Here is a 66,079-nt window from a genome sequence, read left to right on the forward strand (position 1 = left end):
ACATCACTTTTTTTGTGTAGACGACACTTAGCAAACACGTTGTAACCATTGATAGCTACTTCACTTAACTGATGCATGTCACGCGTATTTAGCCATGTTTCTGTGATCAAAATGAAGTCGGGTTTTTCAGTAATTGCATGAATTATCAAGTGGCTACGCTTCTGAATAATGCTACGGGCATTTACATAGAAGATGTTTAATTTATTCGCCGAGTGTGCGCCATATATCAACTGTCGTTTCACTGGAATAGTGCGTCACATCCGACTATCTACAACTACCTCTACCTCACCACCCACCTGTGTGGCTGTTGACCTGGCCACTTCTGCACCATAAACCTAAAGAAAAACACATTTGACAGGCTTTCGTAGGTGTTTGGGACATGTCCAAGGGTGGTTATATGACCCTGGTGGTAGTTTGACCCTTCTTCTGCACCATAAACCTAAGGAAACACACATTTGACAAGGTTTTCGTAGGAGTTGTGGGCATTTCCACGGGTATAGTTTTATCATCCTGGTGGTAGTCTGACCCTTCTGCACCATGAACCTAAAGAAACAGTCATTTGACAAGGCTTTCGTAGGAGCTGTGGGCATTTCGAAATGTAGTTTTATGACCCTGGTGTAGTTTGACCCTTCTTCTGTACCATGACCCTAAAAAAACACTCATTAGAAATTTAGAACCCGACTGATTTCCTTTTTGGTCTTTGGAAATCGTTGATGTGAGAGGTGGAAGCGTCTGGCAATACCGACCTGAGGCTGCCGCTGTGTGTGTGTGTGTGTGTGTGTGTGTGTGTGTGTGTGTGTGTCCCGCTATGGCCCACACCAGCTACATATTACTTGCTTCCCTCTGCACTACATGTTGAGTCTGTCCTATTTCCTTTCCTCTGTCCACTAGACTTTTCGTACTGTGACATATTTTCTGATTAAACATTACCCTCCCTAGTGTGCTATTTGGCTGCCTTTTGATCGTACTAAGAGTGGGGTGTCAATTGTACCCGGTCCGTGATTAACACTGTCCGCTTTCCGTTTTCTTTCCGTTTAACAGTTAGTAGAATTTGCCTCATGTCGTCGGTAGTTCCATAGACATTTGTGATTTTTTTTTTGTTTTGTTTTTGTTCTGTTTCTGGGCTATTAATCACGATTTATTTTTTATTTCCCTTCTTGTTTTCTTTCCGTTTAACAGTCAGTAGAATTTGCCTACTGTCGTCGGCAGTTCTATAGACATTTGTGATTTACTGCCGTGTTTTTTTGTTCTGTTTCTGGGCTATTAATCACGTTTTTTTCCTTTCTCTTTTCGTTTTCTTGCACTTTAACTGTTAACAGAATATGCCTCTCGTCGTAGGTCGTTCTGTAGACATTTGTAATATATTTGTTTGTTTTTTCTCTTATCGGGTTCCTTTTCGTAATAACCCCATTTTCTTCGACACTAAATATTATTTTCCACTAACAGTATCCTTCCTGGCAGTCACTCGCTCGTGCCGTGGACATTTATAACTTTTTCTGTAATCTTGTTATGTTCCTGTGCCCTGTTTGCATTAATCACATTTTTTTCGATATTTTATTATTTCCACTTCAATAATTTCCTCCCTGGCAGTCACTCGCTCGTGCTGCTAACATATATAACTTTTTCCCGGGTGAATGAAGTTTTCTCGTGTGTTCAAACTTGCTTCTCGGGTACACTTCCCTAACACACTCGAGGACGTCCCTGGTGATGCCTCGGTCCCCGCCTTCCACACCCCCTCGCTGCCACCAACGCTCTCTGGGTCATGTTCTTAAACCTTTCGTCGCCCAAGGACATACACTTAACAAGGCTTTCGTGGGATTTGTGGGCATTTCCAGGGGTAGCTTTATGACCCTGGTGGTAGTTTGATTAAGTTTCTGCACCATGAGCGTGAGGAAACTGTCTTTTTTGGCCTCTTTAGATATAAATTATGTAAAGGAAGGGAACGTGGTGGTGGTGGTGGTGGTGGTTACGATGGTGGTGGTAGTTTGTTTTCTTCTTTTCCTTGTTTGTCTTCTTTCTCTTCTTTTTTTTTGTTCTTGTTGTTCTTGTTTTTGTTGTGGTTCTTGTACTTCTTTTTCTTTTTCCATTTGTATTTTTCCTTCGTTTTCTTTTTATTTTTTTGTTTCTTTTCTTTATATTTTCTTTTATCACCTCACTTCTCATCTCCTAGCTTACGTTTATGGCTCCCCGTCCTGCGTCATCATAACACACACACACACACACACACACACACACACACACACACACACACACAAGGCTTTTTCTCCCCGTGCTTGCCGTCCTTTCTTGCATGTAAGTCGTGTGTGTTTGTCGAGGCGCGGCGCTGTGTGTTGTGCTTGTGCTCGCGGCCCGCTCAAGTGGCCGCGAGGAGGTGGTGGTGATGAAGGTGGTGGTGATGTGTATTTTTGTTGTGGTTTTATTGTACTGATGATGATGGTAGAGGTAGATATGTATTTATTGTATGTGTGTGTGTGTGTGTGTGTGGGGGGGTTGGGGTAGATACAGTCACACACACACACACACACACACACACACACACACACACACACACACACACAAACACACACAGACACACACCCACACACACACTCCCGCCCCCCCCCGCTCTCTCTCTCCCCTTTCCCCGTCTCTCTCTCTCTCTCTCTCTCTCTCTCTCTCTCTCTCTCTCTCTCTGTCTCTCTCCCTCTCTCTCTCTCCCCTCTCTCTCTCTCTCTCTCTCTCTCTCTCTCTCTCTCCCCCCTTCCCTTTCTCTTCCCCTCCCCTCCCTCCCTCTCTCCTCTCTCCCTCTGCAGGCATCTCATTCATAGGTAAAACAAAGTAATTTATCTTCATTTCTTTCCACAGGTACGTTGCGCAGCCTCGGGTAACCTGGTGCAGTCCTTGGGCATGCCGTGTGTGTGTCGAGTTACTACAGGGCAGAACGTGAGTGTGTCGTGGCATGTGTTGTGTGCGGGGCTGCTCCTGGCTTCTTCTGGGAATGGTTAGGTTATGGTAAGGTTAGATAGATAGATCGATGGAGAGATACAAAGCTGGTTTAATAGGTAATATAGACAGATATACAGGTTAAGTAATTATATATAGATTTACATAGATTTACATAGATTTACATAGAAAATCAGACCACACAGACCCCATGGTCCAGACTTAGTGGTCTGTCCTTAAACCTAAGTGATTTTACATTAATCAGAAGACTCCAAAACGTTGCATTTCTACTCTAGTTGATATTAAGTTGAAGGAAGTGACGGTCGAGCTTATTTTTGAAGGAGTCAATCGTGTTACACTGGACCACTGATGGTGGAAGCTTATTCCATTCTCGCACTACAACGTTGGTGAAGAAAAATTTGGTGCAGTCTGAATTTACTTGTCTACATCTGAGTTTTACGCCATTGTTCCTCGTGCGCAGAGTGTCATCGATAATAAACAAGGTTGATCTGTCTACATTCGTGAAACCATTAAGTATTTTAAAACATTCGATCAGTTTTCCTCGGAGGCGACGTTTCTCAAGAGAGAACCTGTTAAGGGTAGAAAGCCTTTCTTCGTAGGATTTGTTGCGCAAGGAAGGGATCATTTTCGTTGCCCGACGCTGAACACCTTCTAATTTAGCAATATCCTTTGCATGTTGGGGAGACCAAAACTGTACCGCATATTCCAAGTGGGGTCTGACTAAACTGTTGTAGAGCGGGAGTATTACATCTTTATTCTTGAATACAAAGTTTCTTTTAATGAAGCCCAACATTCTGTTCGCTTTATTTGCTGCATCGATGCATTGCTGTGAGAATTTGAGGTTTGACGCGATTTTGACCCCCCAGTCTTTGACGCATTGAACGCTTTTGAGTTTAACGCCGCGCATTTCGTATTCGAACTTCTTATTCCTCGTTCCAACTTGAAGGACCTGGCACTTGTCTACGTTAAAGGGCATCTCCCATCTATCCGACCAAGCTGAAATTTTGTGCAAATCCTCTTGGAGGCTTTGCCTGTCTTCGTCAGTGAGAACCGAGTTGCCAATCTTTGTGTCGTCTGCAAATTTACTAATGCGGTTATTGAGTCCAACATCCACGTCGTTGATGTAAATAATGAAGAGCACTGGGCCAAGAACCGAGCCCTGAGGGACGCCACTAGTGACAGGCGCCCACTCTGAGTTAAATCCGTCAATCACTACTCTTTGTTGTCTGTTGCTCAACCAATTCGCGATCCATTGGTTTACTTGACCGTCAATACCTATTTGCTTTAATTTTTAAAGTAATTTATGATGCGGGACTTTATCAAACGCTTTCTGGAAATTAAGATAGACTACGTCCAGTGATTTGGTTACGTCATAAACAGTGAAGAGGTCGTTATAAAAGGTTAATAGGTTTGATAGGCAGGATCTTTTGTTTCGGAAGCCATGTTGTGAGTCCCCAATCAATGAGTGGCTTTCAAGGTAACTCACAATTTTGTCTCTAATTATGCCCTCAAGTAGCTTACCTACAACGGAAGTTAGACTAATGGGCCTGTAATTACCTGATACTTTTTTGTCTCCTTTCTTAAAAATCGGTGTCACGTTAGCCTTTTTCCAATCTGAAGGGACGATGCCTTGTCGCAAGGACATATTGAATACGGTTGTGAGGGAGGAGTGTATTTCGCTCTTTGTTTCTTTCAGCAGAGTTGGATATACTTTGTCAGGTCCAGGACTTTTATTTGTTTTAAGTGATTTGAGGGCTTTAAGGACTTCATCGGTTGTTATTTCAAAATTAGGCAATGCATGCTCAGATTTACATTAGTACTGGTGTTGGTGGTGGTGGAGGAGGACTGTTATTATTAAACACCGAGGAAAAGTAATTGTTTAAGAGGTTTGCAATGTGTTGGCTGTCAGTCACTAGTGCACCGTCGCTGTTTGTTAAGGTCAATACCACTTTTGATCGCCTTTCTGTTGTTTATGCTGAAGAAAGATTTCGGATTATTTTACAGTTGGCTGCAATATTTTCTTCGTATCTACGCTTTGCCTGACCTACTAGTCTTTTTACTCGTCGCCTGGCATCATTATAAAGTATAATGTTTTTCAGGCGTGGCTTTGTTCTTTCTTTAACCTGTAAAACAATTTTCTCTCATTGACTGATTGTTTAATTTCGCTATTAAACCACGGTGGGCTTTTATTAGTGTTAATTCGCTTCTCGCACAAGGGGACAGATGTGTTCTGCTGATGAGTAAGTGTTTTCTTTTTTTTTTTTTAAACAATGCCAGGCTTCCTCTACGTTGCCGTCATCTGATAGTTGTATTTCTGTTAGTTTTGTCAGATTTCTACGAAGTTAGCTCTTTTGAAATTAGACACCTTTACTTTATTTTCAGTCACTGATGATTGAGCTTTAATGTCGACGCGCACTAATTTATGATCGCAATCTACAGAACCGAGGTGTTCTCCTACCGTGACAGTACTGATTAGGTTATCTTGGGTCGTTATAACAAGGTCAGTATATTATTTTGTCAGTTGGCTCCTGCAAGAAACCATTTGGCTTAGATAATTTCTTCTAGAAATTCGATCATTCTATGTGACTCGCCTTCTTACCTGACAGTGTCCTTCCAGAAAGGGAAGTCGATATGGGGGAGGTTAAAGTCTCCTAATATCAGTGAGTCGTTGTTGTTAAGTGACTGCCTTAAGACGCTGTACATTTCAAGGTCGTCATCGGTGATTGCCCGGGAGGTCTGTAGGTGACAGATATATTTAAGATTGACTTTTGCAATGTTTACTCCACGCACAAATGTTCAACGTTACTGTTTCCCAGTGTTTTGTCAGTGGGTTGCAAATAGCTTTTGACATAAAGGGCGACGCCACCGCCTCTACGGTTTTTACGATCTTTGTTGAAGAGTCTGTAGCCATCTATATTTGTATTCGGAACTTAAATCAATATTTGTGGTGTCGATAAATGTTTCGGTTATAGCAATCATGACAAAATTTTCTGTTAAAGCAAGACATCTCAGTTCATCAGAATTTGTTTCTTAGGCTACGCGCATTGAAACTAAGGATTTTAAGTTATCTAGGAAACTTAGTAATAGAATTGGTGGTACTTGCGGGATCCACGGTTACAGGTTTGTTGCGATGCGGCGTCTATTTACACGGGTGGGGGTGGAGAGGACGTGGCCGTGACTCGTTTTTGTTCAGATGACACGCACTGCTTCGTTGAGGAGCCTTCCGAGTCTGGCTGCCCCGACGGGAGAAAGGTGCAATCCGTCCCTGTGAAAAACTCATTTGTCCATAGAAATTGTCCCATGTGTTGAGAGAGAGAGAGACGCACCTAACCATCCTCTGGCTGTCTCCGCCTTAGCACTTCTGTACCAGGAGCGAGGTGAGGATGCAGCAGAGGATCATCAGGCTCTCACACGACCTGCACCTTCAGCTCCAGGCCTTCCCCTTCGATGTGCAAGTGGGTTTGGGCATGGCTCACGCACAGGAGCGCGCTTGCCTTGCTTGCCACCACACACACACACACCTACACACACACACACACACACACACACACACACACACTAAAAATACAAATATAAATGCCTATGAATGCAAATGACTCGAAATAGTCAATATACAGACCTGATCCTTCATGAGGAAGAATAGGAACGTTGTCTGGCACCTTTCCACTTCTAACCTTCTATCTGATCGCCAGTATGGGTTCCGCAAGTGGCATTCTACTGGCGATCTTCTTACTCTTTTAACTGACTTGGTCATCCTCAATTAGCCGTTTCAGTGAAACTTTCTCTGTTGCGCTAGACATATCGAAAGCCTTCGATAGAGTCTAGCACAAGTCTTTGCTTTCTAAACTGCCCTCTTACGGTTTCTATCCTTCTCTCTGTTCCTTTATCTCCAGTTTCCTTTCTGGCCGTTCTGTCTCTGCGGTGGTAGACGATCACTGTTCTTCCCTAAACCTATTAACAGTGGTGTTCCACAGGTTCTGTCCTATCACCCTCTCTTCCTGTTATTCACCAATGATCTTCTTTCCACAACCAACTGTCCTGTCCACTCATGCACATGACTATTCCACTCTGCATTATTTAACTTCTTTCAATAGAAGACCATCAACAGGAAGTACATGACTCCAGACTGGAGGCTGCAGAACAACAACCTCAGACCTTGCTATCATTTACGATTGGGGTGAAGGAACCTTGTGTCCATAAATGCCTCAAAAACTCAATTTCTCACCTATCAACTCGACACAATCTTCCAAACACCTATCCCCTATTCTTCGACAACACTCAGCTGTCACCTTCAACACTAAATATCCTCGGTCTATCCTTAACTAAAATCTTAACTGGAAACTTCATATCTCCTCTCTCACTAAATCAGCATCCTCGAGTTGGGCGTTCTGTATCGTCTCCGCCAGTTCTTCTCCCCCCACAGTTGCTATCCATATACAGGGCCTTGTCACCCTCGTAAGGAGTATGCATCTCACGTGGGGGGGTTCCACTCACACAGCTCTATTGGACAGAGTGGAGTCTAAGGCTCTTCGTTTCATCAACTCTCATCCTCTTACTGATAGTCTTCTACCTCTTAAATTCCGTCGCGATGTTTCTCTCTATCTTCTATCGATATTTTCACGCTGACTGCTCTTCTGAACGTGCTAACTGCATGCCTCCCCCTCCGCGGCCTCGCCTCACGACTTTCTAATCAAGCTCATCCCTATACTGTCCAAACCCCTTATGCAAGAGTTAACCAGCATCTTCACTCTTTCATCCCTCACGCTGGTAAACTCTGGAACAATCTTCTTCATCAGTATTTCCTCCTGCCTACGACTTGAACTCTTTCAAGAGGACGGTATCTGGACACCTCTCCTCCCAAAATTAACCTCTCTTTTGGCCACTCCTCTGTACTCTATTCAGGAGCAGTAAGTAGCAGCCTTTTTTTCATAATTGTTTTTCTTTTTTCACGCCCTTGAACTGTCTTTTTCCTAAAAAAAAAATAATTTCTGTATTCTTAGGTGACAAAGAAGCCCGCATGTCTTTCTAATTGACACATTCTTTGCTCCTCTCTAAAGAATAAATTCTTTTATCTACGATTGCCAAAAATTGTATACATGTAAACATGTATTGGACATTAATTCTTGCGATTTTCCCCATCTCCCCTCCGTCTGTGTATGTCTGTCTGTCCGTTCTTTTCTACATTCTGTCCATCCTTCCCTCCCTGAGATGTGCAAGATCGGTGGAGTTGCATGCTCAGGGGGATCTGAGTGTGAGGAACACCTAGTTGTGAGCAGCGGACCTCTCCTTGCCTGTGTTCGAGTTCCTGCCCGTCGCTGCTCCTTCAACGTCCCGTCCACAGGTGAGCCACTGAGGGACAGAGTGGGTCCGGCAGGTGGGTCCAGAAACCTTAGGTGAGGCTCGGCGTCGCGTCTCTTCCACACTTTCCCAGGAATAATAGAAGAGTCCTTTTCGCTGATTATTCCTTGCGCTGATGTGTTCCAGTTTGGTTCCTGTATTTATTCTATATTTTTTAAGGATCAGCGAGTTTTGAGCTTTTTAGTTTATTTTGCCTTTAGACCTTCGTAGTAAAAATATATTCCTCGCCAATGTTATTTATAGTTGAACGATCTCTAACTCTATTTTCTTTTCCTTGATGACTGTGTTCCGATCTCTTCTTGGAAAGACGGATATCCTTTTCACCCGTTCTTTTTGTCACTATTTGTCTTTACTTGTTTAATATACATTTTGACGAGTACCAAGAGATCTGATGACTTTGAAGAGATCTTCAGTTTCTATAAAGATTATGAAGAGGATTTTCTCCTCATTATTATGACTTCTAGTTTTAAAGGGGTAGGCCATATCCATTAATATCTCTATTTCGAGATTACAAGAAAAATTTGTGAGAATAAAATTTTCTCACTTATGAAAACTAATACGAGGTCTTTCTCATTCCTTCACATTGCTTGTGTGTCCGTTGCCTTCCCCTGCCCCCACGGCGACACACCAGCAGAGGTGGAGATAGGGCTGCTGCTACAACTTGACAACGGGGCCTTTATGCTATCCTCGATAGGGCCGTGTGTGGTATTGGCGCTGCTGGGCCCTTTCCTTCTTAGCCTTTCCACTACACCTCTTCACTGACAGGCCTCCACCTCCCTCTCGCTGCTCATCGTGGTGGCGGCTCTCTTTTCCAGGCAAGTCACCCAAATTACTGTTATCTTTTCGTCCCGCAAGGTTTTGGAGCACTTTGTTCAGGGCGCATTGTATATACATGTTTTCTCAATACTGATAGCTATCACTGTTATATATTGAAATATTGTATATTGGTGAACAAGCCTACAACTTTGCTATCTCAACGATCTAGAGCAGTTTGTTCACCTACACTTACTCCCGACCGCCTTGGAGATACTACGCCCAATATTCTATAGACCTATTCCTCAAACTATTCTCTCCGTTGGGCTCCTCCGATCACAATCTTATTTCTGCATTCTGTCCTATCGCTCCTGTACAGCCTCTGGACCCACCGAAGAGGCGATGCTTCTGGCATTTTGTCTCAGCACGGTGGGACGATCTGAGGATGTACTTTTACGATTTCCCGTAGAATGATTACTGCTTCCAGGAGAGAGACCCCTCTGTGTCTGCCCAGTGCATCACTGAAGTGATTGTCTCTGGAATGGAGGCACACATTCCACGTACTTTTTGTACACTTCATACTAAAAGGACTTGGTTTAATCACGCTTGCTCTCGTGCTATTAAAGAGAAAGAGGCGGCATACAAAAGGTACAAGAACCTTAGCATTCCTGTTAATCATGACCTTTAGATTTCCGCCCGGAATCGTGCCAAACCTATTCTCCGACTTACCAAAATCTCTTTCATTAATAGAAAAATGCTTTTCTAATTCTTTGAACTTCTGGCACCTATGCCAAAAATATCTCCTCCATTTCACTTCTTCATCTTTTCCTCCTCTCCTTAACCTGACGCAGCACCAGCCGTCTCATCTATCTCTAAGGCTGAACTCTTCTCTCAAACTTTCTGTAAAAAACTCCCTCTGGACGATTCTGGAAGTATTCCTCCAAATCATCCCCCTCTATCTTCTTTATGCCTGTTATTAAGATTCTTAGCCCTGGATCACCAGCGTTATAATTGTACTTTATTACCAGACTTGTCCAGGATTCCGGACACATTTTGCAGACAAAAAACAACTATAAAATTTACAAAATTTACTGCTATATTATTAACATAAAGTAGATGCATTTCTAAACTTATTTATCTAATAATGAAATTGGACCTTGAAATTAGTATTTAAAAAAATCACGAAAAAAAGACGTAAAAATGGCCAAATAAAAAAACAAACAAAAAAAAAACAAGACTTTTTTTACAAAAGCACAGCCAGCCGCAGTGTTGTGGTAGCTGCTCCAACTTGCAAGACGTTTAGTGCAGATGTCACAGGATTCTCCAGCCCCTAGGCCTTATGCCTTCGAGAGAACGGAGAAGGATAAACAAAGAAAACGATTTTTTGAGGTAAACTATTTATACTTCTGATTTCACCAGACATGCCCGAAATCTTAGACAATGGTGCCTATATCCATAGCTGGCCACGATATCAGAAAACCTTATTCCCGATAACCGATAACTGATAATATAAAACCTTATCGGGGATACTCGATATTCGTTAATTAACTGGAGACACAAATATAGGCGATAACCAATAACCGATATCCGATATAAATCCACAACTCGATACTAACTAGCGATAAGTCCGATAGGCGAAAAGATACTATATTGATATGTTAAATAAAAAAAAGATGAATTCAGCTTTCATTATCTGTAATTTAGAAAACTTACAAAACCTGAAAACCACATGTTGACACATACATATGGACAGTAATACTAGAAACGCCTGAACCAGTGTTGTGTTATTTGGCGTACCCACCGTCAAAGCAGGCGCTTTTGTTTACAAACACTGGTCTCTCGTGAACTGCGCATGCTCAGACCAGCAAGCGTAGACCTCTACAGTCTCCAAAGCTTTTAACCGTAATTAAGAGTTACTGGAAAGCTGAATCAGACGTACAGTACCACTACCACTTTCTAGAACGACCTCTGCTACGAGTTGTATTTATATGTACAGCGTGTCGTTCTGGAAACAACGAGATGGTGGTACTGTATGTCTGGTTCAGCTCTTCAACAACTCTTAGGGTCATACAAGACAAGCCCAAGAACACATATTTGCCAAGGCTTTCATAGGAGTTGTGGGCATTTCCAGAGGTAGTTTATGACCCTGGTGGTAGTGTGATCCTTCTTCTGTACCATGAACTTAAAGAACCACTCATTAAAACCCGGTTGACCCCCTCTTTGACCTTTAGAAATAGGTGATGAGATATGGCAAAGTGTCTTGTAATACCAGCCTTAATGTGTTAAAAGCTTTGTGACACTGTACAGGAGCTAGGTTTACTGGTCTGAACATGTGTAATTCCGAACAATGTTTGTAAACATAAGCGCCAGCTTTTGACGATGAGACACCAAATAACACAACACCGGGTGCCTTCAATACCATGGCATGCCACATGCTCACAAACGAATATGGAATATCAAATTTCAGGCAGTGAATAATCATTTTGGGGGCAAAGTTATATGATTTTTCTCTGATATATTGATTTTTGAGTCTAACATAAAAAAATAACCTAGTGTTTTAATGTTGATGATCTAAGTATGAAATCTCTTCACCGAAGATATTTCATACCCGAAGTTTTTTCATACAACACCAGGCGCCCGGGCCACGCATGCGCAGTAAGGAGGAGACAATGGTTTTATTCTGAAAGGCGGGAAAAAGTAGCGACTATCGCTAGTTTGGTTACAAAAGTAACGAAGATGCCGATATATATTTAAATAAGTAGCGGATGTCCGATAACCCGATTTTGTTATCAGCGATAAAGTATCGCAATAACTTATCGCGATAACGCCCAGCTATGCCTATATCTATGGTACATACATGAGCCCCATGAAAGCACCTGACACGGCAAGACCACAACCCCAACTAAGATGTCAGGGGCCCCCAGCCTCATAGGCCTAGCATCGTTTTCTCAGCGACACAAAATAGGCCTCTCGACCAGGATTCGGACTGGTGATCCAGGGTTAAGAATGATGTTTTCTATGCCCTCTCATGCCTCAACTCTCAGAAGGCTTATAGGCCTGATGGAGTGCCTCCTATTTTCTTTAAAACTGTGGTTTCGTGCTGACACCATGCCTGGTCAAACTCTTTTGTCTCTGCCTATCAACATCTACATTTCCTTCCTGCTGGAAGTACGCCTACATACAGCCTGTGCCTAATAAGGGTGACCGTTCCAATCCCTCAAATTACTGTCCTATAGCTTTACGTTCCTGTCTATCTAAAGCTTTTGAATCAATCTCTTAACCGGAAGATTCAAAAGCACCTATCCTCTTTGATCTTCTATCTGATCGCCAGTATGGAACGCTTCCGCAAAGGGCGTTCTACTGGCGATCTTGCTATCTTAACTCCTGGTCATCCTCTCTTATAGCCGTTTCGGTGAAAGTTGCTCAGTTGCGCTAGATATATTGAAAGCTTTAGATAGAGTCTGCCACAATGCTTTACTTTCTAAAATAACCTCCTACGGATTCTATCCTTCTCTCTGCTCCTTTATCTCCAGTTTCCTTTCCGGGCATTCTATCTCTGCTCTGGTAGACGGTCACTGTTCTTCCCCTAAGGCCCCCTTCACACGAGCGGTTTTCTCCCGCGCGATTTTCGGGGGCGGTTTAGAAATCACTGGAGTTCAATGGGGCCCTTCACGCTAGCCGCGCGGCTTAGGGGCTATCACACTGGGCAAATTTTCCGTGTACTTTCAGTCAAACCACGATTTCCTCTGGCGTTGTTCTCATTTCCGTGGTTTTCTGACGTGTCCACGGCCTTCCGGAGGTACGGTAGATTTCACCGAAGGACGACGGTATTCATAATCATCATCAGCAGCAATAACAAGAAGAAGAGAATGCCTCACCCTACTGTCCCTACACGTTCGCTCAGCTATGAGTGTTGTTGCCTGGACCAAGGTCTCCGAGGTCACTTTAATTGAGAAAATACGGGGCATACATTCTTCGTCTTCTAGACGTAGTTCTTGCAACAACTGCATCACTTCACTGCCCTCCTCTTTTCTTGCAAGCCATTGCCGCCTCCACATTCTTTTGTTTTTCCGTTGTTTGTATAAATTGAGTGTCACTTTGAGTGAAAATGGGGGTGCAAACAGGGACGTCAGGCGTCAGCCATACTTGTTGTGAGAATGTGTCGGTCAAGACCACCGTTGCCAGATTACCGTACTCAGAGCATAGTATTTACCGGTTTCTGACGCCTAACTATTGCCAAGAAACATCAGGAATTAACTGTTTTAACGATAAGTATAAGTGAATCTCCTAACTGGGGTCCACGAGATAGTTTTGGGGTCGGAAGTCGGTAAATATAAGAGGCTGAGTACGACTATCCAGCAACGTTGGTCAAGACCACGGAGCGCGGGGCAAGTGTGATTTGAAGACGTCGTGTGTCCACGTAGGCAAAAATCGAGGAATTATGACTGAAGATTCACGGAAAATTTGCCCAGTGTAATAAATAGCCCCTTTAAACTCCCGCGCGGCAGTGATTTACCAACCGCGTGCAATGCTAACCCGCGCGGTGCCAGGCGGTTCAGAATACTATAGAAGAATATGAAGCCCTTCAGAGCGGCGGTTTTTTCCCGAGTGGCAGACGTGGTTAACATGGGGCAGAGGTCCATTTTGCTCGCAAGTTCTTCAAATGTAGATGATGACATGCGGAAATAATTGAAAAACTTTTCTTCATAAGCTTTCAGGTCAGAATATAATGTAAAGAATGCTCTTCTAAGGAGCCTAGGGCTGTGTATTAGGTGGATCCACCATTTACGTAGTCGCTTCTTCTTTAACACCCTGTGTATTAAATGCACAGATATCACTCTCTTCTTGACGTCCTCCATCTCGAACAAACAAACAAGTCTCGACAAACTGACAAGTATTCTGTGCACTGCTGCAGACGAACCGCGGGGGACACAACCGGTCGTGTGAATACATGTTATCTAAACCGCGCGGTTTTCGAGCGGAAACCACGCGGGAGAAAACCGCTCGTGTGAAGGGGAACTTAACCTGTCAACAGTGGTGTCCCACAGGGCTTTGTCTTATCCCCCACTCTTCTTGTTATTCATCAATGATCTTTCCATGACAAACTGTCATCTCCACTCATACGCTGATGACTCTACGCTGACAAGAATTACAAGACTCGGACTGGGCTGCAGAACGCTTAACCTCAGACCTTGTTCTTATTTCCGATTGGGGTAGAGGAACCTTGTGTCCTTCAACGCCTCAAAAAGCCATTGTCTCCACCTATCAACTCGACACAATCTTCCAAACAACTATCCCCAATTCTTCGACAACACTCAGCTGTCACCTTCTACACCAAACATCCTCGGCCTATCCTTAGCTCAAAATCTCAACTGGAAACTTCACATCTCACTTACTAAATCAGCTTTCTCGAGATTGGGCGTTCTGTATCGTCTCCGCCAGTTCTTCTCCCCTGCACAGATGTATTCCATTTATAAGGGCCTTGTCCGCCCTCGTATGGAGTATGTATCTCACGTGTGTGTGAGGGGTTCCACTCACACAGTTCTCTTGGACAGAGTGGAGTCTAAGGCTCTTCGTCTCATCATCTCCCCTCCTCTTACTGACAGTCTTCTGCCTCTTAAATTCCGCCGAAATGTTGCCTCTCTATCTTCTATCGATGTTTTCAGGCTGACTGCTCTTCTGGACTTGCTAACTGCATGCCTCTCCCCCTCTCGCGGCCCCGCTGCACTCGACGCTCTACTCTAGCTCATCCCTATAATGTCCAAACCCCTTATGCAAGAGTTAACCAGCATCTCCATTCTTTCCTCCCTTACACTGGTAAACTCTGTATATCCTCCTGCCTATGACTTGACCTCTTTCAAGAAGAGTTTATCAAGACACCTCTCCATCCGATATTGACTTCTCTTTTGGCCACTCTTTACTTTCTGCTTTTTGGAGCAACGGTTATCGGGCTTTTTTCTACATTTTCTTTTTGTTGCCCTTGAGTTGTTTTCTATTGTGAAATTTTTTTTGAGGCAACAGCCGGTAATGATCATTCGTCGCTGCAACACACTCGTTCAAGTCTCTTTTCTTGCAGACGAGCAGCACCTTACCGGCCTCCTCTGGTCCGAAGGCCATAGACATGTGGTTCTTCTACTGGATCCTCCGGTTCTTCTTTTTCTTCCTGTTTCATTGTATCGTGGAATTCCAGCACAGGAAAGTCACAGCAGCAGCTAACAAGAAACTCCGCCAGGCTTCGCTTATCAAGGAAACACTCGTCCTCCCAGTGAGGCCGCCATCCCCACCGCTCGACAAGGGCAAAGGCGCCGCCACGCACCAGATTGGCCAGTGGCTGACCGATGACAATCACGACGATTCGCCCGCCGCTTCGATGTCCCCAGAGAAAGTGAACAAGATCTGCTTTGTCTTCGGCATAATTCATGACGTCCTGTTCCTCGTCGTCTTTGTTTTGTACCTCAACGGCATAAATCGCTACTTTACAAATATATTTTACACCTTCAAGGACTGTTCCACCCAGAATAATGGGCCACGCAGGACAGAAGAGCCTCTATGCTGCCATCAAGGGACTTCCTGTTCTTGTGGTCGAGGCTGCGGCTTATGATGCGGCAGTGGGGAGTTGGGAGCTTTCGCCCGTGCGCCATCTGGTGGGAGTTTGGCGCTCTTTCGCACTTCGCCTTTTTTCTTGTTGTTGTCTAACCTGGTTGACGGCAAATTTTTGTCTTCACCTGTTTGACACTAAAGCACTGATACACTCCAGCCTTGTATTGTTTCTTTTCTTTATTCACAAATGTATATAATTTAATTATATACCTATTAAAAGTACTTTCATGTTTTCCTAAGGCATTATTTGAGCAAGAAAATTTCCAAAACTCTCATCTCTGAAATGTTAATGGAACAAATCATTTTCGCTAATTAGCAACACAAAGAGAAAGGAGTGGCGTGCATTCCGCCGCGGGAGCCAATCACTAGGTACCCCGCGCCGCTGGTAAGGCTGCTTCATTATTGAGTCTGAACTTCCGGCAAAAAAGTTTTAAAAGCATAAAGTGGAATTACTAACTTTAGTTAGGAGGTGACGCCGAAACCCCTACCACCACCACAAACAGCAGACAGGCTCAGTTAGGAGGAAGCAGGAAACGCGAGAGATGATAGACGTTGGTATATATTAAAAATAGCCGGTTTGAGAGAGAGAGAGAGAGAGAGAGAGAGAGAGAGAGAGAGAGACCCCACGATCTTCCCTTTCCGCATCCATGACAACGTCTTCTCCACCACAAACATTCCCATCACAGTCACCCCTCTCATCATCACACCCACACAAACATCACCACCACCACCACAACTGTTTCTTCCCCATCCGTCTCCTCTCCACGTATCCCCTTTACCTGCTACCATTACCCCTCCCCACACAAACACAACACCTCCTCCTCTATTCCTGCCTCAAATACCACAACATACCTTTCCCCCTTTCCCGCTACAAACACTTCACACAAACCTCGCCCCTCCCCACCACTTACACTGCCCACAAACACCACCTCTCCCCCATCTAAACAAAATTCCAACCCAGCTTCGAACGTTGCATTATTAACCAGCTAATACCATCGTTCCTTCGTCATTACAAACACCGCCACCATTATCCCCTCACCCCAATCAACATCACCATTAGCTTTACCTATGCCCATCATTGCACTACATCGCCTCTCCATCACCATGTCATCTCGTCACCACAAAACACACTACGGTAATACTTTCTAAGAAGTCCACCTCCCCCTCCGCCACTCCAGCCCCCCCTACCCCCCAAGACAAGCCTGGGGAACTGTGGGGAACTGGGATTTTGGGGGGAAGGCCAAAATCACTGAAAAATGGGCTTCCAAAATTTCCCTCAAAAAACCCCTAAATTAAGGAAAATTCCCAACATGTGGGGGGTCCAGGGGGGGCACAGCCCCCCTTGGTTAGGAGGGGGGTCAGGGAGGGCGAAGCTCCCTCGTTAGCAGGTCGTAAAGTTCGGTTGGAGTAGTTTAAATATGCTCCCCACCCAAAAAAAAACGATTTTCCGGCGCATCATACATGTGGGGGGGATCCAGAGGGGGGCGCAGCCCCCCTTGGTTAGCAGGGGGGTGAGGGGGGCTATTAGGTTATAAAGTTAGGACTTTCCTTACTTTCAAGACTAGGGAATTTTCCTTCATTTAGAGATTTTTCTAGGGAAATTTTGGAAGCCCATTTTTCAGTGATTTTGGCTTCCCCCCCAAACCCCGGTTCCCCACAGTTCCCCAGGCTTGTCTTGGGGGGTAGGGGGGGCTGGAGTGGCGGAAGGGCGGCGGACTTTTAGAAAGTATTACCCACGACCTCCATCACTCCCCATTACATCGTCCCACAACCACCAACACCACCTCAATCACCTACCTCTTCCAACCACACCGTTCATCCCCCCCTTGCCACCACCCCTTACTACATTTCATTCCCACCACACCATCCCTAACCACTGTCTTTTACTCCACTTCTCCCGACCACACTGTTCCACCACCGCACGTCTTTCCGCGCACCCACAACCATTCGTAGGCTCAATATTCACCTGTCCCTAAAACTATTCCCGGTGTAATCTGCCTCATTAACGCGCACTCAATTACCCACTCTGCACCTCGAGTGACGTGTAAAGAGACCATTATCGTGAAAAAAATGCTATAACTGACAAATATCGCGGCCATATCACTCTGCACACGATGTGGGGTGCCGAGGAGGGGGGGGGGGGGTGAACAAGATCATTCCCCCTCCCCCACTTTTCATGGTTATTATTTTAAATCCCCACAAAAAAATAATTATGTTTTCCACTTTCTCCAAACCAAAGTTCGTTTCCTGCTAAACACTTCGTTCTGACGACCATCGATTAACAAGGCAATTATCATCCCACCACTCCATCACCACTACATCCACAACTATCATCACCGCATCCCCCGTCACAGCCCCACATCCCCTACTACCACCACAACAGCAATCACTACCACAGCCACCACCACCATACTCACCACCGCAGCAGTCATGCACCGTCACCAGCACACCCACCATGCATCATCACCTCTGCCTTACCTGCTAGCCTCTCCTTGCCAGTGGTCAGCCATGCTTGCCTTCCCCTTCCTGCTGTTGCTGCTGCCGTTGGTGCCTCCCGTAGGTCAGGGCCAGTCAGCCTCCTTTGCGTCACGAAACCTCCAGGCCAGGTCACGAGGCACACTGACAGGGGGAGGAGGAGGCGGGGATGAAGCGCTGGGGTCTATTATGGGTTGAAGCTTCGTTTGAATAACATTGGACAGTTTCGAACATACGAGGAAAAATATAACTCTCTCTCTCTCTCTCTCTCTCTCTCTCTCTCTCTCTCTCTCTCTCTCTCTCTCTCTCTCTCTCTCTCTCTTTTAATAACAAAGCTGAAACAGTTTCGATACCACGGGTAAAAATCTCTCTCTCTCTCTCTCTCTCTCTCTCTCTCGCTGGTATAAACAACGGACTGAACGAGCTCTGCAGATTTTGCTGATTTTCTCAAGTCCTAGCAAGCTGCCGCCTTCCAGTCTGTGCTCTGAGCTACAGTAAGACCCAGTCGTCCTCCCAGTGTCTTCAGGGTGTCTGAGTGCTTTTGGACTTAAACTGTAGCTCAGTTTAAAATTCGGGCACCTGGCACAAATCCCTCCAGCCGGCGTCCCTCAGGTCTGTGCATGCGCAGTGGGAGGCGTGTGACGCCATGGATACGTCACTCCCCCTGTGAGGTCACTCCTCCTTGACGCTGTGCTGCCAGCGTCCCGGACGCCTCTTAAGCTGCTCCCACACTAGGACTTTTCAAGCGCGTCATCACGCGACTCGATCGCCTCAACTCCCATATATGGTAAAATGGGCGGAGCTACGCGGGACTCACCGAGAACCTAGCCGAGGGGCATTTGGCGGGACTGGCGAGTCCCGCGCTCAGTTGTTTCCATACAGTGAAGATGGCCTAGAGGAGTTTACAATCTATACGGCATAACCTCAGAGGGCCAACGGTCCGCTCACAAGGGGATACGAGAGAAACACTGCATGTTAATAGCCTAGATTGCCCTAGAACTTACAATCTACACGACATGACCTTGGAGGACCTACGGTTCGCTCACAAGAGCTACGAGAGAACGATTACATGTTGAACATTAATTGGGGTAGGAGGGAGTTTGGGTGGTGTGTGCGAGTGTGTGTGTGTGTGTGTGTGGACGAGACGATTGTGTCGCCGGGTCGTCACCAGCAGGTTGAAATGATCGAGGGCGGCTTGTGGGCAAAAGGGTAATTACTCGCCCCTAAGATATTAATCAGTATGGTAAGCCGGGGGACAGGGGGGGGGGGGATGATGCACTGGGGAGAAGGGGAGGAATGCTTCACTGGGATGGGTGTGGGAGGGCGTTAAATCACTGGGCAACGGAAAGCTGCTTACCTGTAGGTTGAAATGAGGGTGGCTTATGGGCCACTTCATCGCTCTGCGCTCTCTTTTATACCGGGGACAGGGAGAGAAGAGAGGGATAAAGGGATTCCCTGTATTACCCCGAGGGAAGGAACCGTACAACGTCCACTGACGTCTGACTCAGACGGTCGCCTCGCCCGTTTGGGAGTTTCCCCCCCCTTCCCCCTCGCAAGTCCGACTCATGACGCGCGTTACCAACCCCAGTGTGGGAGCAGCTTTACTTGGGCGTCATGGAGTAGCCCTATTCAGGACCAGGCTCCATCGGTGATGTCCTGAACGATCTTGCCATGAGTGACGACGACGACCACACCGAGGATCACTGGCCTCCTCTTTCACCCTTTGGTCATCATGAACCTGATCCTGTGGGGCCGTATCTTCGTCCTCAGGCCTCCTCCCATAAGCGTCCCGTGGACCATGGTTTCGAAACCGGTAGTGAACCATCGTCGCCTGCTGCCAAAACATCAAAGCGCGGCGAAGCTTCTGCTCCATTTGGGGGCTTCGTGGTGTAGTGGTTAGCACACTCGGCTCACAACCGAGAGAGCCCGGGTTCGATTCCCGGGCGGAGTGGAAAATTTGGGCGGCTTTTCCGATACCCTACGCCCCTGTCCACCCAGCAGTGAATGGGTACCAGGTATTAATCGGGGGTTGTGTCCCGTCTCCTGGGATCTGTTCCCTTCTCCTATAATTCCTTCCCCTACTGTCTCTCTCCGGCATATGACCACAGATGTTGCGCCGACTAAACGAAACTTTCCAACCTTCCTGCTCCACTTTTGACATCTGACCACCCCCTACCTCGCCCTCCTCCTCGGACTGCCCCTTCGATTCCCCATCTGCTGCTCCGGTCTTCGCTCCCCGGGACGAGTACGTTAAGCTGGCCTTTAATTAAGGAAAACCAGAGCTGTGACGTGAAGCTTCGCTGGCTGGCTGAAGTTACAAAGGCTTTTCGTCTCGACCGGGAGCTGGCGGAGGTGAAGATGTCCGCTGTCACTTCTCGCTTCTTGTACATCTCGGGCGCCGAACGGACATCATTGACAAGGTCAAGGGTGGCGAGTTCCTGTCCTTACACCTCGATGTTCAGGATTCATTCGACAGGGCCCGTAAATTCCACACCTAGCTCATCACTCGCTACACTGTCGAAGCTGACCCCTCCCTTGCCAAGGAACTGCCAGACGTGCACACTTTTTTTTTTTTTTTTTTTTTTTACAACAAAGGAGGCAGCTCAAGGGCACACAAAAAAAGAAAACAATAATAAAAAAAAAGCCCGCTACTCGCTGCTCCTAAAAAAGATACAAAAGAGGTGGCCGAAAGGAAGATCAAATACGGGAGGAGAGGTGTCCTGATACCCTCCTCTTGAAAGAGTTCAAGTCGTAGGCAGGAGGAAATACAGATGAAGGAAGATTGTTCCAGAGTTTACCAGCGTGAGGGATGAAAGAGTGAAGATGCTGGTTAACTCTTGCATAAGGGGTTTGGACAGTATAGGGATGAGTATGAGTAGAAAGTCGAGTGCAGCGGGGCCGCGGGAGGGGGGGAGGCATGCAGTTAGCAAGTTCAGAAGAGCAGTCAGCGTGGAAATATCGATAGAAGATAGAAAGAGAGGCAACATTGCGGCGGAATTTAAGAGGTAGAAGACTATCAGTATGAGGAGGAGAGCTGATGAGACGAAGAGCCTTAGCCTCCACTCTGTCCAGAAGAGCTGTGTGAGTGGAGCCCCCCCACACATGAGATGCATACTCCATACGAGGGCGGACAAGGCCCCTGTATATGGACAGCAACTGTGCAGGGGAGAAGAACTGGCGGAGACGGTACAGAACGCCCAGCCTCGAGGAAGCTGATTTAGTAAGAGATGAGATATGAAGTTTCCAGTTGAGATTTTGAGTTAAGGATAGACCGAGGATGTTTAGTGTTGAGGAAGGTGATAGCTGGGTGTTGTCAAAGAATAGGGATAGTTGTTTGGAAGATTGTGTCGAGTGGATAGGTGGAGAAACTGTGTTTTTGAGGCGTTGAAGGACACCAGGTTCTTCTTGCCCCAATCGGAAATAATAGTAAGGTCTGAGGCTAAGCGTTCTGCAGCCTCCAGCCTTGAGTCGTTAAGTTCCTGAAGGATGGGTCTTCTATTAAAAGAAGTTGAGTAATGCAGAGTGGAATCATCGGCGTAGGAATGGATAGGACAGTTCGTTTTGGAAAGAAGATCATCAATGAACAACAGAAAAAGAGTGGGAGATAGGACAGAACCCTGTGGGACACCACTGTTAATAGATTTAGGGGAAGAACAGTGACCGTCTACCACGGCAGAAATAGAACGGTCAGAAAGGAAACTGGAGATAAAGGTACAAAGAGAAGGATAGAAACCGTAGGAGGGTAGTTTAGAAAGCAAAGATTTGTGCCAGACCCTATCAAAAGCTTTTGATATGTCCAGCGCAATAGCAAAAGTTTCACCGAAACGGCTAAGAGAGGATGACCAAGAGTCAGTTAAGAAGGCTAGGAGATCACCAGTAGAACGCCCATTGCGGAACCCATACTGGCGATCAGATAGAAGGTCAGAAGTGGAAAGGTGCCTTTGAATCTTCCGGTTAAGGATTGATTCAAAAGCTTTAGATAGACAAGAAAGTAAAGCTATAGGACGGTAGTCTGAGGGATTGGAGCGGTCACCCTTCTTAGGTACAGGCTGTATGAAGGCATACTTCCAGCAAGAAGGAAAGGTAGATGTTGACAGGCAGAGGCGAAAGAGTTTGACCAGGCAGGGTGACAGCACGGAGGCACAGTTTTTAAGGACAATAGGAGGCACTCCATCAGGTCCATAAGCCTTCTGAGGATTGAGGCCAGAGAGGGCATAGAAAACATCATTTTGAAGAATCTTTATAACAGGCATAAAGGAGTCAGAGGGGGGATGAGTAGGAGGAATATGCCCAGAATCGTCCAGAGTGGAGTTTTTAGAAAAAGTTTGAGAGAAGAGTTCAGCCTTAGAGATAGATGAGACGGCAGTGTTGCCGTTCGGACTGAGGAGTGGAGGGAAAGATGAAGAAGTGAAGTTGGAGGAGATGTTTTTGGCTAGATGCCAGAAGTCACGGAAAGAGTTAGAGAAAGCAAGGTTTTGACATTCTCTATTAATGAAAGAATTTTTGGTTAGTCGGAGAATAGATTTGGCACGATTTCGGGCAGAAATGTAAAGTTCATAATTAGCATTAGTTTGAAGGCTCTGGTACCTTTTGTGAGCTACCTCTCTATCATTGACAGCACGAGAACAAGCGTGATTAAACCAAGGCTTTTTAGCGTGAGGAGTAGAGAAAGAACGAGGAATGTATGCCTCCATTCCAGAGACAATCACCTCTGTGATGCGCTGAGCACACACAGAGGGGTCTCTATCCTGGAAGCAATAATCATTCCACGGGAAATCGGAAATGTACATCCTCAGGTCGTCCCACCGAGCTGAAGCAAAATGCCAGAAGCATCGCCTCTTCGGTGGGTCCAGAGGGTGTACAGGAGCGATAGGACAGGATGCAGAAATAAGATTGTGATCGGAGGAGCCCAACGGAGAGAACAGTTTGACAGAATAAGCAGAAGGGTTTGAGGTAAGGAAGAGGTCTAGAATGTTGGGCCGGTCTCCAAGACGGTCGGGAATACGTGTAGGGTGCTGGACCAACTGCTCTAGGTCGTTGAGGATAGCAAAGTTGTAGGCTTGTTCACCAGGATGGTCAGTGAAAGAGGATGAAAGCCAAAGCTGGTGGTGAACATTGAAATCTCCTACGATGGAGATTTCAGCGAAGGGAGAGTGGGTCAAGATGTGCTCCACTTTAGAATTCAAATAGTCAAAGAGTTTTACATAGTTGGTAGAGTTAGGTGAGATAAACAGCACAGATGTATTTAGTAATAGAATGACAATGAAGTCTTAGCCAGATGGTGGAAAATTCAGAAGAGTCAAGGTCGTGGGCACGAGAGCAAGTGATGTCGTTGCGCACGTAGGCGCAACATCCAGCTTTGGATTGAAATTTAGGATAGAGATAGTAGGAGGGAACAGAGTAGAGATTGCTGTCAGTAGCCTCAGAAACCTGTGTTTCGGTAAGGAAGAGAAGGTGAGGTTTAGAGGAGATGATGTTCCACAGAATGAAAATTAGAGCGAAGACCGCGAATGTTGCAGAAATTGAGAAGAAAGAGGTTCGAGGAGTTATCAAGACACCTCTCGGGTCGGCAGCCAGAAGGGGAGTCCTCCCTGGGGGTATTTGTGGTCCCCCCCCCAGGCGGGGACTCCGAGGCTTGGTGTATGTGCGCCATTTTGAAATTTTAATTTTGGGAAAAGGTGTATATGTTGTGTGAATGTAGTGTGGTGTGGATAAAGAGAGGATCTGTCTTTAGAGATTCCATCAAAACGGAACGCCCATCAACCGTCTAGTCTGGAGTCTCCCGGAACCTCCACCGTCTGTCGTCGAATTCTCCTTCCTTTCTTGCCTTCTTCCCTGTGAGCTGCGTAGGATGAAGGATGAACAGTCGTGGGGCTTCAAATGCTGGGGCATCAGCCATATTTAACGATACTGCTCTGCCCCGGACAAGTGTGCATGGTGTGCTGCCGGCCATGCTAGCCGTTCCTGTCCATATCGCACCCCATCCACGACTACTGCGGCTGCTGGCTCCACCTCCGTGTCGGAATCCTCATCTCCGCCAGCGCCAGACGCCTCGCAGTGGAAGTCCCCTCGTTGTAACATGCCGGGGGGTCAATGTCTGGCATGGCTGCGCCAAGCGGTCCCACCCCGCCCCAGCTCAGTGTGTTGCGCCGCCGCCGCCACCCCCACCACCATCATCACCCGCCACCTCGCCTTCCCCTCTTTGTCCCATTGACTCTTCTGAAGTCGTTGCTCTTCGTAAAGCTGTCGCTGCTCTGGAATCACGCTGTACGGTTCTCTCGGCACGTTTTGATCCCATAGATGCCCGCATCCACAGCCTGGTCACCTAGCAAACTGCCACCTCAAGCACTCTTGCCAGCTTTGTCGAATCACACCAAGTTGTCATCACCTCTGTCACAGCACTCATTGAGAAGCTCGATATTGTTGCCTCCCGCCTTTAGAGGCTGGGTGACCTCGCGCCTCCCAAGACCACCCCACCCCGCTCTCCCCCCGGCAAAGGGCCCACCCCCACCGCGTCCTCCTCTGCCTCCTACAAACCTATGGGTAAACTTCGCTAGTCCCATGCTGCTTCATGTTATATCATGGAATGTCTTCGTAATCAGACACTACTCTAAACTCGCTGGACTTAAGGCCTACGTTTACCGCCATCACCCACAGGTCATATTTATTCAAGAAGCTTTTGTCGGTGGTGCTCTGCCCGGGGAAGCCCCTCCCTTGCTCTCTGGCTACGTCTCGTACGTACACCACGCCAGGAAAGGCCTCCTTGCCTACATTCATTCCTCTATAGCACACAGGCTTCTCCGTTGCTCTACGCACGCTGATATGACCTTTCAGCTTTTTGAGGTAACTGTGGGAGATGTCAAACTCCGACTGTGCAACGTGTACTCTGCCGTGATTAATCTCCCAGCCCTTCCGACACCTACAGACCGTGGAATGATCTACATGGCGATGCTTCTCCCGTTCCCAGCCGCAGCGACTTACCTCTGCTCAACTACATCTGCCGTTACCGCCTTATCCGCTAGGACACTGGTGAAGCCACACTGGACCACATCCTAACGTGTGACCTTGTGGCGTCCCGTGTCAGCTGCCACTCCATTCCTACACTCTTCTCCGACCATGTTGCCCTCAATCTGCAGTACTCCCTTCCGGCCCGCCCTCCACTCCTTCATCATCGCACCCGCATTTCAATCCCTCCAAAGTACTGCCCCACGTACATCTCGTGTATCTCAAGCCTTCCTCCCACCTTTGACTTCCTCTCACCTGCCGACTTGAATAATTCCCTGGTGACGGCCACACAAGAATTTTACAGCCGTTATGTTGTCAGGCCTCACATTCAACGCCGCCATGGAGCCCGTGCCTGGACGTTGGATCATCGTATTGCCCAAGCGGAAAGGACGGGGGTTGATGCTGGGCTCGCCTTTCAGAGACAACCCGAAAAGTTTTGAAGAGAAGACAAATCTATGGTTCTGCAGCCGATACCCGAAGGCACATTCACTCGACCAAACACTTACACCCACACATTCATCCGTCTTGGAGCCGTCAGTGTACACGTGGTGTGAGTTTTGGTGACTGGCGAGCAGGGCACGAAAGTGCGGTAGATCTCCGCCTCCGGGTTCATGAGTTTAGGTCGTGGTAACAGATCAGGTCACATTTTATGTTTATGTTCGGTGGTTCCCATGGCGCTATATTTAACGTCACCAGTTTGTCGCAGTTACTCAAATCCACAATTAAAGTCCATCGACTCTAATTTGAGCCCTGTGGCTTGGCCCGGAGAACCTCCCATTGTTTACACATCTAGGGATGACCTGCGCATGGCGATCTGTCTCACTGTTAGTCTGTACCATAGACTCCGTATCCTTGACGGGTGTCGGCGGAACCGCCTAACTCTCAACAAAAAAATGGCGTCTTGACTATTTTTTTTACCTAACCTCACCAAAGTTTGCATGTAGCCTCCCACGGGTAGTGCGCATGGACCCATGAAGTCACATTTTTATTTCAGTTCGTTTTAGTATCAATAAGATATACAAAAAAAGTTAACCACCGCTAAAACACAACACTAACATCTGCCCGCTCAGTTTCTGCTTTTTAAAGCCACTCTTGCTTGAGAGAGAGAGAGAGAGAGAGAGAGAGAGAGTGCAGTCATACTAAAAAATATTAGCCTAATCCATCTCTGGACCGATTTCTTTTGTGGTGAGTGCATTTATATATAATTCTTTATTTTAATTTTTCACTTATTATCGTAAGCTTACCTTTTATCCCATTTCATGCTCCCTGTCACTTATATTAGACACCAACTCTGAATAGCTATCTGTCATACATTATTCACTCATAAGTCGACGAAGAATTTACAAGAGAGATGGTGGTATTTTTTTAAGGATGTGAGGAAACAAGTGTTGTAGGTGGAATTCCTGAAGTGGAGAGAGAGAGAGAGAGAGAGAGAGAGAGAGAGAGAGAGAGAGAGAGAGAGAGAGAGAGAGAGAGAGAGAATTATTTCTCTTAAGAAAAAAAAATACTGCAAAATAATAGCCTAGGTTTCTTAATGCATAATAATAACTTAATATTCGTAAATGCAAAATATTAGCCTAGTTTCATAAATGCAAAAGAATCGCTTAGCATTCTTAACCCTAGATAGGTAATCTGGGGGTGTCAGACACCCTCAGCTTTCGTGCTGAAGCAAGTTTTCCTCTTCCCGCCACAATGATGTAAAAGAACGCCGCACTGCGAGTGTTTTCTAGTCATTATGGCTTTAGTCTGACGGGAGAGAGTGGGCATCATCGTCACTCTTATCCCCAGGCAATTCTGTGGCTGCTCTGGGGGCGCAGGATGCCCCCAAACCCTAATAGTGTAGCTGAATTTTCAGGGAGAGGGCTGACTTATTGTGACAAAACTCGAATTTCTGCGAACACACTTGCTTAACTATAGTGTGTGAGCATTTCTTTTGGAAACTGTTGCTCTTGCGATGACGTGGGGATGGCCAGCACCCCCATTGGCCGTAAACTATGGATTGTGTACGCTTGCAAGTGATGGTGTCCCATATGTGAATTTTCTCGTTTGTGGTCTTTTTTTGTGAGGGAGATTTTCATGACGAAATATGTATAATAATGGTTCTTGAAGTGAATATTATAAAACTAGAGTGACTATATAATATTTTACAAGTGGTTACAGGGCGTTCTGGTGCCGATAAATATGTATATATGAATAGTGAATATATGCATTTTTTACTGGGACGTGGGACCCATATGTGTGGGGGGGATGAGGAAAGGCCCTGTGGAAAAGAAGAAAAGGAGGTGTTACTTCTTCCCCAAAAGTAATGACACCAAAGTGAAGTCCGCCTATGCCTCTTGCTGCGTCCCCATAACTGGACGCGCCAAAGCTACCTTCTCTGCAATGACTGCAGGTAAGACCAGGTAAATATCATGAAAATATGAACCAAGGTGTTTTTAATACCTTATTTGGTTTATATCTTTATTTTCATCCATTTAAATTCACTAATATATCGGTTTATAGGCGCTGAAAATACCAGAAAAAAAGTTACTCAAAAAATGGTGGAAAAAAAATCTCATTTTTCAAAACACTTTTCCACTATCTTCCAACAGGGTCTGCTGGCTACTGTCTTCAAGATGGATTACCTCATCCCTCCACTTACAGTTCCTAGACAAAGGATGCCCCGAGGTCACGGGATTTTTGTTATACATATGTTTTTTAAATGTCACTAAATAAATGAGAAAGTTTTTGGAAAATATATTTTTCAGAATTTCAAAGTTATGTTTTCAACTAAAATAGAAGTTGAAATTATAGAGGAGGCCTTAAACATCAAGTGACTAGTTTAAGTCTTTCAGTAAATTCAATACCTGATTTTCTGTGGATTTTATTTCCCTTGGGGTCCAATCAACCCCCAAAGTATGGAAAGTAGCAGGATTTATATGATTACCTATCTAGGGTTAAAATCTAATCTAGGGTCAAAATAATAGCTTTGTACTCTTAAATGCAAAATAATAGCCTAATTTTCCTAAATGGAAAATAATAGCTTAGTATTCCTAAATGCAAAATAATAGCCTAGATTCATAAATGCAAAATAACAGCCTAGATTCCTAAATGCAAAGTAAAAGCTTAGTATCCCTAAATGCAAAATAATAGTTTAGTACTCTAAATGCATAATAGCCTACTAGTTTCCTAAATGCAAAATAACAGCCTAGTATCCTAAACGCAAAACAATAGCTTTGTATTCGTAAATGCAAAATGATAGCTTGGTATTCCTAAATGCAAAATAATAGCCTAGGATTCATGAATTCAAATTAATAGCATATTATTCCTAACTGCTAAATAATAGCCTAGTATTCATGAATGCAAAAAAAAAAAAAAAAAAAAAAAAGCCTGGTTTAACAAAATGCAAAATTATAAGCTAGTGTACACAGTAAAATTATAAGCTAGTGTACACAGTAAAATTATTATAATGTATTTCTCTCGACAACTTCATTGGCTTATTATATTAGCAAGTTATTACAGATTGCAAAACTCTTTCCACTTACAACTCATTACAGAAGTTGTAGATACGGTATAACATACAGAAAACCTTACACCATACGAATAAAATCCAATATTCCTTAAAACAACTTACCTCGTTCCCAGGAGATCACGACCCTCAGGTTATGAACCGCTGAATTAGAAGAAAGAAACAATAAAACAATATCAGCGATAGCAAGGGAGGGTAGCGCGGGGTACTACTTTCTTGAAGCACTGAGTATTCGCATGGAGGTATTATGGAGGTATAATACCTCCATGGGTGTTCGTTACTAACCGACTCCTCTTTTTGACAGAAGGAACTGGCGTTGCCAGATGGAGATTGTTTTACCATATTGGAAAGCTATAAGGTTGAACAGCCGAAATAATAACCTTAGCGTTAGAGTGTCGGGATATGCAGGGCGCCAAGATTAATTTCTGGTTAGTGTGTGTGTGTGTGTGTGTGTTTGTGTGTGTTTATATATATATATATATATATATATATATATATATATATATATATATATATATATATATATATATAATGTGTGGTGTGTGTGTGTGGGGGGGGGGTATGGTAGAGAGAGCGCGATAGTGTTCCCCGCCTATCCGGCGAGCTGTTGCGGCAAAGCCCTCCCGACACCCGTCAAGGATAGGGAGTCTACGTCTGTACGTTATCTATTTATGGACTATACATATATTCACAATACGACTGCATGGTGTTATGAAGGGCTTGGGATTTGAGGGAAACAACGACACCATGGAAGACTCACGTAGGTCTCACTCTCGCGTCCTGCACAGCCAAGCAAAAGATGTTAGCCTATATATAACGTAAATAAGAGAGAGAGAGAGGGGGGGGGGGGGTAGTGAGCTTCTCTGAGGAGCGTGATGGGGTGATGTGGCATTAGCGCGGCTCAAGGGAGCCGTGCCTAAAGGCTCAAGTTAGATTCGATAGACTATAGCTCCTGACCAAGGTAAAGAGAATGGAAGGTAGGTTCACCAGAGGGGGGAGGTCCCTAAATTTGTCTCTTCTGCGCATGACGTCAGGTGACAGAAGAACTGAGGGGTCCGGGCATGGAAGAGAGGTCAGTCTCGGGCGCACCACCCTCCTGACCTGAGCTCAATCACTCAATGGGAAACTTAGCTAAAGTGTATTTTCTTTCAATATGCCAACTTATCGTTGTGCGCGGTTGTCGATCAGTTTCTGTGAAAGGAAACAGTAATACATGGTTTCATCGGCTGCCAAGAGATCAAGAACATAGAAATGGATGGAAATATGTAATATAAAAAAAATATATATATATTCTCGAGTAGATTCTGTTGAGTTTGTGTTTAGTCGTCGCATCGTCACATCGTCACATCGTCGTAAAAGGAATAAACACTGGTATAAAATTAAATGGTCGCAGGCGGGCTGTACGTGTACATCTTAGGGCTCCAAGGCACTTTCGTAAACATTCATTCTGAAACACATCCAACCGACTCAGCGTGGCATCGGATGCCGAACCATACACTTGTGAGCCATAGTCGAAGTGAGTTCGTATCAGGTATTTGTACACCATTAATAAAGATTTTCTGTCTGCTCCCCAATAGGTATTTTAGGATATTTATTTTCTTACTACAACGAACAAGCATGTTGTTTACGTGAATTTTCCAATTAAGTCTGTTATTAAAGTGCAGACCTAGGATTTTAACTGAATTTTTTAAGTGTATCGGCTGGTTATTTAAAGTTAAGCGCAAATCAGATATTTTACGTAAAGTGAAAACAACACCGACACATTTCTGAACTGAAAACTTAAAACTCCACCGCGAGGCCCAGTACTGGACGGAGTCAAGTGCGAGTTGCATCCGCCCAGCCGATAATTGTGCGTATGGCGAGGAGTGCCATATCGTACAACCGTCGGCGTACAGTGAGTATTTAAGGTTTCGGGGGACGGGAGTTGTCGACAGAATATCATTTATCATAATACAGAATAAATTTGAACTAAAAACACTGCCCTGAGGTACCCCGTTTTCCAGGATAAAGACGTCCGAGATTAGCACCGTTCATAAAAGCCAAACCTCTGCAAGAGGGAGAGGGCGGGGAGTGGGTGGGAGATGGCGTACGGGGAGGGACAATCGCTGACACGTCCCACTGGGCCGCGATTCTGAGTTTCTTTTTGACGCTCACGTAAAACATCGGGGAGAGGCTTACCTAAGGGGCGAGGAGTGCTGCTGCCCGGCCTGGAGGAGGGGAGGGGAGGACTTTGGTAATGGTGGAACAGCTGCGATTTTTTCAGACGCGGGTGACACACAGGAAAGGCATGGGCAGTGTGGCGATTGAATTTAAAGTGACCTGAGAGCTAAGATGACTGAATTTCCCTCTGAGGCAGTATTATTAAAAAAAAAAATAATAATAATAATAATAATATACACGAGGAGGCTACGCATGCGGTGGAACAATGACATTCAGGCTCAGGAAATCAGCTAAGTTGCCTCAAAGTAGCATGCAGGGAGAAGCAGCAACGTGATTCCAGGGCTGTGAAGGAGGCAGCATGAGCGCATGGTAAAGATGCAAGGATACCAAAATGTAAAGACGTAAAATGCAAACCTCACTCAGTATCACATCAGCCATCAGAATTGTTGCAATGAAGATATGTAATGAAAAATCGAGAAAATCAGCATAATTTATTTAGAAAACAAGGTTAAATAAACTTATGGCTTAATAAATTCAAACAACCCAACTTTGCTATACCGGTGAGTGCCAGTCAGCCAGCCAGGCTAGGCGGCGGTCAGCCTCCGAGCCCCGGTGTGGTGTCATGAGACATCCCAAGATCGTGAGACATCCCATCCTGAATACATACATCAATCTCGACATGGTACCGTGTCTTTTGTCGACTGTTTGTCGGGATCTGTCCCACCCAAGTTTATTTATATTATTATGAAAGCAAATGATGACGTATGTATGTATATAACTAGGATATCAATAATCACTCTTCTTCTTCTTCTTGTGACCTGTTCTGCTTTGCATCTCTTTTTATGACCTCCTTGGTACTGTTTTTACACTTAGATGCTTCACTTAGTTACTCTGTGATAGTAAAGATTGGGTTCCGCGATGCGAAATTAAGTATGGGATGTCTTATATAGGATACCAGATGACAGATGACACCACACCGGCAGCACAAGCCCGGCCCCGCAAAGCCCTGACTACTAAAAGCACGAGCGCTGCTGCACCGCCGGGGACGCCAGCACCGACGCGGCCGTGTAGGTAGTAACGAGGCCACCCGCCACGCCCACGACTGCCACGCCCCACAGCGCCACACGCTCCCACGCCCCCACAACCCTGCGGCAGACACGAGGCGCCTCAGACTCAGACATATTTTTGCTGCCTCACTGGAAGAAACCTGCACACACCCTTGGGTTTCCGATAGGGTGTGTTCGCCAATGGGTAGGCACCTTTCAAATTAGTAGGGGAGACCGGGGCAAGTTGGCTACAGGGGTAAGTTGGCACACTTGAAATAATTTCACTATTTACTGCTCGACGGCAGCGATACGCACACCAAGTGATCGCCACATTGATCCCCAGTAGGGATGGGCAAGTACCGTTAATTTGAGTACCGGTAGTACCGGTACCGAAAACTCAAGTACCGTTAGTACCGGTACCGGTACCGGTACCCAAAGGAGTTTTTTTTTTCTTAATGACTTCTGATGAAATTCCCAAACAAATTTCCTGTAAAGAAAACCCTCTCTCTTCCTTCAACTTAACATCAACTAGAGTAGAAATGCAACGTTTAGGAGCCTTCTGATTAATGTAAAATCACTTAGGTTTAAGGACAGATCACCTAGTCTGTACCATGGGGTCTGTGTGGTCTAATTTTCTATGTAAATCTATGTAAATCTCTCTCTCTCTCTCTCTCTCTCTCTCTCTCTCTCTCTCTCTCTCTCTCTCTCTCTCTCTCTCTGAATGAAGTGAATATTTATTTTTTCGAAAAAAAAATAGCATGTATAGTTATTATGGATGTACTCGATCATAGTCTAATAACAATAAAAATATTTATTAGCAACCTAAAAAAGAAAAAGAATCGGACATGAAGAATTATCCAGTAACTCCAATAAATAAATCAAATAATGGAAACGGGAGCTGTGATGGAAACGGAAAGCAGGACAAAATGGTGGGAACTTGGGGAGACGGTCAGCGGGGCAGTGACTCAGCGTCTACACACAGGGCCCATACCGCATGGAGGCGGGCGAGCACCGAGTGATCATTAAGCTTCCCGGAACCCAAGTGATCATGATGCTTCGCGGTACCAGTACCGATAGCAGTTATCGATACCAGGTACCGGTACTGGTATCGATAACTGCTATCGGTACTGGTACCGCGAAGCATCATGATCACTTGGGTTCCGGGAAGCTTAATGATCACTCGCCGGTACTGGTATCGATAACTGATATCGGTACTGGTACCGCGAAGCATCATGATCACTTGGGTTCCGGGAAGCTTAATGATCACTCGGCACTGCGCATTGCCGTTAGGATCTTAGTGACGCTCGGTGCTCGCCCGCCTCCATGTGGTATGAGCCCTGTGTGTAGACGCTGAGTCACTGCCCCGCTGACCGTCTCCCCAAGTTCCCACCATTTTGTCCTGCTTTCCGTTTCCATCACAGCTCCCGTTTCCATTATTTGATTTATTTATTGGAGTTACTGGATAATTTTTCATGTCCGATTCTTTTTCTTTTTTAGGTTGCTAATAAATATTGTTATTAGACTATGATCGAGTACACACTACCCATATCACAGAGATATCCACTCACTAAGTGGTGATCTCTCTCTCTCTCTCTCTCTCTCTCTCTCTCTCTCTCTCTCTCTCTCTCTCTCTCTCTCTCTCTCTCTCTCTCTCTCTCTCTCGCCTGCTACACCTCCAATATTTAATCATCTTATATAATTCATCATGCAATTCTTTATAGCCAGAAACTCTCGCCAAGGGATTCAAACTTTTTTCGTTAAGCTTTATTGGATAAATATGATCTCTCTCTCTCTCTCTCTCTCTCTCTCTCTCTCTCTCTCTCTCTCTCTCTCTCTCTCTCTCTAAAAGTTAACGAGTCAAACTAATATAACAGTGGCAAGTAAAAAGAAAACGAAGTCTTGGGTTAAAAGTTAGTGAGTCCCACGAGTCTTTAGAAAACGCTAATATATATTGTTATTGTTATTAGACTATGATCGAGTACCCACTACCCATATCACCGAGATATCCACTTACTAAGTGGTGATCTCTCTCTCTCTCTGAATGAAGTGAATATTTATTTTTTCGATAAAAAAATAGCATGTATAGTTATTATGGATGTACTCGATCATAGTCTAATAACAATAACAATATTTATTAGCAACCTAAAAAAAAAATCGGACATGAAGAATTATCAATAAATCCAATAAATAAATCCGAGCAACTGGTACCGGTACCGAGCAATCTGGTACCGGTACCGTACCGTTTAGCTGGTACCGTTAGTACCGGTACTGGTACCGGTACCTGCCCACCCCTAATCCCCAGTTGCTAACAAACTGCCATCCTGAGGGGTTGCAGGAGTTGGCTGCTGTGGGGCAAAGTTTGATTTTGATGCTGGAAAGTAAATTTTCTTTTGATTATATTATTTGCTATAACATGTCTCTGTTTATTGGGGGGTACTTTTCAATTCAGCCATATTCTAACTTAGGGTATAAGGACTGTCTACCCTCAATACCGATCACACTAGGTTTCTCAGTATATACTAAAATCGTTGTTCATGGCTAATTTCTTGAATGGGGCAAGTTGGCTCAATGAAAAAGGGGCACGTTGGCTCAGTGTCAACTTGCCTCACATTAGGCTATACATGAACTGGTTGCGGCATGCACACACTCACGTAGCCTACAGTGCTAGGCTGCTTTTGACAGATAGATTGATAAGCAAATAGGCTACAATTAATTAATTATTTTCACTTTAATATGATAAATGGTCAGCCTTTTGTTATGATGCTGTGGTATCGGTATTTTCTTGACTGAAAATGTATGTTTTGTGTTACTTTGGGACAGAATGGTCTTTAAATTACGCAGTACAGATAATCTGTATATAAATTTACGGTCATACGCTTCTAAGTTGCTTTTAATATATGATGTGCCAATTTACCCCATAGTGTGTGCCAACTTACCCCGTATGCGGGGTAAGTTGGTACATGTTAATTATTTTTTTCTAAAGAATGCTGTACTTTTGTTTGGAGAGAAAACATTGTTTTTATTGCATAGAATGTAAGAGGAATGTTTGTATTTTTGACTGAAACTATCAAATTAACAAAATCCTCTATTGTTTTGCTTCCATCAGCGAAAATGTAAAAAGTGTGCCAACTTGCCCCGGTCTCCCCTACTCATATCAAGACAAAATCTGAAAGTAATGAGGTACGAATAAAAAATGATAGAATATGCATAGGTCATCAATCTTCATTTCAAAACTATTTCCCATTTGTACTGAGAGTTCAATTTTTCATTTTTTTTAATTCTGATATTCGAGCTAAATTAACCAGTGAGCAACAGTTGGCGAACATACCCCAGCTCTATAACATTCTCCACGTTTGTATTTCCCTGGACAAAACTTGTCAGTCATGGAGTCACAGAGACGTGGAAGTGTTAGATTTGCTGCCAGACTCGCTTACTGCACTGCCCACTTATAGCTAGAATTGGCGACCACTTCAAGAGTTGTCCTACACCTGCCCTGTCACGTCCAGGACTCGTGTCGCTCGTCGTTCCAATTAATGCTAGGTCAGTCTACCTAAAGTTTACCTGAGACAAGTGAACAAATACGGCTCAGAAGCAGGTGCCTCACACACATACAACACTCTCTCTCTCTCTCTCTCTCTCTCTCTCTCTCTCTCTCTCTCTCTCTCTCTCTCTCTCTCTCTCTCTCTCTCTCAACATCACCGCCTGGCATTGAACCTATCGTATTCTTGCACGCGTGAAGCAGACACCTTCCTGCGGGGGTGGAGCGTCTAACCTGTGGGGGCGTCCCGAGTCGTCTGGGGCGTCGCTGAGGCGGAGGTAACAGAGGGGCGGCAGCACGAAGGACATGAGAGCGATGGTTGAGCCGCCCACCAGGTTGAGCACCGCCTGGAAGTCTGGCACGAGGAGACTCACCACCACCTCCACCGCCACCAGCAGGCTCCGCACCGCACACCGCCGCCACCCAAACGCTGGAGAATGAAAGACGATCGAGGATAAAAAAAACTGAGGATGAAAACGCATAAGAAAAGAAAATCTGTAACCACTATTAACAATATACACTAAGAGAACGCAGAAACTTGACATAAATAGAACGAAAAGAAAACGAAACGACCGGATGATAAAAGAAAAGAGAAGGAATTGCTGAAATGCGAAGCGAAACACGTGGAAAGTCTGGAAAAAAAGGAATGCAGAGTATGTCATTAAAGAAAAACGAAACAAAGGGAAAAGTGCAGAACGTAAGGAGGAACACGATGTCACCACCTTTGCTCTAAATAACAGCAGATAAACGGAGGCATACACGGAGATATACAGAGATGAACGGAGATAAATGGATACACGGAGCCGGAAAACTGGAGACAAAAAAATGTAAATACAAACTGGCCCTACTTAAGGCTACACACAGGCACGAAGGAGGCCGCTCAGTCTTCGTACGTTTGCATACAGAGTGATAAAGAAGAGCAGCACTACACATTGCTAAGTGGCGCCCTTACAAAGTGCTCCGACGGCTCCTCAAGTGTAAATCACAACTACCTAACAGCGAAACGGCTCCATTTGAGACTAAACACAAGGCACAGAAGAGGTTATACAGTTATTGTATGAAAAGTTTTAATGAAAGAAGAGCTTCACTACATTACACAAAAAGCCACTCTACAGGCAAGTGCTCAAAACGCCCACTATCATAAAACAGGAGTCAAACACTCAGCTGTCACCGTCTTCAACACTAAACATCCTCGGTCTATCCTTAAATCAAGATCTCAACTGTAAACTTCATATCTCCTCTCTCGCTAAATCAGCTTCCTCGAGGTTGGGCGTTCTGTATCGTCTCCGCCAGTTCTTCTCCCCCGCGCAGTTGCTATCCATATACAGGGGCCTTGTCCGCCCTCGTATGGAGTATGCATCTCACGTGTGGGGAGGCTTCACTCACACAGCTCTTCTGGACAGAGTGGAGTCTAAGGCTCTTCGTCTCATCAGCTCTCCTCCTCATACTGATAGTCTTCTACCTCTTAAATTCTGCCGCGATGTTGCCTCTCTTTCTATCTTCTATCGATATTTCCACGCTGACTGCTCTTCTGAACTTGCTAACTGCATGCCTCCCCCACTCCCGCGGCCCCGCTGCACACGACTTTCTACTCATGCTCATCCCTATACTGTCCAAACCCCTTATGCAAGAGTTAACCAGCATCTTCACTCTTTCATCCCTCACGCTGGTCAACTCTGGAACAATCTTCCTTCATCTGTATTTCCTCCTGGCTACAACTTGAACTCTTTCAAAAGGAGGGTATCAGGACACCTCTCCTCCCGAAATTGACCTTTCTTTCGGCCACCTCTTTTGATTCTTTTTTGGGAGCAGCGAGTAGCGGGCTTTTTTTTATTATTATTTTGTGTGTGCCCTTGAGCTGTCTCCTTTGTTGTAAAAAAAAAAAAAAAAAGGTTCGTAATTACGCTAAACAGACACAAAGGTCACTAGTCCCCGCAGATCTATAGAAATTAAAGAAAAGCGTCACAAGATATCGTTATATCAGGTGTTCCCAACCGTTGGGTCGTGACTCCTTGGAGGGTCGCGGAGGATAAGTGGGAGGGGGTCGCGAAGCCTTGGTAGAAACGGCTGAGGTGATTTTTTTTTTATAGGTAGTCATTTTGAGATTGTTTTCTAAGCTTTTATTCTGCTCGTGGTGTGTGCTCCTGCCGGCGAGTGTTGAGAGGAAACACCAGGGTGTCTCTTGGGACATGTCAAGGCCGGGTGTGGGTGAAAATAAGTATAAAAAAAGTGTAAAACTGCTGATATCAAGGGGTCGCATGGGTTTCAAGGTTTTGGGAAAAGGGTCGCGAGTGCGAGGACGTTGGGAACCACTGTGCAGCTATATGGTTCTCTTAAGAAATGTCCAACGGCTCCCAGTCACGACCAGTCTCATGTACACCACCACCAGCCAGATCACAAAGGGGGATGGGGAGCCACACTTCAGGGGGTCGGGGCAGCGAGGCGAGGAACGTGAAGGAAGAAGAAAAGATAGCAAAGGAAGAAGGTAGGGAAGAGAGGTGGTGATGGATGGTGGTAAATGGTGGTGAATCGCGGTAATTGATGGTGAGAAGAAAAAAGAAGGAAGAGGAAAGGAAGAGACGAATGTAGGTAAACGAGTTAAAAGAAATGCAAGCAGGAAAAGTGATCAGTTTACCTGCTTCAAAATACAGGCGTGACGCAGCCTACAGGTAGATAACCTTTGAAAACTACTACTACTACTACTACTACCACCACTACAACTACTGCTACTACTACTACTACTACTACTACTACTACTACTACTACTACTACTACTGGTGCTACTACTACTACTACTACTACTACTACTACTACTACTACTACTACTACTACTACTACTGGTGCTACTACTACTACTACTACTACTACTACTACTACTACTACTACTAATAATAATAATAATAATAATAATAATAATAATAATAATAATAATAATAATAATAATAATAATAATAATAATAATAATGATAATAATAATAATAATAATAATAATAATAATAATAATAATAATAATAATAATAATAATAATAATAACAAAAGTAATAATAAGTATAATACTGAAATAGTACTATTTTTTCATTCCCCGAAAAGTTGCACTAACGCACCTCGCGGATTACAATAACTAATTAGTTGCGGCTGCCTTACACGCCTAATGCATTTCAAATACCGGCAGTACGCGTATCGGACGCTAATTACACAAATACGTAATGAGCTTTACTTGCATACACTAACACAATTACTGTGCCTGTATCAGCGAATTATTGAAATGCCATTTTTTTTTTTTTAATAAGGCGGAGTAAAAAAAAAGGCAGTATTGTTCTTACCAAGTCTCTCTCTCTCTCTCTCTCTCTCTCTCTCTCTCTCTCTCTCTGTGTTTGTCTGTCTCTCTCTCTCTCTCTCTCTCTCTCTCTCTCTCTCTCTCTCTCTCTCTCTCTCTCTCATCACACAATCTTCACGTCTATCCTTTGCGCCATCACAACAATAACTATAAGGACGACTCACTCTACACGCTGTCCTCCGTTTGACCTGATTTTTTCTCCCAACTAACGATGTCTTCATCAATCATCACCTCACACACAGACTGGCGAAAACAAACAAAAGAAGAAGAAGAAGAAGAAGAATTATAACAACAACAATATGAACAAGAACAAGAAGAAGAGGAAGAAAAAGAATAATAACAACAACATTAAGAACCAGAACAAGAGGAAGAAAAAGAGGACAGGGTGATGCATAAGTAGAACAAATGAAGCACATACCTAAAGCAAACACCATCGATTATTCTAAATGGAGGTAAAATAAATTTACGGCGGGGAAAGGAGTTCGTGAATAACATTATCAGGAGCAGCCATGCGAGGCTGCTGCCCTCCTTTAGTTTCCTTACTTTTTTGCTTAAACAAAGAAAAAATGAAGAAAGTACGAAAGAAAAATTGACACAAAGCAAGAGAAAAAGAAACAAAGGAATAAAATCAGCTTAAGGAAAAGGGAAAGACCAATCAAGGAAACAAGAAAGAGACATCTGCGTGAAAACATTTGAATTCTCCTTAAAATGGAAGGAAAAATAAATCGTTCCTTTCGAGTCTTCTGCCGCTCACCTTCTATGAAGCAGACCGTGCCATGCGAGGAGAATAGAAGAAACTTGAAAAATAAGGCAACACCAAGCAAAACAGAATCAACGAAATTAGAGCGACGAAGACCGGCCCCGAACACACACGTGTCTGCGTCACACAACGTCAACCAATAAGATTTTTCTGCAGCTTTTTCTTCTGTTCTCTTATTTTTTCGTAAGCTTGTTTTCTTTCCTTGAATGCCGATGCGAGAGACTCATGATGCGCAGAAATGTGTGCTTTTTGATCGTTGTGTTTTCATTGGTGTGATGGTTTTATTTATGTCTGCTGAGGGTTTGTAGCTCGTTATTCTATAAACCTGACTACCCATATACTCATCAATTTAATTATTCATTCGTTCGTTCACTTAGCAACTAATTTATTCATCACTGTGCTCTTTGTTTGGCCAAATAGACAGCACATACAGCCTTCCTGCGAGATAGGTAGACAGATAGATAGATACATATATATATATATATATATATATATATATATATATATATATATATATATATATATATAGAGAGAGAGAGAGAGAGAGAGAGAGAGAGAGAGAGAGAGAGAGAGAGAGAGAGAGAGAGAGAGAGAGAGAGAGAGAGAGAGAGAGAGAAATAGATAGATAGATAGATAGACAGATAGATAGATAGATTGGAGTGAGTAGTGAGTCGCCGCGCTGAGCGGTTGTGTTGCGTCCTGCTGCTCGCGAAAGTGCTGCGTCGATATGGCTGGCGGAGCCAAGGACGTGGGGGATTTCTGTTACGGTTGTGCGGATCCCACAGGGGATAAGTGGGTTGGATGCTGTCTGTGCCCTAGATGGTGTCATGTGAAGTGTGCTCATTTATCTGGAATTAAGTAGGTGAATATCCCTAAAATATATTGGATTTGAAACCCATGCCTTGATAAAGCATCTCTGGCTGCCAAAATTGTGGAAAAATTGGATGAATTCAAAAAAGAATTATCTACAGAAATATCTGTGGTTAAGGATGAGGTTGAATCAAAGGCTGTGAAGGTGCAGGAGGAGCTGGGATCAGTTGTTGACACGCTTCTTGCTGACCGTGCTGAATATAGTTGGGCTGAGGTGGCAAAGAGAAGCAAAAAAGTGAAGAAGAATCTCTTAGTTGAAAAAACTTCAACACAGGAAAAGAAGGCAGCAGACATGAAGGATGAAAGTCTCCCAGGCATTGGATGGTATTCAGATTACTGATTCAAGATTCACCTATGGAGGTAGCATTGTAATGAACTTCGATAATGAGAATAATGGAATCTGTAGAGCAAGTTAGTATTAAAAGTGTGGGAGAATTAAGGTCAAAGATCATGATTTGTAGGGGAGAGCGGTGATGATTCGGCCACTTTTTAGAAAAAATATTTTTAGAAAAAAAGTTTAAGAAATAGTGCAATTTTGTTGATCTCAAAATGTTCCCTCATCATTTGGTTCTTTAATATGACACTCGTAGCTATTTCCAGTTTTCAGATGTAGGTGATGAAAGACAAGTTTCTAAATCGTCCAAACCATCCCCACCCGTGATGATGGTTCGGCCAGGGAGGTGGAATGGTACGGACACTCATAATACTCGCCATAATATTAATATAATTTAAGTGTGATTGGCTAAAAAACAAGAATATATCTACTTCAAGACATTTGTATAAGCACAAAAGTATCCTCACAATATTTATAGGAAAAAAATAGATCAAAAGGGGAACTATAAGAAATATCTAAAAAATTCTGGTATCATGGCTTCCTTCTCTTCTCAGAAGCATAATATCTGAATATAAATCAACTAAATTTTCCATCATCTGGCTAAGACTTCATTGTCATTCTATTACTAAATACATCTGTGCTGTTTATCTCTCACCTAACTCTACTAACTATGTAAAACTCTTTGACTATTTGAACTCTAATGTGGAGCGCATCTTGACCCACTCTCCCTTCGCTGAAATCTCCATCTTGGGAGATTTCATTGTTCACCACCAGCTTTGGCTTTCATCCTCTTTCACTGACCAGCCTGGTGAACAAGCCTTCAACTTTGCTCTCCTCAACGACCAAGAGCAGTTGGTTCAGCACCCTACACGTATTCCCGACCGTTTTGGAGACAGGCCCAACATTCTAGACCTCTTCCTTACCTCTAATCATTCTGCTTACTCTGTCAAACTGTTCTCTCCGTTGGGCTCCTCCGATCATAACCTTATTTCTGTATCCTGTCCTATCGCTCCTGTACATCCTCTGGACCCACCGAGGAGGCGATGCTTCCGGCATTTTGCTTCAGCTCGGTGGGACGACCTGAGGATGTACTTTTCCGATTTCCCGTGGAATGATTACTGCTTCCAGGAGAGAGACCCTCTGTGTGCTCTGCGCATCACAAAGGTGATTGTCTCTGGAATGGAGGCATACATTCCACGTGCTTTCTCTACTCCTCATGCTAAAAAGCCTTGGTTTAATCATGCTTGTTCTCGTGCTATTAAAGATAGAGAGGCAGCTCACAAAAGGTTCCAGAGCCTTCGAACTCCCACTAGCTTTGATCTATACATTTCAGCCCGGAATCGTGCCAAATCTATTCTCCGACTTACCAAAACTTCTTTTATAAATAGAAACTTCTGGCATCTAGCCAAAAATATCTCCTCCAATTTCACTTCTTCCTCTTTCCCTCCTCTCCTTAACCCTGACGGCAGCACTGCCGTCTCATCTGTCTCTAAGGCTGAACTCTTCGCTCAAACTTTCTGTAAGAACTCCACCTTGGACGATTCTGGGCATATTCCTCCTACTCATCCCTCCTCTGACTCTTTTATGCCTGTTATTAAGATTCTTCCTAATGATGTTTTCTATGCCCTCTCTGGCCTCAACTCTCAGAAGGCTTATGGACCTGATGGAGCGCCTCCTATTGTCCTTAAAAACTGTGCTTCTGTGCTGACACCCTGCCTGGTCAAACTCTTTCGTCTCTGCCTATCAACATCTATCTTTCCTTCCTGCTGGAAGTATGCCTTTGTACAGCCTGTGCCTAAGCAGGGTGACCGCTACAATCCCTCAAACTACCGCCCAATAGCTTTACTTTCATGTCTATCTAAAGCTTTTGAATCAATCCTTAACCGGAAGATTCAAAAGCACCTTTCCACTTCTTATCTTCTATCTGATCGCCAGTATGGATTTCGCGAGGGGCGTTCTACTGGCGATCTTCTTGCTCTCTTAACTGACTCTTGGTCATCCTCTCTTAGCAGTTTCGGTGAAACTTTCTCTGTTGCGCTAGACATATCGAAAGCCTTCGATAGAGTCTGGCACCAGTAATTGCTTTCTAAACTGCCCTCTTTCGGATTCTATCCCTCTCTCTGTTCCTTTATCTCCAGTTTCCTTTCCGGCCGTTCTATCTCTGCGGTGGTAGGCGGTCACTGCTCTTACCCTAAACCTATCAACAGTGGCGTTCCACAGGGCTCTGTCCTATCACCCACTCTCTTCCTGTTATTCATCAATGATCTTCTTTCCATAACAAACTGTCCTGTCCACTCGTACGCCGACGACTCCACTCTGCATTATTCAACTTCTTTCAATACAAGACCATCACAACAGGAGGTACACGACTCTAGACTGGAGGCTGCAGAACGCTTAACCTCAGACCTTGCTATCATTTCCGATTAGGGCAGAAGGAACCTTGTGTCCTTCAATGCCTCAAAAACTCAATTTCTCCACCTATCAACTCGACACAATCTTCCAAACACCTATCCCTTATTCTTCGACAACACTCAGCTGTCACCTTCTTCAACACTAAACATCCTCGGTCTATCCTTAACTCAAAATCTCAACTGTAAACTTCACATTTCCTCTCTCGCTATATCAGCTTCCTCGAGGTTGTTCTGTATCGTCTCCGCCAGTTCTTCTCCCCCGCGCAGTTGCTATCCAGATACAGGGGCCATGTCCGCCCTCGTATGGAGTATGCATCTTCTGGATGGACAGAGTGGAGTCTAAGGCTCTTCGTCTCATCAGCTCTCCTCCTCCTACTGATAGTTTTCTACCTCTTAAATTCCGCCGCGATGTTGCCTCTCTTTCTATCTTCTATCGATATTTCCACGCTGACTGCTCTTCTGAACTTGCTAACTGCATGCCTTCCCCCCTCCCGCGGCCCCGCTGCACACGACTTTCTATTCATGCTCATCCCTATAATGTCCAAACCCCTTATGCAAGAGTTAACCAGCATCTTCACTCTTTCATCCATCACGCTGGTAAACTCTGGAACAATCTTCCTTCATTTTTATTTCCTCCTGCCTAAGACTTGAACTCTTTCAAGAGAAGGGTATCAGGACACCTCTCCTCCCGAAATTGACCTCTCTTTCGGCCACATCTTTTGACTCTTTTTTAGGAGCAGCAAGCAGCGGGCTTTTTTTTTATTTATTATTGTTTCCTTTTTTTGTGCCCTTGAGCTGTCTCCTTTGTTGTAAAAAAAAAAAAAATATATATATATAAATATATATATATATATATATATATATATATATATATATATATATATATATATATATATATATATATATATATATATATATATATATATATATATATATATATATATATATATATATATGTATATACATATATATATATATATATATATATATATATATATATATATATATATATATATATATATAGATATATATATATATATATATATATCTATATTTATATATATATATATATATATCGGTCTATCCTTAACTCAAAATCTCAATTGGAAACTTCATATCTCATCTCTTACTAAATCAGCTTCCTCGAGGCTGGGCGTTCTGTACCGTCTCCGCCAGTTCTTCTCCCCCGCACAGTTGCTGTCCATATACAGGGGCCTTGTCCGCCCTCGTATAGAGTATGCATCTCATGTGTGGGGGGGCTCCACTCACACAGCTCTTCTGGACAGAGTGGAGGCTAAGGCTCTTCGTCTCATCAGCTCTCCTCCTCATACTGATAGTCTTCTACCTCTTAAATTCCGCCGCGATGTTGCCTCTCTATCTTCTATCGATATTTCCACGCTGACTGCTCTTCTGAACTTGCTAACTGCACGCCTCCCCCACTCCCGCGGCCCCGCTGCACATGACTTTCTACTCATGCTCATCCGTATACTGTCCAAACCCCTTATGCAAGAGTTAACCAGCATCTTCACTCTTTCATCCCTCACGCTGGTAAACTCTGGAACAATCTTCCTTCATCTGTATTTCTTCCTGCCTACGACTTGAACTCTTTCAAGAGGAGGGTATCAGGACATCTCTCCTCCCGAATTTGACCTTGCTTTTGGACACCTCTTTTGTTTCTTTTTTAGGAGCAGCGAGTAGCGGGCTTTTTTTATTATTGTTTTCTTTTTTTTTTTTTATGCCCTCGAACGGCTTCCTTTGTTGTAAAAAAAAAAAAAAAAAAAAGAAATATATATATATATATATATATATATATATATATATATATATATATATATATATATATATATATATATATATATATATGTGGTCAATCGTCAACTTTTTCCTTTCACTAATGGGTCTTCTGGTTCTGTCTTCTTCGCCATGTTCCTATTGGTTGTAGTAGTGGCACAATCGCTGTTTGTTCCCTAGTCGGTGGCATAGTTCACATCTCAGTTGGTGGTCAAATCTACAGTTGACTTGGCGGTGGTTGTGTTCGCCACAGTTGAAACAACCTTGTCTGAGTTTTGTAAAGCTGTTAGATGTAGAAGGTGTTCCGTGTGTTGCATATTGCTGGGTGAAGTGGCCTCCAGATATTCGGCCGTCCCTCCCAACCTCACAGCAGTCAGGCAGCGTGCCGGGGTCGCATCCACCCCTCTCGACCTCCCATCTTGTTTCCCGCCCCAGACCCATGCTGGGAGGAGGGGCTCTCTGAGTAGCTGCAACATACGAGTGTTCCTGGTTTTTCCGGGCAGGAACTGAACGAGCGCATAAATAAGTGCTGTCGCTGAGCTGTCTGGGGCGCAGGATGCGAGGAAGCCGCTTGTACGAATGTGTTAAGAGAGTACAGCGGAGGAGGCGTAATGTTGGTAAGGGAAGAAGCCTGCAGGACGTGTGTGGGGTGTGACAGTCAGGGAAATCTGTGAGTAGGAGCTGTGGGGGGGACAGGTGGAGGGAGCAGTGAGGGGACGCACTGTTGTACTTTGGCGTTGGTATTGTCTGTCACCCCGTTGTGAAGATTGCTTATCCCTCTTGAAGTCGTTGTCAAGGAAGGTACTCGAGTATCTTTTGACACTTCCAGTTATTGCAGATACGAAACCCTGAGCACTGTTTCTCAATAGAGCCCAATAATTTGATCACTCCCAGTCAGTTTAATATTAAAGGTTCACCGTTTGTTTCATCAAAATACAACTCATCTACATTTCCAGTACCGAGCGTAAACTCTGGAGCTGTTTTTGCTATCGTTACCCCATTTGTATCTCCCCATTTAAGTAAATATTGATTATAATTTCTTATCTTTGCTTGGGCTACTTGAGACACTGGCACTGGTACAACCTGGCATGCATATATTTTCATATCACTGTTTTTTCCTTTGAGATCACTAATTAAAGAACCAAGGCAATCAAGAATACTTTCCGGAGGCGTCGCATACAGAATGTCATATAAACCACAGTAGATTATATACTCAGACGGGACGGACTTTAGTTTTTCACTCACCCAGCTTCTTAGTAGGTCCATGTTAGCACGAATAACAGTCTTCACTGAGCAGTTGTCGTCTAGATCAGAGCGTAGAACTCGTCGTATGTTAGTATCCCCTAAAAGGAGTTGGGATGGTTGATGCTGCCTCGTGTGGTTTGTGGTTGCCGTGATTCTGTTGTTCCAGTTCTTTTTTTTTTTTTTTTTTACAACAAAGGAGACAGCTCAATGGCACAAAAAAAAGGAAACAATAATAATAAAAAAGCCCACTGCTCGCTGCTCCTAATAAAGAATTAAAGGAGGTGGCCGAAAAAGAGGTCAATTTCGGGAGGAGAGGTGTCCTGATACCCTTCTCTTGAAAGAGTTCAAGTCGTAGGCAGGAGGAAATACAGATGAAGGAAGATTGTTCCAGAGTTTACCAGCGTGAGGGATGAAAGAGTGAAGATGCTGGTTAACTCTTGCATAAGGGGTTTGGACAGTATACGGATGAGCATGAGTAGAAAGTCGTGTGCAGCGGGGCCGCGGGAGGGGGGGAGGCATGCAGTTAGCAAGTTCAGAAGAACAGTCAGCGTGGAAATGTCGATAGAAGATAGAAAGAGAGGCAACATCGCGGCGGAATTTAAGAGGTAGAAGACTATCAGTAGGAGGAGGAGAGCTGATGAGACGAAGAGCCTTAGACTCCACTCTGTCCATAAGAGCTGTGTGAGTGGAGCCCCCCCACACGTGAGATGCATACTCCACACGAGGGCGGACAAGGCCCCTTCATATGGATAGCAACTGTGCGGGGGAGAAGAACTGGCGGAGACGATACAGAACGCCCAACCTCGAGGAAGCTGATTTAGCGAGAGAGGAAATGTGAGGTTTCCAGTTGAGGTTTTGAGTTAAGGATAGACCGAGAATATTTAGTGTTGAAGAAAGTGACAGCTGAGTGTTGTCGAAGAATAGGGGATAGGTTTTTGGAAGATTGTGTCGAGTTGATAGGTGGAGAAATTGAGTTTTTGAGGCATTGAAGGACACAAGGTTCCTTCTGCCCCAATCGGAAATGATAGCAAGGTCTGAGGTTAAGCTGTTGTGATTATCTTCTATTGAAAGAAGTTGAATAATGCAGAGTGGAGACAGGACAGTTTGTTATGGAAAGAAGATCATTGATGAATAACAGGAAGAGAGTGGGTGATAGGACAGAGCCCTGTGGAACACCACTGTTGATAGGTTTAGGGGAAAAACAGTGACCGTCTACCACCGCAGAGACAGAACGGCTGGAAAGGAAACTAGAGATAAAGGAACAGAGAGAGGGATAGAATCCTAAAGAGGGCAGTTTAGAAAGCAAGGACTTGTGCCAGACTCTATCGAAGGCTTTCGATATGTCTAGCGCAACAGAGAAAGTTTCACCGAAACTGCTAAGAGAGGATGACCAAGAGTCAGTTAAGAGAGCAAGAAGATCGCCAGTAGAACGCCCCTTGCGGAACCCATACTGGCGATCAGATAGAAGGTTAGAAGTGGAAAGGAGCTTTTGAATCTTCCAGTTAAGGATTGATTCAAAAGCTTTAGATAGAGAGGAAAGTAAAGCTATAGGGCGGTAGTTTGAGGGATTGGAACGGTCACCCTTTTCAGGCACAGGCTGTACAAAGGCATACTTCCAGCAGGAAGGAAAGGTAGATGTTGATAGGCAGAGACGAAAGAGTTTGTCCAGGCAGTTAGTCAGCACGGAAGCACAGTTTTTAAGGACAATAGGAGGCACTCCATCAGGTCCATAAGCCTTCTGAGAGTTGAGGCCAGAGAGGGCATAGAAAACATCATTTGGAAGAATCTTAATAACAGGCATAAGGGAGTCAGAGGGGGGATGAGTAGGAGGAATATGCCCAGAATTGTCCAGGGTGGAGTTCTTACAGAAAGTTTGAGCGAAGAGTTCAGCCTTAGAGACAGATGAGACGGCAGTGCTGCCGTCAGGGTTAAGGAGAGGAGGGAAAGAGAAAGAAGTGAAATTGGAGGAGATATTTTTGGCTAGATGCCAGTCACGGGAAGAATTAGAAGAAGCAAGGTGTTGACATTTTCTATTTATAAAAGAAGTTTTGGTAAGTCGGAGAATAGATTTGGCACGATTCCGGGCTGAAATGTAAAGGCATGTTAGCGGGAGTTCGAAGGCTATGGAACCTTTTGTGAGCTGCCTCTCTATCTTTAATAGCACGAGAAGAAGCATGATTAAACGAAGGCTTTTTAGCATAAGGAGTAGAGAAAGAACGTGGAATGTATGCCTCCATTCCAGAGACAATCACCTCTGAGATGCGCTGGGCACACACAGAGGGGTCTCACTCCTGGAAGCAGTAATCATTCCACGGGAAATCGGAAAAAGTGCATCCTCAGGTCGTCCCACCGAGCTGAAGCAAAATGCCAGAAGCATCGCCTCTTCGGTGGGTCCAGATGATGTACAGGGGCAATAGGACAGGAAATAGAAATAAGGTTATGATCGGAGGAGCCCAACGGAAAGAACAGTTTGACAGAGTAAGCAGAAGGATTAGAGGTTAGGAGAGAGTTCTCTGATTAGTTGCTGAAGAAGCTCAATTATTGTATAGGCCGTCTTTACTTCTGTATTCAGTAGTTCGATTTCAGTATCCTTTATTTTTAACTTAGACATGATTGCTTCGATGTCCTTAGTTATCTTGCCTAAATGCATCCCTTCTCGATCCCACCTGTCGCGGAGGCTAGGGGCGGGGAGGGTAGGGGGGGGGGGTGACGCGTGGGGATGGCCGCTGCATGTCGTGCATGGTGTTCGTGTGACGTCATTAGACGATGGCTGCGTGACGTCGTTAGGGGGTGGCTGCATGACATGTTGAGTATTGTGTTGATTGTGCAACTTCCGTGGAGGGTAGCTGTGCGTCGCCGATGCAGGAAGGCTGTGTGCCATCCGTGGATGACGACTGTGTGACGTCAGGGTATGTGACGTCAGGAGGTGTAGATGATGTATGTGTGACGTCAGAGTGGAGTGGTTGCACCTCGGCTGAAGATAATGAAGTGGGAACTGGCTGAGTGATGCCTTAGGTTGAAGCAGTTGGTTGAGTGTTTTTGAGAATCATGTCGATGAGCTTGTCCTTGTTCACCCATACTTTTGTTAGTCCCCGTTCACGGCATCGCTTCTGCAGATCTGCTTTGTGAAAATTCTTGTCTAGAAATTTTCTAGTTGGAAACCGCAAAGATGGTTCAGGACTCAGCTGCTCGTCCCATGCAGTTTGAGAAAGAAAACAGTCTGTAGACATGCTTGTTACACAGGTTCTTCTCGTGCTTATAACCGGAAGATATGGCGGATGATTGCTTGATAGTGATGTATTTAATATATTGGCACGTAAGGCAGGCAGTATTGTGGTGATATATTGGTAGAATGGGTGAAGCCCACGTTTTCATAGCAACGGTGTTACAGGCTACTGCGCATGAGCAGAAAATGGTGCGAGGGTCGAGGGGTGCTTTGGGAGAAGGCTTAAAAATTTTAACCACAAAATATGTTTAAGTCCAAATAGCACTACACCTCTTTCTTAGCCCCGCTTAATCTGTATATATTCACACACCTGTGGATCCATATTGCAACATCCTGGGCCTTTTACTTTCTTTGAATTGTGAGACAATAGTTGGAGCACCACTACCCTATGTTTGTTGTTGTACCGAGAGAGAGAGAGAGAGAGAGAGAGAGAGAGAGAGAGAGAGAGAGAGAGAGAGAGAGAATTACGTAGAATTACATAGAAAATCAGACCACACAGACACCATGGTCCAGACTAGGTGGTCTGTCCTTAAACTTAAGTGAAACTACTATACATTTCAGCGGCGGACAAACGCTGTTTTTCGCAAATATCTCCTAAACGAATCGTTGGATCAGTATGACATTTCAGCACACTACAGTTAACATCCGGACCTAATTTATGGCTAACATACCACGTTACTATATGTGTTATGTGAGGAGTTTACTCGTGGAAAATAACACAAACCCGACGAGTCATGTTGACGCATTCGAAGGAAAGTGTGACCCCCCCAACACCCTCCCAAACTATTCCTAACCACAACTACTTCTCCCCCTTCTCGCTCTCATTGTCCTTCCTCTTCTGCCCCTAGCTCCTCGCCTCCCTCATCACTCTTATGTCCCTCCCTATTTCTCCCATCACTGTATTATATATTAGAATGTTATGTAGGTGTATATGTATAGATATGATTATTAACTAAGAGCATGGTACAATTCCATGGAGGAAAGACGTATTTCACGTTGATAATTACTGTACAACACCTGGATGCGCATCGGCAGTCAATGAGTTATACCTTGCCTCTGCTTAAGTCATAGCCTCGGGCTGGGGAAGGGGGATGGTGTGAGTAGGGGGGTGAAGAGGGAAACGAGGAGGGGGATACTGCGACATTGGGGTAGGGAAGGAGTGGTCTGGGGGTTGTTCGGGGCGTTGGTGGAGGGGTTAGACGAGTACCCCACACTCGTCCGATTCTGTATAACACCTTAGATATGATGACTGGATTAGGCTTAATATCAGTCAGTAAACTCCTCACATAACACACATTGCAATATGGTATATCAGCCATAAATTAGGTCCGGGTGTTAAAGGTAGTGTACTGAAATATCATACTGATCCAACGAATCGTTTAGGAGATATTTGCGAAAAACAGCGTTTGTCCGCCGCTGAAATGTATAGTACACTAATCAGATGGCTCCAAAACGTTGCTTTTCTACTCTAGTTAATATTAAGTTCAAGGAAGTGACGGTCGAGCTTGTTTTTAAAGGAGTCAATCGTGTTACATTGGACCACTGACGGTGGGAGCTTATTCCATTCTCGCACTACAACGTTGGTGAAGAAAAATTTGGTGCAGTCTGAATTTACTTGTCTACATTTGAGTTTTATGCCATTGTTCCTCGTTCGCAAAGTGTCATCGATCATAAACAATTTTGTTCTGTCTACATTCGTGAAACCATTAAGAATTTTAAAACATTCGATCAGTTTTCCTCGGAGGCAACGTTTCTCAAGAGAGAACATGTTAAGGGTGGAAAGCCTTTCTTCGTAGGATTTGTTGCACAAGGAAGGGATCATTTTTATTGCCCGACGCTGAATACCTTCTAATTTAGCAATGTCCTTTGCATGGTGAGGAGACCAAAACTGTACCGCATATTCCAAGTGGGGTCTGACTAAACTATTGAAGAGCGGAAGTATTACATCTTTATTCTTGAATAAAAAGTTTCTTTTAATGAAGCCCAACATTCTGTTCGCTTTATTTGCTGCATCGATGCACTGATGTGAGAATTTGAGGTTTGACGCGATTTTGACCCCCAGGTCCTTAACGCATTGAACGCTTGTGAATTTAACGCCGCGCATTTCGTAATCGAACTTCTTATTTCTTGTTCCAACTTGAAGGACCTGGCACTTGTCTACGTTAAAGGGCATCTCCCATCTGAGAGAGAGAGAGAGAGAGAGAAAGAGAGAGAGAGAGAGAGAGAGAGAGAGAGAGAGAGAGAGAGAGAGAGAGAGAGAGAGAGAGAGAGAGAGAGAGAGAGAGTGTACGCGTGTGTGTGTATACACGCACAGAAAAAAAACCGTCATGTTCTTTTGCCAGACGCTGATGTCCAAGAATGTACTTTTCAAATATTCGGTTCAAAATATTTTCTCCTCCGTGTCAATGAACTTCGTGCCGCTGCTCTGCTCGGCGGGGACAACACGCGCCGCTCAGGGAGTGGGAGATCCAAGACGCACAAGTTTTAATGAAGCTATGAAGGAATTACCACGAGAGAGAGAGAGAGAGAGAGAGAGAGAGAGAGAGAGAGAGAGAGAGAGAACGCACTGAATTTCAATTAGAATGTCTTGAGATGTGTTTTTCTTCTCATTTCATATTGTAAAAGATTTACATTTTACAGATGACGTGATAATGAGGGAATGAAAAGGAGGGCAAATGCAGATAACTGCTCGGGACTGTTTGGGTCTTAGGCTCGTGTTTATGGACGCTTATGACGAGAAGTTAAATAGTGTTTTTAAAGGGGAGGAAGGAGGAGGGGAAAGAAGAAGAGGAAGTGAAGGGTGAAGCTTATTATGTCCTCCCAAGCCTCATCTCTTTCCAGGACAGGCAAATATTTTTCTAGGCGTATGAGGAAAAAGGAGGAGAAAGCAAAAGAGGGATATTGAGAAGAAGGTTATTAAGTTTCCCTCCTCTTCCACAATGGTAAACAAATATTATGTGGAAAAGACAGAGTAAAGAAGAAAAAAAAAACAGTTAGCGGACGCAAAAGAAAATGAGGAGGAGGCGGAGTAATCGAGGCGGAAGAGAATTGGAAGGAGGAAGAATGTTTTCAAAATTCTTTCCACATACAAATCTCTTGAGTCGAAGCAGAAAAAGAGACAGAGGACTGGAAGAAGAAACGGTAGGAACGGTAAACTTACTCTGCGAGACAAATATTTCATGCATTAGAGGAACACAAAAATGAGGAAAATGGAAGAGGAAAAGAAATAAAAGAAGAGATAATGGAAAGAACTAGAGAATCATCGTCCCCTTTCCTCCTCTTCAACTAAAGATGGCAACAACAGCAACAGCAAAAGCAGAGCCACAAAAGGCATTGTCTAATCAATTCACAGATAGGGCGGGCGAGGGAGAGCGAGAGATGAACACTCGCTAAGAAAATATAAAAGACACAAAATTAACTTCGCCTCACGTCACATGGAAAGAAAAAGTGAAGGCGGTTGTGACACAGTAAATATTTTGTGTCCCTAAGAGGAGGAGGTTCAAAACAGCCTCGGCTTTTTATGCTCACCATGAGGAACGCCGAGCAGCTCCTCCGCGCCTTGGGCCACCGGGTTGAGGAGGATGATGAAGGCGAAGAGCAGGTGGACGAAGAGAAAGACCCTCACAGTTGTCACGGCCGCCCCGGAAACCGCCAGCAGGATGTTACTGGGCACGTGGACTCCGAAGACACCATATCCTACCCCTGACACCGGCATGTACAGGGCCAGAAGGACTGAAAGAGAGAGAGAGAGAGAGAGAGAGAGAGAGAGAGAGAGAGAGAGAGAGAGAGAGAGAGAGAGAGAGAGAGAGAGAGAGAGAGAGAGAGAGAGAGAGAGAGAGAGAGAGAGAGAGAGAGAGAGAGATTAACTTCCACAGCTCGCCCCTCGTTTTAATTAAAGCTCAATAGATCCTCTTCAGCTTGCTAATAACCAACCACAACACGCCCCGTGACCCTGGACTCCATGCCCGCAACATAACAAGCTTTGGCCATCCAGTTTCCCTCTTCCTCTTGTGTTTGTCTGACTTGCATAATTATTCCTCTTACCCAGCCTCCTCTTCCCGACCTGTCCCAACCGCACCGACCATGCCCTGACCCAACACCTTTCCTCTCCCCTCCTCTTCCTGCCCCGCCATATGAACTCACCTGATCCATATTCTTCCACTTAGTCATACAGTCATCCATCCAGACTCATGTAACCTCCATCTCCTTCCACCAACAAAGTCACCCACGCTTAATCCTAATCCATATTCTTGCCACTACTACTAACCATACCATTCATCCACACAGGGACGTGCACAGGTAGGTTGCCCAGGTTGTCTGAGCAACTGCCGTTTTGCCCTTCTCGGCTGATGTTGCCCTTCTGAAAAATAGTGTTACGAATGTGTGTATTTTTTCCTAATATTATTTCCTCCAGGGACGTTATTATAGTCCCCGTTTTCTATTTTTACCCTCCCTCCCCTAGTGCTGTTGCAAAAGTAACCAATGATATTTCCGCTTCCAACAAAACATTATTACACTGAAATTACCTATTTAAATATAAGTATTCATCAATCTAAAATTATTTTAACTATTTTCTCACATTTGAAAACTTATAATATTAGCTATCTAGCTAGTTAATTCATTCCCGCCAAAACGTACTTGAAGCGTCCCTCGCGGCGTCACAGTCACTTCCCCCGCGACCGTCGCGACGCCTTCACACACGTCCCCTCGCAGGTAAAACTCCCCCATATTCACCGTATTTTGTATAGTTAATAACCTTCGATAACATGTGCTGCTAGGTAAATATGTATATGGAAGTAAGCAAGTTTATTTTTTTCAATTTACCTAGAAATAGTGAGCTCAAGTGCTGAATTTTTGTTTTTGCTTATTTGTAATATTCTAATAAAGACAGTGTGCATAAAGTGCAAAGCCTGTTAGGGTGTTTTGTTGTTGTTGTTGTTGTTGCAGTTTGTGTGTGTGTGTGGGGGGGGGGGGGGGTTGCCCTTTTTTCAGGTTTGAGCAACTGCCCTCTAAAATTCCTGTGCACGTCCCTGCATCCACACACATTTCCTCTACCCATCTAGTCATCCATCTCCCTCTCCTCCACCAGCACAGACATCTATGCCCATTTCAAAGCCTTCTCTGTCCATCTTTGCCTTCTGAATCATGTACATACTCCACTCTGCGCACTGAATCATCCACACTCAATCACACTACAGTACATACTCCACTCTACCCATTAAATCCTTCACAGCCCTTCACTATAAAGTTTACATCTACTCCCTTTGTATCACCCAGACCTATTAACTATGTGCCCACTATCTTTATCTTTGTGAGTCAGCCTCTAAAACTTGACCCATTAAGTGAGGGAGGAAAGCCTACACATGATCTTTTTGGATATGTGGGAAGGCAAAGGGTTGTGTCCTACCGAGGAAGGCGATGGTGACACTGACAGGGAAGCGAGTCCTGTCCTCCATGTCGTTCTGGATGGTGGGGAAGGTGGAGGCGCCCCCGAAGGAGAAGAGGATGGTTCCGAAGCCGAGGAAGAAGGAGGAGAGGGACGGGGACGTATAGAAAGGATAGATCGTGATGGTGGTGTTGGTGGTGTTCGTGAAGGTAGTGTTGGTGGTGATGGAGGGGTCGGGAGATGGTGTGCCTTCCAGCGCCGTCGTCACCACCACCACCACACACTGCAGCACCGTCACCACTACACCTGCCACGGAGACGAACCTGTTGGGAAGATCACCGTTGTTGTGGTTCCTTTGCTGGTGCTTATTTTGACAATATTATCATTATCATCATTATTATCATTTTCAGTCGTATCATCATCAACAATCAACATCAACAATTACTACTACTACTACTACTACTATTGCTACTACTACATAAAAGATACCTCAACCCATGTTTATTTTCCCGACACATAATCATGGAGGGCTCCATAGCTTGGAGGTCATTAGCCCGAACTCTGTTCGGTAATGACTGTGGCATCCAACCATGGATATCACTAATACTACTTAGCACTAAATCTATACATAACACCCTATCATTTACTGCGTCTAGATCCCCCTTTCCTTCCCTACTCATGTCACTCCCGACCCACCCTAATGTCACTCTCCACCACTGTGGCCTCATAGTCCATATTGGAGATGTTGGTGGCTTTTGGGCCAGAGTGTCTGGTGCCCCTGAGACATAGAATGGCCGACCTGAGCAAAGAGACGAGAGGCGACACCTCATCCAGGCTACAACGTGGCTCCTTGGCCGATGCTTTTTTTCTGAGATCAGTTCCGCGAGTCGTGCGTAGAAGCATCGGGCCCAGGGACCCATCCCGCCGGATGTGGTGAAGACGAGGGGGGTGAAGCTGCCCTGATCTACATGTTGAATTCTTTCACCGTATGCCCTTGTCTTCTCCTGCTCGTTCCTGTGGTGGGCGGCTTCCAGTGGCAGCTCACGGTGACAGGCAGCCATCGGGTCGAATATGCGGATGTCCATGAACGCCTACTGTCCGCGCACCCAGAATCCACGGGCACTTACATCAACCCGTGCCTCCTGTGAGGTATTGGCCGTCCTGTACCGAGGGTGTTCGCCGTCCAGGGGAAGCAGTGCCGGCTCGGTAGTGACGTCTTGGTATACCTCCCCGAGCATGCTGGCTGTCAGATCCCTCACTTCATCGTGTCGAATACAGACGAAGCCTCTCTTTTTACATGTCATGGTGTGAGTGATATCATTTGGTGATCCACATGCACAGAGATCAGGCAGCCCCTAAATCGGCTATCCATATCTCAGAGCAACAGCGTCGACAAATTCTTGTTTGTTGAGGCTGAAGCCTTTTGCTCTGATTGGTAATGACGTTAGCCAGTTAGAGGCGCCTGCCTCCTGTGCTGTGTGGATTTTTCTACCCATTTCTGTGGACAGGTGGTGTGTAAGACGGTCCAGCTCGTCTTTTTGGGCCTGTTGCCTTTCTTCTGACATTTTTCTTTTGATTTCTTTTATTTCTGTCTGATCTATTTCGCCCTCCGCCTCCTGAGCGATGATCCTGTTGATGAGGGATCTGGTAAGGCTGATGGAGTTTTGGTTCTCCTTATCAGCCAGCTTCTCAGGGTTGGTGATCCCCATTCCACCCAGTCTTGGAGAAAGTGCTGGCATATCCCTCTCCTCCTCCCCCAAAGCATGAGATTTCACCAGCGCGGGCAAGAATACATTCTTGACTACTACTACTTCTACCATTTACGTATACTACTGTCAATAACACATAATAAACACTAATAGTGTATCGAAGCAAAAATCATTAGCTATTAGAGTAATACACACAACCATCACCACCACCACCACCGCCACCGCCTCGTGATAAATTGGTTAGAACGCCTAACTTTGAATCCACGGGCACAGGTTTGAGTCCCGGCCCGGCCAGTCGTCGCGCTCCCCACCCACCTTTCCATCCTCCCTTTCGGGCTGATCGATAATTGGGTACCTGGGGAAGCCTGGGGAAGGAAAATTGTGGTTCTGCCCACACCTCGCATTGCTCATCCACCTGTCGCCCTGCATTTCTCTGCATTCAACTCGTCTCTGCAATGTTATTTCTTTTTCTTTTCACCTTGTATTATCCCTGCTAGTTCTTATTCTTGCAATCTCCCTCCGTCCACTACTCCACTTTTACCTGCTACTATAGGCTAACTCAAATGTCACACTGGACCTGTGTCCCAGGGTAATGGGTTATTTCCCGCCAAAGACTCAAGGGCCAGTATAACGAAGATGAGGATACGCTCAGAATCAGCGTACGGCCCCCAACTTTTGATCACTCCCTTTAGCACCTCACCAAAAATCCTTCGGTGTGGCCAGCCAAGACGCGGGGAGCAGCAGGCAGGCCACGACCCCAGTGCAGAGGCAGGGGGAGAGCAGGGGAGTCGCCAGGGAGGCCAGGAGGTCCCCGGTTAGGATAAGCACCACCGCCGTCACCCCCACCAGCGTCAGAGTCTGGGCCACCACCACCACCCACCTAGGAGGAAAGAAAGGTAGGGAATGTTTGCCAGTTCATACGCGTCTTCCAATTAGGACTGCACAAGAATGCAGCGGCTCTGAAAAATAAAGCATGTATAAAAATAGATAAAGTACGTATACTTCTCAGTCCCTTGAAAATAGTTTCTTTTTCAAAACAGTTCTTTCTTGTCGGAAATGAATGCTATTTGGCATGATGCGTACGAACTGGTGAACAGCCCTAAGCGTAGGAAGCAACAAGGTAGGCTTAGTGAACATCAAGTTATTTTGACACACACACACACACACACACACACACACACACACACACACACACACACACACACACACACACACGGGGTTTACATAAGTAAGGCAACCGACAAACAAACACTCCAAGACCCATCTAAGTCACCGAACAAACACCACACTCACACTGCAGCGCCTGAACACACCACCGCCTTTCCTTCCAAACACAGAGCCCTTGTTGACGAACTCGCCTTCCCTTCTGTTCCCTGCAGACCGGATGAAGCAAATAAAAAGTGATGAAGTGAGGATAAGCGATCGGAGATAGAAGGAAAGGGGAGTTGTGGATGGCTGACGGGAAATGAGCTTAGTTTGAAGAATGGCAAATTATCCGAAGGAGAGGGTTAAGAAGGGATGAGGCAGGAAGGAAAGTAGGAAAATAAGAAATGGGTGGAAGGAGGGAACTGGGGTAGACAGTGGGGCATGACAGGAAAGGTACGGAGAGTGTAGGGCAGTGGTTCCCAAACTTTTTACATTATACCCCTATTGATATCTAAGAAATCGTCACGCCCCCCCCTTCCCTTGTTCATATATATATATATATATATATATATATATATATATATATATATATATATATATATATATATATATATATATATATATATATATATATATATATATATATATATATATATATATATATATTGCAACTTACGTGAGGATGATTCAAACATTGTTACTCCTTCATGTGTGTGTGTGTGTGTGTGTGTGTGTGTGTGTGTGTGTGTGTGTGTGTGTGTGTGTGTGTGTGTGTGTGTGTGTGTTTTAATACATTGCTGTATTATTATACATTGCTATATTCTTGTTCTTGTGTGTATTAGATTTTAGTATAAGTTATTGTTAAGGAAAAATCTCAGACCACGGGGATGATGGAGAGTGTGGAAGGAATTTGGGGGAAGCAATTAAAGCACACCTGTTGGGCGGAGTAGGATAAGAATTAGAGAACACTTGGTGGAGAAGAAGGAGAGCAATTAATGTTAATCCGCTTAGGATTGAGAGAGCACACGCAAGGATGATAGACATATTAGGATAAATCGCTAAGCACTTGTTTTTTTCCCACAATGCACCGCGCTCGTGACGTCACATGTAAACAGAGACGTCACTGGAGACCCACACGTGTGGCCGCGGCGCCACTGGATTGAGGTTTCTTGCTGTGAACAATGACAAGGTGTGCTGTTTGCGGCTGTAATAACAATAACAGGTGTAAAAAGCTAGGAAAGCTTCGGTTTTATCGTTTTCCGAAGACAAAGTCCTTAGGCAGGCAGTGGATTCAAGCATGTAGTCGAAATGATAAGTAAATCCAGATACTGCCAGAGTTTGTTCAAGTCATTTCAAGGCGACAGACTACACACAGCACTACATTATCAAGAGGAAGCTGATCAGCAAGTCTCCACAGGCAACAAGATCACTAAAGGCCGATGTTGTGCCTTCCCTTTTTCTCCCAAAATAGGAAAATGATCCAGGTAAGTAATATGATCCACATCGCTCCAGTACATTTTTTTTTCTTCTTATTTTACGATATTTAGGAGGGTATTTAACCATGTAGAAGGCATATAAATGATTAAGGAAGGTTTGTATTGTCTTACATAGGTGAAAACAAGAGTAAATAACGAGGACTCAACAAAAATAATAAACCATTCTGAGAGTTGTGTCTTATTGTCACGGTTTTCTGTGCTTAATTCATTATTGTAATCATCAATGAGAACTAACACCAAGTCCTAATGATAGTTATCTGGCGTGCACTTATTTTCTGTTTGCATAACGTTGACGATCCATATGAGCGGTGTGTGACTGTCATTTGATTTCGATATTTGCTTGGAAGCGAAGCTGTAAAAATAACAATTTCAACAAATTATTCATTTTGATTTGGGCATATTAAATATTCCCATTATATGTAACTTGTAAATAATATATTGTTTCCAATACTTTAAAACATATATTAAGACACTTTGTTCGTGTTTCTAACCTGTTTGGAAGCAGTTATTGAGAAATATTGTAACAGCAGCCATTTTGGGCACCATCTTGGATTTTAGAAGAAGCACAAAGGGAATTTCAGGGACTTTTAATATGTGATTCTACATATTTTTTTTTAACTATCTTGAAAATTTAAGATTGTTCCCTCATATTTCCGGGTTTTAACTAATACTCTTGGACTAGTAGGAACAGCTGGATGAGCTGGGCGCCGACTGTCCCAGGCCAGAATCGAATCCAGGCCAGCGGATTCTTAACTAGGAGCTCGTTTTTTTCCAATGGTCACTATACCTTGGAGAAAGACACAGGTCAAAATTATAGCTGAAGTTCAACGGGCAGATAATTAACTTAATAACTGAAAAGCATTTGAATCTACACTCTCTAGAAAGGCGAAGGTTGCGAGGAGACCTGATCGAAGTCTATAAATGGATGAAGGGCTTCAATAAAGGGGATGTCAATAGGGTTTTGGTTGTAAAAGAACCAAGTAGGACACGTAGCAATGGTTTTAAGTTAGATAAATTCAGATCAACAAAGACATCGGCAAGAATTGGTTTACCAATAGAGTGGTGAATGAATGGAATAGGCTTGGCAGCCACGTTGTGGGTGACAATACCATAAATACATTCAAGAAAAGGTTGGATAAAGTCATGGATAGTGAGGTAAGGTGGGGTTAAGAGTACAGGAGCTGCCTTGTAAAGGCCAACCGTCCTCTTGCAGACTCCTTACGTTCTTATGTTCTTATCTTAACAAAACTGACTTGACGTGCTTAAACAAATGACGCCAAATAAATGAAAAAAAAAATTAATCAACAGAAATAAACTAAGGTAATAGAAAGTTCTTTACTAAAATAACGGAACAAAGTTTCATGCTTGAATTATATGTACTAAATGAAAACTGTTTTTAGCTTTCAAAAGAAAATGAAGACAATGCTACGTATACCCCCGCTATGCCGGTACTCACTGTCCCGGGATGCCGAGGGCGCGGCGGGCGATGGCCGGGTAAGGTTGGCGGCAGGGCGCGCGGTACTGCGGCCAGCGGTGCTCCAGCAACACCCAGCACATGCCCAGCCGAGTGCCCGCGAACCCAACCGCCAGGCAGAGCACCGCCATCAGCGGCAGCCCCGCCCACCCTGTACAGGAGAGGGGTGAAGGGGCGAAGGGGTATTATTGTTATTATTATTATTATTATTATTATTATTATTATTATTACTAGTATTATAGTAGGTTCACTTAAGCTAGATTCCTGGCGCCTAGGCAGGTTGGTAAGCTTGCAGCTGATTGGCTGCTCCGCTCTCTCGCAGACACTCATGTCGGACCACATCTTGCATGCTCGAGTGAGAAATGTTTCTTTATTATATGCCATAGCTCACCTCACATACAATAGCCAGTTTAGTTGACCATCAGACTCAGCAGTGACTGTAGAATCAAGATGTATTTTAAAAACTCGACAAAACAAATAAGAAAATGGTATTACGATGAGCTGAACTGTGAAGATGTTAAATAAATGTTTATGACATGTTTTACTTATGCTCGCTGTTTTCAACAGCTGTTCATTGACTACCCAGAAATGTATTATTTACGTAGAAAAATCTCTCGTGAACACGATAGTGTGATCAGAATGCAGTTAAAGCTCCACGTATTGAAAACACAGAGTTATTTATACCAACATGTCACTCGCCGCAACCACCGCAGCGCGCGCGACACGCTGCGTGATTATGTTAAAAAACAAAAGATGAGTGTCGCGCGCGCCGTGATTGTTGCGGGGAGTGACATGTTGCTATAAATAACTCTATATTTTCAATATGTGGAGCTTTATCTGCACTCTGAACACACTATCGTGTTCACGCGAGATTTTCCTACGTAACGTAATAATATATTTCTGCAGTCAATGAACAACTGTTGAAAATAGTGAGCATAATTAAAAGATGTTATAAACATTTTTTCAACATCTTCTCAGTTCAACTCACCGTAATACCATTTTCTTTTTTGTTTTGTCGAGTTTCTACAGTCACTGCTGAGTCTGATGGTGTCAACCAAAACTGACTATCTCGTATATGAGGTGAGCTATGGTATATAATATAGAAACATGTCTCACTAGAGCATGCAAGATGTGGTCCGACATGAGTGATAGCGGGAGAGCGGTGCAGCCAATCAGCTGCAACCTTTCCAACCTGCCTAGGCGCCAGGAATCTAGCTTAAGTGAACCATTTTTTTTAATTTTCTTTATAGTAGTACTATCGCCTTTGCGATAGTTTGCTGGTAACAGGCATGCAGCCATTCATGAGACTGTCCACTCTTGGACGTTGTTTACCGGTAAGCCAATATCTTATCCACGCGGTTAGTGTCTCCTCTAACTTCCAAAGAAGTCTCCCGAGTGGTACCCTGTCAGAGGCTTTCATCGCAGGAGGAGGAAGAGGAAACATGGAATGACAGGCAACAGAAAGCCTATTATCTCATTACGAGGTTGCCTGCTGTAGCGCCGTGATCTGCCTGAGTCACTTGGTGTTAAAGGCATTTCCGTGCGTATTTTCAGTTCACTCCTGTTCTCACAGGTGACGATCGATGCGATTTCTGGAGGAGTTGATGGTTTCTACACTTATTACTTCAGCAGGGAGGTCGTTCCAATGGCGTATGACTCGGTTAGAGAAGAAATTCCTACCAATGTCTGTGTTACATCGCTTCGCTTGAATGTGGAGGACGTTGTTTCTAGTACTTGAGTTGGTCTGTAGCTCAAAGAGCTTGGAGTGGTCGACGTTACTGAAGTTCTTTAGGTACTTGAAGACCTGAATCATATCCCCCCGTAGGCGTCTGTTTTCCAGCGTGAAAATGTTAAGTTGCCTGAGTCGTTCTTCATACGGCAGGACTCTCAAGGGTGGAATCATCTTCGTAGCGTCAACAGATGTGTAATGCAGAGCGAGACCCGCCTTGTGCCGCTGGCCAGCAGGGTTCAGCTGATCGCTGCCTGCCGAGTGGCCAAGGTCCTCCACCAAGACAGGGAGTCGGTGGCATGAGTGGAGCTCTGCAGAGTCTTGCCACAGAGGCGGGACCTGTTCACCGGCAAGACCTGGCTGTTTAAGGTGGCTGAGGCTGTCGGCCCCCTACCCCATCTCGACCACCTGCGGCGGGAGGGACCTGACCGTCCAGCCGCCAACTAATCGCTCCACCTCCGTGGCAGCCCCCCACCGCCGAGATCATCATAAGAGAGCTGCCTGCCAGCAAGGTGCTGTACACAGAGGGGGAACTCTTGCAACACGCGCTCATGGCGGTGGCCCAGGCCAACGCAGGGAGCTGTGGTGTCTACTACACCGACGGCTCAATCGACCCAGAGAGAGGCGCTACAGGCGCGGCGGTTGTCACCGGAGGAGAGACGCTGTCGTGGAGGACACCAGATCACTGCTCCACCTTACAAACCGAGCTGATGTCCACCAAGCATGCCCTGGAGCATGACCTGCAGCACCGGGAGGGGCCTGTCGTGCTGCACACAGACTCCCCCTCCTCCCTGCAGGTCCTGCAGCAATGGCATCCAACAGCTGACAACGTGCGGCTCGTCGCCGCCATGTTGGGCCTCACCCAGGGCATCGCCGCACAGGGGAGGGACATCAAACTCAACTGGATGCCCAGCCACGTAGTCCTGCGTGGGAACGAGGCAGATGACGCAGCCCGTGCAGCCACCATCATGCCAGCCGTAACCAGCACTGTCCTGCCCAGCCTGCAGCAGGCTAAAGTGCAGGCCAGACGCGCTGCCGCCAGCTCCGCAGAGGACCTGCACAGACAGGTTGAGCGGTACTCGCGGCAGGGGGCCTGGTACGCCAGGGCCAGTGACCACCAGCCCTTTCATCCCGGCCGGGAGCGGGCTAGGGCGGACCAGGTCATGCTGCACCGCCTTCGGCTTGGCTACCGCGCGCTCCAGGAGATGAGAAACGACTTCGTGGGCCGGCAATGTGAGCACTGCGAAGCAGTCGTCCATCGCCCCCTGGTCCATTACCTGCTGCACTGACCCACCACGGCCCAGCTCAGACAGCAGCCCACAGAGAACCCGCAGGACGAGGAGGCGAGAGCTTGTTGGCGGTAGTGAGTGTTCTGAGTGCTAATTGGTTCACGGACAGAGAAAGGCAATATCCGTCAGGGTTGCTTTATTGACAAAAATCTCACAGGTCACTGACATATACAAGACACATAAAATAGGTGGTTGAGTGTATATGTGTTTGTGAAGATGTAGTGTAGAGTGAATGACATTGGAATGTGAGTGTAGTAAACAATATGTATGAGTTAACAATAGGAGGACGAGGACAGACAGTAGAAGATAAACTTGTAACAAGAGAAGTTAACATTGATGATGGAACACTGGACAACAGGGAGACGAGACCGCGACAATGAAAATACATAGACGGCACAGGAGATACAAGACGAGGGGAGACGAAAACATTGCACACGAGTACATTTAATGAGTCTGTGCTGCAGCGCCATTTTCTTGGGTCATCGGGAAGCAGAGGACACGGCTTTCAGCGGTGGCTGCTACAGATACTCCCCCCCTGTGACGAGAAAGGAGGAACGAAATCTTCTTGGTGCGGGGGCGCTGTGGCACAGAGGGTGTAGCTGGTGGTGCGTTGCGTAGAGTTGAGTTGCGTTGCGCGGTGAATTGCGCCGAGTTGAGTTGCGTTGAGGTGCGAGGTGATTTGCGCTGAGATGCATTGCGTTGCGCGGTGAGTTGCGCGGTGAGGACAGCTACGGTGAGTCGAGCTGAGGTGAGTAGCGCAGTGAGGACAGCTACGGTGAGTCGAGCTGAGGTGAGTAGCGCAGTGAGAACAGCTACGGTGAGTCGAGCTGAGGTGAGTTGCGCGGTGAGGACAGCAACGGTGAATCGAGCTGAGATGAGTTACGCGGTGAGGACAGCTACGGTGAGTCGAGCTGAAGTGAGTTGCGCGTTGTGTTCAGCTGCAGTGAGTCGAGCTGAGGTGAGTTGAGCAGCGAGTTGAGAAGCTAGGGGTTGAGCAGCGAGGGGTTGGGCTGGGTAAGTTGGGCTGCGTAAGCTGGGCTGCTTGAGTTGAGTGGTTGGCTGTTTAATAGATCCTGGAAGGGTTGAATCCGCACTCCAAAATCGCGAACCACGTAGACGGGTCCTGAGCAGAAGAGTGTGCCCTGAAGGACACCGCTGTTGCAGAGGAAGAGTTGCATGTCGTCGTCAGGTATGGTGAAATCGAGCGGCGTGGAGATGGGCAAACGGCACTAGCGTAAACGCGCCGGGGGCCACGGCAGTCCGAGAGAGCGTCGAGGGAACTGCGTGTGAAGGCGCTAGCTGCCAGCATGCCAGGGGCCACAGCAGGTTGAGGAGTGAGGGGCGCTAGCATGTGCCAGGGGCCGCTGCAGTCCGTGAGAGTAGAACGAACTGCGTGTACTATAGGCGCTGGCGCGTGCTAAGAAATACAGTGGCTCAGGGAGCGAACCACAGTGTTCAAGAAGGCACTGTAATACAACACTGCATGCTTAGTAGGCATTGTCCGCCAGCGGCGGGCCGTTGCCCGCTCATCGATATATTTGTATTTAATTGCACTATGTAAGATGTAAAAATAAAGAATGAAGATATCTTCGTAGCGCGTCGCTGGATTCTTTCTAATAATTCAATGTCTTTTCTGTAATTAGGGGACCAGAATTGTACTACATACTCGAGGTGAGGTCTTACCATTGAGTTATATAAAGATAACATTACTTCCGGCGTCTTGCATTCGAAGTTTCTTGAAATAAACCCGAGCATAGTGTTGGCTTTGTTATATGCTTTTTTTTACAGTGCTTTGCGTGTTTTAGGTCACTGCTGATAGTGACTCCAAGATCCGATTCCTTCTGCACGACCTGCATCTCTCTCTCTCTCTCTGAATGAAGTGAATATTTATTTTTCCTATAAAAAAATAGCATGTATAGTTATTATGTTTGTACTCGATCATAGTCTAATAACAATAACAATATATATTAGCAACCTAAAAAAAAAAAAAAGAATCGGACATGAGCAACCTAAAAAAAAAAAAAAAGAATCGGACATGAAGAATTATCCAATAAAGCCAATAAATAAATCCAATAATAAAATAATGGAGACGGGAACTATGATGGAAACAAAAAGCAGGAAAAAATGGTGGGAACTTGGGAAGACGGTCAGCGAGGCAGTGACTCAGCAGCCAGCACAACATTCAAGGCTTAATTCGCCTCCACAGGGCCCATACCGCATGGCGACTGGCGAGCATCACTAAGATCCAACCGGGACCGGAACTAGTGGCAATAGTCAGTACCGAGTGATCATGATTGTACTCGGCACTCGGTACCGGTACCGAGTGCCGAGTAGAATGATGATTACTCGGTACCAACCAGTGCCGAGTGGTCAGTCTTGGTACCGGTACCGAGCAATCTGGTACCGGTGCTTCCCCACCCTAAAACCTCTGCGAGATATTTTGCGGCTGCGGCGGCGCTTCGTGAATATTTTCCCTATTTTCAACAATAA

At 45.0% G+C, this 66,079-nt stretch overlaps 1 protein-coding gene across 1 annotated transcript; it reads right to left on the minus strand.

The window, feature by feature from the left end:
• Window positions 1-31,280: 31,280 nt before the first annotated feature.
• On the minus strand, window positions 31,281-60,722 carry LOC127008530 (uncharacterized; the record flags this gene model as incomplete). Its single annotated transcript, XM_050880699.1, is given in 6 exon segments — window positions 31,281-31,948; window positions 35,621-35,816; window positions 52,889-53,092; window positions 54,768-55,069; window positions 57,156-57,335; window positions 60,554-60,722. Coding segments are annotated over 6 exon segments (1,184 nt in total), but the record flags the coding sequence as incomplete, so codon positions are not given.
• Between the last annotated feature and the right edge of the window lie 5,357 nt (window positions 60,723-66,079).

Source organism: Eriocheir sinensis, chromosome 4 (assembly GCF_024679095.1).
Source record: "Eriocheir sinensis breed Jianghai 21 chromosome 4, ASM2467909v1, whole genome shotgun sequence".
Lineage (NCBI taxonomy): Eukaryota > Metazoa > Arthropoda > Malacostraca > Decapoda > Varunidae > Eriocheir > Eriocheir sinensis.